Genomic DNA, 72,089 nt, shown 5'->3' with positions numbered 1-72,089 from the left:
AGATTATAAAGCTACAGTTTGAAAGTGATGGAAATTAAGATGAGATAATGATTAGAGGCATCTTTCCCCCCTATCCCACGAGAGCAAATTTAGAGGAACATTCTTGAAGTTTGAAAGGAAGTTCTTAACTGCAAATGAAGTAACATGTGGAATTTATTATGCCAATTATTTATATGAGCTGAAAGTAAAAATAGGAGCAGGAAGGGCTTAAATAAATTCAAAGATGAGAGCTGCATAACAAATTGTTAATAACAAATTAGACTGGTTCAGGGCACGTCTATAATTTTTTCATGAAGGAAAACTGTCCTCTTCCTTCTAAAAGCTCCCTTAGTCCTGATATTGAGAGCTGAATGAGGGGTTAAGAGGGATTAGTCAGAGTTAATTGTTGCTTCCATGTATACACACACACACACACACACACACACACACACACACACAATTTTACTTTTGTACTTGTATTTTGATCTCCTCATATGTTGGAGCAAAAATTGGGTGCCAGGACTAAGACTTTGAGATTAGTAACAGTAAATCAAGCTGTCCCTAGCACACAAGTGGCACTGTAAATATTACAGAACAATAAACTGGATGACAGAAAACGTGGTTACTTTTACCGTGGGCCACAAAGGACACTTTCAAAAACCTAGTGGGACTTACATGATTGAACACCAGTGCTATAAATCACTGGAGTTGTTTGTTCAAAACCTCTTGATCAAACTAAGGTATCCAAGGTGATTAAAAAAGAAAACACTAGTCTTAGGAATCAAGTTCAGTTTACCAATACCACGGGATCATTCCCTGAGAGTTTCCTAGTATTGACATGATTGGGTACAAGTCACTAGGAAGACTGTGAGACTTGAAGGTCTGCAAAGGTATTTTCAGTGTTCCTTCTCCCTCCCATCTCAGTCTCTATGAAACCTCCACCAAAGATACACTAAAGGGAAAGACATCATTTTAATTCAGAATGAAGTAGGGGCAAAGCACACTCTCCCTTGATGGTCCTTCCTCATTACTTTGTTATTGACTATTGAACAAATTATCCTTAATAAAAAACTTATTTATTAGACTTCCAGATGTGTACTTAGTATTAGCTATTTCATCAAGAAAGGCTCTTGTGTTATGTATCATATCCATTTCTTCAAAAATCTTATTATTGCATGTAATTTCACTTCCCTCCAGAACTAGCAGTAAAGCTGGTTAAGTTGCAATTACCAATACAACTGCAATATAAAATCAGATGTGTATTTCCACAGGCCCTTCTCATTTTGTCCAACTCTCTGTGGGCATGGATAGCACAAAGTTAAAATGCTTAAGATCAAGGTAATCAGATCACCACTAAGTAAGTAAAATGTAGTTGCCCATACGAGGTAATTCTGCTCCACCTGTGAAGAATGAAGAACCTGCAAGCAGCACCACTGCCTGCTGTCCCTGTTGAGTTATTAGGAGCAAAAGAAAGAACCCTTGCCCTTGGCACATAAGCTATCACACTTGAAATAGATTTTTCCAAAAGTGCAATCTGATCATCCTTGCTGAATGTCTGTAAACTCAGAATTATCGCTGGAGTTCCAAGGCGGACTGAGACTTCTAGAAATAAAAGGCCCATGAAAATGGGTAAGTGCATGTATGTGTGCACGCACACACACGCTGAAGATTTTAACTGAACCCAGAGAAAGGGGCAGGCTGTCTGCTTTCCAGTGAGTGGTTTACAAGTATTTACAGAGCCTTTAGGATGTAACTTGTGCTATCCTGGGCACTGTGGAAGAAGGGCAATAGTAGAAAAATGGACAGTACCATTCCTAACCCAAAAAGATGCACAGAATTTGTAAGGGATTCAAGACAAGGAGCAATTATTAAATAAGGTGACTGGCAACAAATACCATGTTATGAGTCATGCTCATACAAATTCAATTCAGCAAACCTTTATTGAGTACCTTCTAAATTTGGGGCCCTCTGCCAGCTGTCTCAGGAGATAAAAGGAGTAAGGTTCAGGTCATACTGTAAAGAAGGGAAGGAAGATGGGGAAATATCTCATGTAGCGCCTGAGACAAAGCCTTCTGCTGAGCACTTCAGCCCACTGACTGATCGAACAAGCAGAACAGTTTCCCACGGCAAATAGCAGCACTTCAGTTTGCAGATGAGGGAACTGAGGTTCAGAGTAACATCCAAGATTTCATCTGCTGCTAGACTCAAGATTCTATCTAGGAGGACCTGTGTAGAGTTGTTCCTAATACTGGGCTGCCTTCTTAGAGACCAGTAAACTTAGAATACAGGCCAGGGGTTACCACAGGCTGGCCTAGGGCTGGTCTGTGATGCCCCATCACCGGTTCCCTGGCAAAATGAAAAACACACAGCCAATATTGTGAGTGTTCCTAAAACAGAACTTGATTAAACAGAAGGGATTATGTATATATATGAAGTTGTTTCCTTTCTCCTTTTGTGACATTAAACATCCATTTGCAAAATGATCATGCCAGTGGATAGCAGCTGTTGTTACTTTCCAAACTCTTTTTGTTCTAGAAAAGTAAACTCAGAATTGGTACTCTGTGTCAGTTCCTTGTGTACTCATTTGAATTTTTCTTTTAAATGGTGTTTGAAATCTAACAGACCATTTTGAAGTCAGTCTGTGTGCAAAGTTTGGTGATATGAAGAATCTACAAACTTTCAACACATTTTTAAAAGGAAAAAAAAAATCTGAAAGCTCTAGACCATTTTTTTTAGCTTATACCATTTCCCCAGCTTTAGCTTTCAACCATTTTCAAACTCTCCTCCATCCACATTTTTTAAACAAATTGCTCAAGCCACAGGAAAATGCCCCACTTTGTGACCTCCCTGGAACCTCATCCTCTTTAGACATCTTACATGATGTGAGAAATGAAAGCCACTTAAATGAAAACAAGACAAAAGTGTTGGTGAAGTGCATCAAAGGCAAAGGACTGATCCTCCAAGTGCATTTATTTTTCTGCTTTAAATGATCAACATGGCCCCCTCCACTTCAGTTTGCCTTTCCTGATGATATAAGGCTACACTGCCTCCTGCTCAGTGTCCACAGTAGCTCAGCCCTCCCTTCTCCAGAAACACGTATCAGGGGGAGGGAGAGAGAAGAAGCTTGGTATCTCAAGAGTGGGGAAGAAATGAATCTCATTGTAGCCGCATTCACCATGTGGGTCTGGCTAACAATAGAGACAGAGCTGTGAGGGGAATGGTGGCGGCAAGTTGCAGATGAGAATAGTTTATTGCTCAGTCGGAGTGGCAACAATCTGGACTTGTGTGCCTTTGTGTCTTCTATGCCAATGGCATGTTTCCCTCTCCCAAACTCAAAGCTATGGATAGGTCCTAACAAGGACAAAGAGTCACAAACTATCATCTGACTTGAGGTTATGTGTTGTCTTGTTAGTGACAATGAAGTGGCAGAACTGGTACTCCCAGGTCCCAGCCCTCCTGGAGACGAGGCGACACCAGCACAGCTGGGTCCAACATTTGCCAAACACCTCGGATGCACAGCCCTAGTGGGGCAAAGGCTCTGAGCTAGTTAAGGGGAAAGATCTTGCTTATCTACTTTTGTATATCTCACTTCCGGCACAGTTCTGGCACCTAGTAGGCATACAATAGATTCTTGGTGAATAACTAAATGGAGGGATACGATAAGTTTTCAATAAGTATGCATGAAACAGAGAACTGAGCATACTGTCCAGTCCAGTACATTATTTGAGGGCTAAGACTGAGTCAATAGAAGTGGCCCCTTCTTTAGGAAAAGTTATAATAGTGTCATGATTAATCAAGGTTCATTTTTGTTTGTGTGTCTGTCTCTGTCATCTTTCTCTGCATCTGTCTATGTTTGTATGTTTGTATCTACCTACCTACCTACTTATCTGTCTCTAGGTCTTTCTCACTGTCTCACTCCCTTCTTCCTTTCCTCCTGTCTTTCTTTCTTGCCTACTTTCTCAGTGGCTTGAAGGAGTCCTAACAGAAGAGTTTCAGAGGAAAAGCAAATTCTAACTTAGTGCTTCTTTTAGTCACACAAAGGATCATACCCATTTAGCTTTTCTGTACCTTCCATTTCTCTTCTAGCATGCATCCCCTGCCCTTTAGTCCCCCCTGGAAGTAGGGCCATGGCCTTTTAAGCACTGAGAACTCTCTGTGGTCCCTGTCATTTATTCTGTTCCTGAGACTCTCTGGGAAGCCACCAGGAACAGAACACAGGAAAGGTGGTAAGGGTTTACTCTGGAGGGCTTGAGAAATTGTCGAGCATAAAAGCAAAACTCTAGGCAAAAATCACCCACGTCCTCTATTAAATGAGGCTTGTCATCACGTTCAAAGGACAAAGAAAGCCCTGTTTCATTCGCTACAGTTTCTTCATTTTTTTTTTTTTTTATTTTACATGCTGCTTTTTAGGTTGGTCAGGGTTGTTGAAGGAAAGAGAAGGTGCCACAGTTCAGCAACCTCTAATATGAAAGTGAAGGATTTTTTATTTTCCCTTATGTGACACTCCTTACTGACTCCCGGGAGCACACCCTGTCACAGCCTGCTCACACTTCCCACACCAGCCTCCCACTGATCTGTAACCACATCCATACACAGAAGAAGCTGGGACTCCCCTCCTGCAGCCTCACGACACATGCAGGCAAGCATTGCCACTTCCTGCCAGCACAGGGCCAGAGCCACGACCCTGGTTCCCAGATCCTGTCCTTGCTGCACAGTGGCACAGATACAGACCCACCCTGGCTTTACCACTTGCTCCTAGCAAGCTTCCTTTTGATATACCTTCTGCACCAGGAGTAGCTCTTTTCTGGCAGCCTAATCTTCACTCTCTGTATAGGACCTGTCATCCCCAAATAAGCCCCACACTTGGCTCACAATGTGAGCAGAGTTTCCCGGGAACACCTGCCTGCTTTTGTCCATCTCTCAACCCCTCGATCAAACACCACCACCCTCATGAAGACTTGTGCAATTTGCACGAGTTGCAAATTCTCCCTCTCCATTTCCTATGGTGTTTTTTTGCTGTGAGCAGTTGACAAACAAGCAATCCACCTCAATTTTGTCATTTGTAAAACATATACCAATTACAAGGGAAAAATACAATAACATATATGAACAACTGGCACAGAGTGAGAAATAAATACATCTTGTTTTCATTTATTCATATATCACAAGTTTTATTTTCATTATAGTTACTTATATATACATCTTGTCTACAAAACAGGATAAGCTCCCAGAGCAAAGATTCCGTCTTATTCATCTTTGTAAATTGCCTAGCATAGTTCTTTGTGTGTAGTTCCTTAAAGTATCTATATATTGAATGAATAAGTTTACTCTCTGCCTCAGTTTTCTCATCTGTAAAATGGGAATGAAAATAGCTTCGTTATTTCAAAGCATTATTATCAGAATAAATTAAAATGCTACATATAGAAACATATTGAAAAATAAAAATACCAAAGCTAGGCAAGTATGGGCCATCATTTGATACATTTCTATATGGACACAAATGAAACAACGTTGCCCAATTTATCCAGTAGAGGGCAATGACACATACATGGATGATATTCAGATTCTTGGTAAGACTCCACAACCATAAATTAAAAAGTGAGAAACATTTTGTTATTATGCAAACAAAATAAAGTGATTTTTCAGTATGTAGCTGTTTCTTTCACCTCTTTTACTGCTTTGTCTATACAATTTATATGTTTAGAAAGGACCTTCTACTCCACTGGGTGTTTCCAGTGTGGTTCAGTGACCTGATGTTCTAGTTGCTCTATTCAAACTTCCACTTGCCCATTTGCCCAGAGTGAGGAATGATTCTAGCCTAGCCAGTAGGGAAAGAATGCTGTTTTCACTGGTTTTATTACCACGATCATGCGCAAAAGCATTTCTACAGGACTGGTAAGGGCCTGGTCCCAATCTGGAAAGCAGCCTGGAAGGGATTCCATACTGGGGGAGGGAAGAGAGAAAGACTTGGAAAAACAACGCTGACCATTGTTTCCTTAGCCTGCTTTGGCTCCCCTTAGTCTGCTCTGTTAGGACACTGAGCCCATTGACTAAAGCCATTGACATTTTCTTAGGATGGGCTAAGTCTCCCAGAGATAAGGGAACAGTAACCGGTGGTGGAAGAGTGAGCACAGGCAGCAGAGTATACACACTGCACATGCTTCTATTCCTTACTCCTTTCTGACTTACTAAGTCTCAAAGAGAAAGATGGCTTGAAGGAGTAGATGTATGTAAGGTGTGGTATTTGCCCTTGAGGAGTTAAAAATTTGACATGAGGGGCGACTGGGTTCCTCAGTTGCTTAAGGGTCCAACTTCAGCTCAGGTCCTGATCTCACGGTTTGTGAGTTCGAGCCCCCATCAGGTTCACTGCTGTCAGCACAGAGCCCATTTCAGACACTCTGTCCCCTTCTCTCTCTGCCCCTCCCCAGCTCGTTCTCTCTCTCTCTCTCTCAAAATAAACTAATAAAAGTGTTTTAAAAATTTGACACGAGGCAGTCAAATATACCTTAAGTTAACACAATCCGAATGATGCTGTGAGTACTCCTGTGTGTCAGGCACTGGGCTAGGGAGGGGTAGATGATACAAAGACGAGATGTGAGTCTCACTCCAAGTTAGTTCACAGACCAGAAAGCTGAGGACCTATGTGAAAACAACTGAAAATAAACAGATGCAAATGTGGTGATAACAGAAATAACTACAGTCAGTTATGTTCTAATGCTTATTTTCAAAAATACAATTCTGTTCTAATGATTGTTGTATTAGGGACCATTTTGAGCATAATGTGAATTTTGCATCTGATTATGTGCACTTCACCTGCAGGAAACATTAGGTGAGTGGAGAAAACTGAACCCAGATGAACTGAGCAGTGTAGGAATATCCAAAAGACACACACGTATGCACACACACGTACGCACACACACACACACACACACCCCCGCACCTAACAGTGCCTCCGCTCCCTCAGCTCATTGGGGGCTCTGGGCCACAGGCACCATCTCTGCTATTACAGCCTTCCCTTAGCTTTCAACCCCCCTCCTCCCACCAACTTACAAGCTGAACCGCTCTGACCCTCATTTGCACCAGCAAACACTGGGTCTCATTCAAGGTCAGGTGCCCTATTTATTGCAGTATTTATGTACTTCTTGAACCATTTTGCATGTGTAAAACTGCACTGCTGTTTACATTCAGTTTCTTTTGTTTTTGTGTATTGATGTGTCACAAAGTTTTCGTATGTTGTGCCCCTAATCCCATTTTCGCCATAAGCCCTATGGCTTTCATTGTTTGATTTTGCATAGCACAGTGATTTTTCGGGGAACGTAGGTAGCATTACTGAAGAACTGACTAAACAGCAAGCCCTTGAGTGCATAAAGCAAGGAGCTCCTCCCCTGGGAGAGGGGAGAAAAGAGGTCCAGGAATGGCCTTCCGCAGAGATGAACGTGGAGAATCACAACAATATGGAAGAACATGAGTATCTCCTTCAACTTGCCTCATAAGAAGACTAACAACAAACAAAAAAGGGCTTAAAATGGTTTATAAAAGTGCATGTAATACAGCAAAGCAAAATACATGAAAAAATAGCTTAAAAATTAGGCAGAGAGGAAACAAGATAAATTCTGGTGTTAGGTAAGCTTACGTAAGGCATACTTAAGCTCCATACAAAGATGTTCTAGAGACAGCCACACATTTGTCTCAAAGCTTCCTAGCCATCAACGCCTGGCTCTCTACTGGTCTGATGTGATCTAGAGAGGATTTTGTAAATTCTGTGCCACAGTGTACAATACGGTAGTCACCAGCCACAAGCAACTATGACATGTGAAATGCAGGTAGTCCACATTGCTAAGTGTGAGGTATACACTAAATTTCAAGGACCAGCATACACACAAAAAATAAGGTAAATATCTCATTAATAATTTTATAATTATGTGTTGAGATAATATTTTGCAATAGGTTATATAAAATACATTACAAAAGTTTATTTTATTTGTTTCTTCTTGTGTGTGTTTTTTTCAATACGGCTACATGTGTGCCTCACATCTGTGGCTCTCATATTTCTTTTGGACGTCCCCAATTCAGCAGAATGTATAGGCTGCATATGATGATAGATGATCATCTAAAAAGGCCTATTTCTGAATAGTGGTGAGGTCAAACAATGCTTCTTGACAAATGTCTGCGATGAGGATTTATGTGTGGTTGCTGAGAGAAAGAGCCAGTTGTCTTAGCAATCAGCTAAAATGAGGGTAGCATTAATGGGCTCTTGGGAGAAGCAAGAAGCCTGATTAGTTCATGAACCAAGTAAAAGACTACACCACCTTGCTGGAAGTGAGACCCAGGAGAAAACACGGATTAATCCTCATGAAATGAAGTGTAGCGTGTGTGTCTTTGGACATCTGCCCAGGTCTGCATGCTGTGTGTGTGTGTATGTCCATGTATGTGTCCTTCTATGTGACCCATGTGTGTTCTTGTATGTGTACCTGTGTGTGGATATCTTCCTGTGTGTGTGCATATATATGTGTCCTTACATGCACCTGTGTACATGCACACCATTGGGTATGTGTGCCTATGTGCACACTTGTGTGCATGACTGTTTATATGTATCTGTGTGTCTTATATGTGCCCATGTCTGTCTTCTATGTTTGCCTAAGTATATATGTATGTCCTTCTGTATATGTGTGTGCACACAGTGTGTGTCCTTGTGTGGGGTGTGTGCCCATGTGTATGTGCCTCTGTGTGTGTGCCTTTTACATGTGTGTGTATTATTTGTATGTGATGTAGATAAAAAATTGCATGGGAGGGAGAAAGTAAGTGTGGAAAGATATAGTCAGAGCCCAGAGGGCAAAGCACTTTGTACATCAAGTTTGGAACTCATCCTGTAGATAGTAACAGGTTTCAAAACAGAAAATGCTATAGATAGATTTTTGGATAGCCCATATTGACTGTAGTAAGGAACCAAAACTGGACAGGAACTCTTCTTTTGAGGAAAGGGATATCTATAAATTTTGATAACTTTGATTCTTAAAAGTTAGGAAGCATAATATTTAAAGCTTCCATTCTTATATATTCTGTAGAATGCATATCCTTTTGCCTTAGGTATCTAAAAACCTGAAATGAAAGCTGGCACTATCCATTAGCATGTCAGTCCCACGGGGGGAGAGGGGGTGGATTAATACATCATGCACTTAATCATTAAGTTTAGGTAGCCCCATTTTTCCCCTCACTATCTGTAAAGGCATTTTACAACCTTTGTCATATCATCTTGTGAGAAAAGCTTTAGGGTTCTCCCTCTTTGCGTGAAAAGCAAATAAGACCCCCATGTGGATATGAGCCTTCTCCTTAGTTTGCTAGAGTCAGAGCTAAAAACCGAACTCAGAGCCCAGAGCAGAGGTCCAGAAATCTACCTGCTTTTCTGCCCTAAATACATGTAAGGACATGAGTGATGAAGGTTTTCAGAGTATGGGAGGGATTTGCTGCCTCCCCTGCACTGCCACTCAATAACTTTTACCTCTGACCAACTCCCTTCTTAATCTTCTTAATCTGGCCCATTTACACAAACACAAAGGGGTGATGTCACCCTACATGTAGTTAGGGTATCTGTGCCTTTCAGCAAGGTTAACATCAAAGGACATACTTTTCCTACCCACAGTCTTGAAGAGTGAGTAATTTTAACTGTTCAGGCACTTCTATATTAATGGGTTCTTCTACATCAGTGGGGAAAAAAAAATCTTGATGGAGGCCCAGTAAATGCTCAGGAATTCTGATCAATCTTCTAATTGTCATGTCCTTGCTTGACTCACATTGGAATGTTACTCAGGGTTTACAGAATATGAGTGACAAAAAGGCCCAGTCTTCACAAACTTAAACTTAAGTGAAACCATTTAAGTGTTACATATGCTACTGAATATTTTAACTGTTAGATGAAAATAATCAATCTAAGCCATCTGACAAATATATACATGGAACATTGAGTGCAGCACAGTAGATTGAGCCCTAGACTGAGGAATGTACATGATGTGGAGCTGTGGGGCACTGGACCTCATGACATACACAGGCATGTAAGCCCTAGAGAAGTCCCACACTAGATGAATCCTCAGGCAACACATGGATGCCCTGAGTTTAAAGTTTTTTTGCAGTGGAAAGTGAGTGGTGGACACAGTAAGTGAGAGATACCATGAGGGACTGTTAAAGGGTTTTTAAATGACTTGATCAATTTCATTTTAGTTATTTGCTCTTATTCCAGCAGCTGTGGTCAGAAGAATAACACTGGGAGTGAAGTAGAAGTAGAAGTAGAAGTAGAAGACGTTAAGATATTCTAGACAGAAAGCAGACAGAGTTTTTAAATCAATAGTGGTGATTATGGTGAAGAAAAGAAAAAAAATGCTAGAGCTCAAGTAAGACTTTGTAAGTGATTGCATGTGGGAGAGAAGACAGAAAGGGACAAGATGACTCAGGAGTTAGCTGACATGACTGGGTAAATGTTAAGGCTACCTGAAACAGAGAATATAGAGGGAGGACCAGAGTCCACGGGGTAAGGAAGAGTTTTGTTTTGATTATTTTACATTTGCAGTGGTTTGGAACACCCACTGGAGACATGTCCAGGAATCCATGGGATGTCTGGTTCTGAGGCTTGAGACACAGTTTGAACCACACATACAGATGAATGAGTTATCAGCACCCTGAAATAGAATGATGAATATAGCTGAGATTAACTCATGGAGTGGATCAATTAAGAAGAGTCATGGCTGAGTCCTAGCCCAAGTCTGGAAATCTCTACATTCCAGGAACTAGTGGAGAAAAAAGGAGCCCATGAAAGAGACAAAAGGTAAAAACAAAAACAAAAAGGAAGACCTTAGAAAGGAACCAGGCAAGTGCAGTTTTATGGAAACAAATGGAAGAGAAAGACCACAGAGGATTTGGGGAGGCCCCTGAAGTAGATTCTTCTGAGCTGAGTGCTGTGCTCCAAAGAGGAATTACTATGAGGAGAGGATGGGGAAAAGCGTATCTGAAGGGAAGATCAGCATTGTGAGATGCAAGCACTCTAAGGATGCTCACTATAAGCCTACAGATTTCTCTCTCAATAACATCAGTGCATAGCACAAGGCTATGTGCCAAGCAAAGACTTAAATGTAAGTGTATCGAGATGAAGTGACTTCCATAACAAAACAAATTAAGTGCCCAAAGAGTGCTAGTCAATGGAAAACCATAATAATCACACCCATCACATCATTTAAACCTCACAGCGGCCCATGTCTTAGACTAACATGAAGAATTTGAGGTTGATAACTTGCCTAAGGTCATACTGATAGCACATGGCAGGCAAGGGACTTGAACTTGGGTCTTCTGAATTCAAGCCCATACTTTCCCAGTTGTATTGCACTGAGCCCAGTTTCTTTAGCAAATTCCTTACATTTTGCACAGCACACAACAGAAAGTTGGGGCCATAAAATATGTAGGTCCCACCTCAGCTTTACTCTAGGACTGGTGGTATCAAGGGACTTAGCTAATGTGACAACACTGACTTGCATCTATAGAAAATGGGAGCTTCCGCAGAATTGCCTTGAGGTTGTTTCCCTTGGTAGGGCACTGCCACTTCCAGAGCTGTCTATCCAGTAAATATACCCCACTTCTTCCTCACTAACAGAGCCTCAGTTTTGTTTGGAATGGTGATGGACATAGCACCACTACTCACCTCCCCAGTTACCCCAGGCCAGGAGCCACCACATGACTGGGTCTAGGGACAGACCTGCCTGGGATGCTCTCTGTGCTCTACTTGCTCTCTGCCCTTCCTTCTTGGAATACAAACACAATGGCTGGAGGCACAGCCATAATTTTATGAACATGAGGACAGAAGCCATAGGCTAGATAGAGAAACAGGAAGACAGAAGGAGGCTTGCCTCTGATGGCAAATTTAAGCTATTATACTGGCCATGGATTGCCTACCTACAGACTTTTTGTTAAGTGTGAAAATGAAAGTCCTTACTTATTTAAGATGCAGACTTTCATCTATTCTGCTAATTGTTAAATGTGACCCCAGCTGATACAAAGAGCATCCGTGCCAGTGTTTCCCAGTACCATCCAGCCTACTTTGTTCCTACCTTTCAGTACCTGGGTTTGTAACTCACAATTTAGAGGTGCAGAAGGATTGATTTCTTCAATCAAGGGAACATGCAGGTAGCTTGTGTTTATGGAAGACACTTTCAAACCAAACAGTTGTACTTCTTTCAAAATAAACCAGATAAGCAAAACTGGATACTTTACAATCTAATAGAAATAACTTATTACCACAGAATAGTAGTTAAGAGCTGGGCTTTGAAGTTATACAGACTGTGGTATGCATTTCAACTTAACTTCTCTGAGCTCTGGTTCACTTTTCTGCAAACTGATAATTATACCAATCTTATAGTGTTGTTATACGGATTAAATGGGAAAACGTAGTACTTCGTATGGGGCTTTGGCACAATCACCATAACCTCTGTTAATGATAGAGGTCTTACCCCATCTTCCTGGGGAACGATGCAGAAGGGAAGACACAAAATGTCTCCAGGTAAAGTCTGAGACATGAATTGAAAAGAAAACTTTAAGCCAGTGGCTTCCCCAGCAAGTACTAGAGAGGGATCTGATGGAAGCAAAAGTGATTCTGAGAATCCAGATCACTTTCAGGTCAAAATTACAGTCACTGTGGGATGATTCGCACAGAGTCTAGGACACAGCCAGAAAGCTCCTATGCTCAGTCAACCCCAGCAAAGCAAACTGCACTCTGCAGTGGTGGTCAGAGATCCAGGACCTGGGGCACCTCCCATTCCCCCACTTCCTGTTGGCTCTCAAGAAAGTGAGAATCAACATTTCTCTTGCCAAGATGCCACATTATATGGGACCTTTGGAACTTTCTTATGCAACATGAAGATAAAGAAGATAACCATGCTTATTTATAAACCTAAGTGTACTGTTCTCTGATCCAGGGTTCTTAACCCTTTTGAAGTCTCAGATCTCACTGAACATCAGAGAAAAGCTGTAAACTTTTTTTACAAAAATGCATGTATACCACCACTAAATTTTGCTTATAATTTTAGAGTTTTCAGATCTCTCCCAACAGCCCTGAATTAAATCCATGTGCCCACTATGAGTGCACAGACTTTGGTAAATCATTCCAACACTAAGCATTATTTTCTTTCTTTATAGTAACTGTCATCCATCAGACTCCTAGCATTTCATATTTTACTTTTTAAAAAGTTTGCAGTGTGAGAGAACAGTGAACTATCCTTTCATTGCCTTCTATTAAAGCCCAGCTTTCCAGCCTTAAGAGTTGTGGAGAAACAAATCTTGTTTAAGGTTTGTTTTTCAGAGATTGGAGATTGTTTTCATTTTGTTTGTTTGTTGGGTTTTTCCTGTTTGGATTTTTTTTTTTTCTCTTCATTTGTAGTTGTTGGCAATAAGCTCTTCTGGCGGTCCAAGGTAGACCTATCTGGGCTTATTTTCTTAAGATGGCAGGAGGCCAGCCCAGAGGCTTACAACTGGGGCAGTTTTTCAGTAGACAAAGGGTAACCAATAGCTCCTGCCCATCGCTTGTGTCAGGATAACCCATGTCACCAGCTGCCTCAACAGAGTGGGATGTGTCTTATTCATTGCTACTTTTCATACCTTGTCTTGTTGTTGAAGGTAATCTTAAGACTAAATTCCTATGCTTAAATACAATGTGAAAATAAGGGATAGTGAAGAAGCCTGTATTCTCACACCCAGTCCCTACCGGAATGCAATGTATTAGACATGATCAAATAACCACAAATTAACCCCTGACAAAACTGATGATTGATTGCTATTTACCACATGCCATGCACCTTCCTAAGCAATGAAAATGAATTTCTTCATTTAATCCTCCCAACTACCCTATATAGCAGGTACTATTACTATTCACATGGTACAGCTGAGGAAAATGAGGAACAGAAGGTTATACTAGAGAATTTACCAGAAATTCCTTCCAATCTCCTTTTTCCCAGAGGAGATTGGAAGACCGACTTCTTCCCTTAGGTTAATTCAGTCCTCACAATAAGTAGCACGTACTGGGGTGCCTGAGTGGCTCAGTGGGTTAAACATCAGACTCTTGATTTTGGCTCAGTTCATGACCTCATGGTTCATGAGTTCGAGCCCCATGTTGGGCTCTGTGTCAGCTGTGTGGAGCCTGCTTGGGATTCTCTCTCCCTCTCTCTGCCCCTCTCCACTCATGCTATCTTTGCCTCTCTCAAAATAAATAAATAAAAACTTTAAAAAAAATTTAAAAAAGAAGCACATATTGTGGGAAGACTGAAAGCTTCCTACATAGCCTGATATAGATAAGATATTTGGAAGTTCATAATATAGCAGCCAGAACATAGCAGCTGCTTATCCTATTTTAAGTAATGAACCAAAGGTCCCATAATTACTACCTACAGGTGCCCTGGCCCCTCACCACTCTGACACTTCTGACACTCTAATGCAGTCAGGTTTCCCAGAAGTATGCAATAACTGGCTTTAGTATTACTGGGTACAGTGAACTTACAACATGGAAAAGTCAAAAGATTATGCTCTTCCTAACTATGGTAAGTTAAGACCCTCCCCAGTCATTTTAATTTTATCTTTATATCTTTGTTTTCTGCTCCCTTCTCTACCTTTTGGTTACTAGAGCTTTTGGTTCGGTCTTCCTCAGGTTGTAGATCTATTGTATGTACATGAAAAACACAGTCAAGACACAAAGTTTATCTTAAGGTCACCCCTTCCCTTGGATGCTCCCCACCCCCTCTGTCTTCTCCAGTGTCAAAACCCGCCCTTAGGGTGGGATCAGGTAGAAGCCTTATACACCCGGTGGGGATTCTGAAGCACAGCTCCCCCTCTCAAGGGCCGTTGCACGTCAACTTTAGCTCTAACAATGGCATGTCTTCCGAAAGGTTTTAGATATGTTAACTCTTCTGCTTGTGGGGGCAACACTTTGGGGGTCACCTGACTGTTCCCAGGGCTGCTGAAATGGGAGCACAGGCACCCTACTGCTCCCACTGCAGGTAAGAACATCCCGAAAGGAGTTTTCACAGTCCCTAAATCTTCCGACAGTGTGACTGTCACCCTCCTCTGGAAACATGGAATGTTTTCAGGGCACACTGAAATTTTCTGCATGGAAGAAGCGGTAAAATGGATTCGCTCACCAAGGGTTACGCTTAAGAAGAGAGTCCGGAAGTGACAGGTACTTCTAAAAACTATTTGGAAATTGTGTCTGCCTGGATTTATTTTCATTTATCAAATATTATTTTGCTACCGTACCTAAGGTGGTGTAACTAATGTCTCCAATTGCACGTCCTCACACCCTGGCCTCTTGCCTGCCAGCCCTGTGGGAGAAGGGCGCCAAGTGACATCAGCAAGACTGCTCTTTAATGGCCGGCACTATTTCATTAAGGAAAATTCCTATTGCCCTTCTTCCCTCGCAAACGTGCCAAGTGGACAGATTTTGATTTTTCTTGGCTGAGGGAATTAAAGACCAGGGAAGTGGCTTTGCGCCCCCTCTGGCGTTTCCACCCCAAGTTCAGGAGGTGCCTGCTGAATCCAATCACTTTGAGCAGCTAAAATTTCAGGTTTGAATTTCATCGCAGAAATGCACAAAGCCTGGGAGGTGGTGACAGTATCAGAGTGGGGCTATTATCAGTTACCTGTTATTCTGTTGTGACTCACAGCTGGCCCAGGTGTATCCCCCCCAGGGAAAGGCAGGAGGCCCTGCTGAATGCCACATCTCTTTGTTGCATATTATCTCGTTAGTTAAGCTGTCAAGAAAGTTACCAGTAAAGAGGTTGGGGGTAGAGGGACACACAGAGTTTAATCCAATTAAAACTTCACTGGCTTTTCCACATTCTTGGTGTCCTGGCTCAAACTAGGAAGAACCTTTTCAGTGTGGGGGCGGCAAGGGGGTACAAAACTAATCTTACATGTTTATGTTGCAACAAGGTATAACATAAAGCATGAGGCAACAGAAAAAGGATTTGTGGGATGGGAGATAAAAAGAGCTCACTTTTAACAGTTTTCTCAAAGGCCTTTAACCCAGGGCTGTTTTTGGCGTAAAAAAGACTCACTTGAACAAGCCAAGCAAGAAAGCTCTAGGAGCTTCTACCCAAGAGAGGTCTTTCTTGGCAGATGTTTTCACCTGACTTCTAAGAAGGGATTTGGTGATCCCAGGAAGATCTTTCTTTTGAGGGCTAGAGGAAACAATGACTGCAGTACTTGATGCCTTGGAATTAAAACTAACAAATGTGCTCAGATTTAAATCTACACCAGCACATATTGACACATATTGACACAGATGGTATATTTTAGTGCTAAATCTATTTTTCTTTGCTCACAATGGGAAACATGCAGTGTGAGCTCACTTGACAGAATGGGTTCTGAATGAAATCTGTATTCGAAGCAAACTTACACATGAGGCAACCTCAGGGTCTTTGAATGTCTTCTGAAATGGAACCCACAGGGTGAGCAAGAGCAGGGCTCTGTCCTCTGCTGGGTGAATGAGAGATGGCCAAGCTCTGAGGACTGCAGAGATTGTGTGGGTGAAGAGAAGGCCTTCTTCGATGAAAGCATTTAACTCTGATATTCAAAGACTCTATTTTCATTTGAATTCTACAGATAGGATGCTCATTACAAGAGGTCCTGATGCTTTCAGAAAATAACACCATACACTCTTTCAAAAGCAGTTTTCTACCTTGGAAAAAAATATTCATGATATAACGTTAAGTGAGAAAAGCAGGTGGAATTCTATGGTGGCATGAGTTAAAAATTACACAGTCATGGGGCACCTGGATGATTCAGTCCATTGAGCGTCTGACTCTTGATTTTGGCTCACATCACAATCTCACGATTCATGAGATCAAGCCCTGAGTCAGGCTTTGTGCTGACAGTGTGGAGCCTGCTTGGGATTCTCTCTCCCTCTTTCTGTCTGCCCCTCCCCTGCTCACTCTTGCTCTCTTTCTCTCTCTCAAAATAAATAAATAAACATTAAAAAAATTACACACTCATACATACATGTAGGCACACACACACGACTCAGTATGTTTTTATACTTGTCTGATACATACAACACTATTCATGTTACCCATCTCTAGGGAATGGGAGTAGAAGTAGAAAATTATTTTATAAGTATACATTTTAGTCATGTGAAAAAAAACCTTTGAGTTCTAATAAAACCTTGGGGGAATTATGGCTAAACTGAAGTAAGCTTGCAGTACTGAATGTTTCCTAAAGACCAACACAGCCCTGTCTTTTTGGCACCATACAAGGGTGTGTGAGTAATCACTGGTATTAATTAATGTCTAATTATTAAAGTTATTTTTTTTAAAGAAAATTTCAAGCTTAATATACCTAAAAAAATCTTAGAAAGTAGAGGGGCACCTGGGTAGCTTGGTCAGTTAATCATCTGACTCCTGATTTCATCTCACATCATAAATGTCATAGTTCATGGGATTGAGCTGCACATCAGGCTCTGTGCTGACAGCACGGAGCCTGCTTGGGATTCTCTCTCTCCCTCTCCCACACCATCCAGCTTGTACTCTCTCTATCTCTCTCTCTCTCTCAAAATAAGTAAATAAACTTTAAGAAAAAATAAAGGCTTGTTGACAACAGCTAAGAGAACTATATTACCTTTTTTATGAGAAAAGAAAACAATCTTTTGATAGGATTTATATATTAGTGTATTGAAGTGATTCTTAAACAGATGAAAGGTTATAGGCCCATTTGATAATCTAATTTTCAAATGATCTATTTCTACAAACTAAGGTCACAAACTTAAAGTGCTGTTTATCATTTGCAAGGAGGGCGTGATCCATGAAACTCTTGAAATCCATCCAGGCACCATGTTATCAATGGGATGGTTATACCAGATGTGCCTTTTTGGAGTTACCTATGGAAATTACCTGAGTTTGAAGCAACAGATAGATATTGGATATGGAGGAATGGGAAGAATATTTTTAAAAATCTTTACAGATGACCTTCTCCCAAAACGATCATTTCTGCCCATTGGGATCTCTGAATCTTTGGCTAAGAACCTCCCCTGTAGCTTCCTCTGGTTTCTGCTTTTTGCTATTGTTGTTCTAATGAGTAGGAAGAAATAAGGAGCTCTGAGGGAAGGCAGCTGAAATCTGTGGGGAGTGATTGCAGCAGCAAGTGGTAAATGAAAGTAGGCCCAGGCATGATTCCCTGTGATTAGCTGAGAAGCACACTCTGGGGACCTTGCCAGGATCAAGTATCCAGGTGAGGCACTGCAAGTAGCCCAAGGCCACTGTGGTGTGGTGCCATCTGAGGATAACCCCCGAATCTTCCAAAAGATACGGCTGTCTGCTTCTCTATACACCACCCCCAGTCTCTCCATTGACACTAAATAATCCAAATCCTTCAAGGTCTATGAGTTGTGACCCAGACTTCACTTCATAGTAGGCCATGCAGGCTCAACAGTCTCTTCTTGGCAGCACCTCTCAAGTTTGGCTACACAACAGAATCACTTGGGGGGTTGTTAAAATCCTGATGCCATGGTCATACCCTAGATGAGTAAATCAATATTTCTGTCAGGTGAGATTCAAGGTTATTCAATGCATAGCCACTGCTTTCTAGTCCTTCTTGGAGAAGCTTTCCTCAAAGCATGCCTGCAACCATGGGGGCATTAGCAGCCTGAGGTTTCACCTCTGGACTCTGTGTATACATTTCCTGAGCCATGGATAAGCCTTTCACTTAGTGAGATTGACTAGTTAACATCTTCAAAGTTTATGGAATGAGAGCAAATAAGAAAACCTTATTGCGATGTCACATAATTACATTCTGCTGCTGTCCTTATTTTAGTGTCTCTCCAATTTGACAGTAGTGTGGAGAAAGCAATCCCTGCAACTGAAGAGACACAAACCAGTGGTCAGCTATCCATATTAGTACATTAGCAAAAGTAATTATGAGTCAACTCTTTTATCCCCAATATTGATCAAGAGACCAAAGCACACAAAGAAATTAAGCAATTTTAGACTGTGAATTGTGGAAATATTTTAAAATGTGTTTAGAAATTAACCAGGATTCTTTCCTTTGTAAGTACTAGGAACTAAATTCAAAGTAGCTCAAGCAACAACATAAAACAAAAGGCAGTAATAATTTATTGGCTCATCTGGTGGATTTAAATATGGCTTGATCCAGGTGCTCAGGAAAAAAAAAAAAATCACACTTCTCTTTCCAACACCATTAAACCCTGTATTCTTTCTTGTGCACTGCATTTTCAAATCTCTTCTTTCCAAGTGGAAAGAAAGTGGCCCTTAAATGTTCAGTCTTCTATGGTCCTTAAAATCATTAACCCTAACACATAGATAGAACTCTACTTCCAGCGTCCTTGTAGCACATGTAACAGAAGGATTAGCTCTGCTTTGAGATCCATCACTGTGAACAGAAAGACAATGTCCCATGATTGGCCAGGCCTGGGTCACATGACTACCCTGGTGCAGGCAGGTTAGCACCATGAATGGCAGTTTGGCCAGAGCCACAGGGGAGGGAGCACAGTTCTTGCACAGAGAAGAAGCAGTCAGGCAAACATCCTATGTCTACCATATCAGGTCAATTGTGCCCCCCCTCCATGTTGTTTTTGTACCAAGGATATAATCATATAAGGGAATAAAACCACCTCTAATATTGTAATTAATTGCTATCAAACCTCATGTATTATAGAGTACAATGCTACAGAGCAATTTGTCCAACCCATACATATCCTTTCTCAATGTTACACCCTGCGACACTAGACTGAATTTTTATTTGCTGTAAAAATAAGTTTTTGCAGACAACAGAGTAATTCCCATTGGAATAATTGCTCAGTCACTAACCAAGAGAAACATCATTATAAAATGGATCTGGTAGAAATATGCTTCATTGTTTTCTTGTATTTTTGCAAGTTTAAAAGTGCATGAAACCTAAATTAAGTGAATTAATGATTACAAAGCAATAATTCATACACTTACCAACATAACCACCACTGAGGTCAAAACACATTACACGGCCAGCCCTGCAGGATCCCCCTCGCTGGTCTCCCCATCATCACATTACAACTCTTTCACTTTAAGAGGTAAACTTTGCCTTGACTTTCACAGTTACCATGTTATTTCTTTGTAGTTTTACCTCTGATATAGGCATCCCTAAAATTCTGGTAATTCTTTTTCAACTTTACATAGGTGGAACGATACATACCTATTCTTTTATGTTGTGCTTCTTATGCTCAATTTGTGGAACAAATATTCATCCATACTATAGACAACCAGTATTTGTGTTTTTTCCTTGCTATGTAGTATTTCACTGTGTAAATATATCATAATTTTTTAAATCAGTTTTTGGTAGATGTTTTCATTTTTTCCAGTTTGAGCTTTCATAAGCAATGCCGTTATAAGAATTCCTATATATGTACCCTGATATACTTTGACACACATCAGGATCACAGATCTCTGGGCCCCACCTCAGAGTGTTTGATTCAGTATGCCTGATGTGGGGCCCAAGTGTTTACATTTCTAATAATTCCTTAGGTGATGCCAATGCCACTGGTCTGGGAAAAATACTTTGAGAACCACTTATCTAGTCCTTGCTACTCAAAGTTGGTCCATGGACCAGCATCATAGACACCATCTAAGAGATAAAATTCTATACCCAGAAATGTAGAATTTCAGACTCCAAACCAAACCTATTGAATTCAAATTTTAATTTTAACCAGATCCTCAGGGGATCTGGATATACACCGAAGTTGGAGAAATTACTGTAATTTATACATATCTTGAAGTGGAATTTTTTTCCAGGTCATAGTAATGTGGATATTTTTAACACTTCTAGATAATATCACACTGGTTTTTATAGCCAATTTAGAATTTATACTGCAACCACCAGAAATAAGTGTATATTTTGGTTTTTTAAACTGATTAGGAAAAAAAACACAATTGTTTACTTTTTAACTTAAATAAAACTTCCAAAAATGCTCCTAACTCATCATCCATAAAACATCTTCCCATTATCTTAAGTGGGTGAAAATATTAAAGAGTATAAGACCCTTAGTTATTCCATATATTCCCTTTTTAATTTAGAGAGAATTATGAGCTCTTAAAGATTTTTGAAAAACATTATAAAGTTATAGAATTTTTCAAACAATCTTCAAATACATTAAATAATTTTTCTTGGATAGGTGATATAAATCAAGATGGTCATACATAATTTTTTAAATATTTGATAAAACAGTATCAAATTTTAATCCACCCCCCCATTGAAAGAAAAACCTAGAAAGTTTTGGAGATACTTTCAAGTTTAACATGGAAACTTTCAAACAGAAGTGATGAAATCTTAACTTTTTATCTATCGTCATAATATGGTGAGTGTTCAGTGGCTTACAAGTGCCACACTCTATACTCAACTTCTATCTTTTTTTTTAATGTTTGTTTATTTTTGAGAGAGAGAGAGAGACTGAGAGAGAGAGAGAGACATGGGATGCGAGTGAGGGAGGGGCAGAGAGAGAGGTAGACAGAACCTGAAACAGGCTCCAGCCTCTAGGCTTCGAGCTGTCAGCACAGAGCCTGATGAGGGGCTCGAACTCATGAACCGTGAGACCATGACCTGAGCTGAAGTTGGACACTTAACCCACTGAGCCACCCAGGTGCCCCTCAACTTCTATTTGACACTTACTTTTATTTAAAGTTTCCTTAATATAAAAATATTATTTTTCTGATAGTATTAAAAGTTTCACATCTTCCTTTTTATTCTTTCCTTTTATTTTAGATACACAAATCAAATCTAATGACTGCCACAGGCTTTTGCCACCATCTGTAAAAATGCCATTCAGATAACACATACAATGGAGGGAAAAAATACTATCACAGAGTGAATGTGAGCAGTAAGGAAATATAAACATGAACTACTTCTAATATTCTATCACATAACCTTAGATGTGCCCTAAAATATACTTCATACAAAAAAGACAATATGAAAACCCCATCCAAAATATTTCATGTATTTTAATGCAGAAAATCTAAAACATCCATTTAATGTTTTTTTAATTATACTAATCATGTTATGGTGGTTTCCAGCCTAATTAAAGGATAATTAAGTGTAGGACAATAGGTAAAAAGTATCTCTCTTTTATAATACAATCATTTATGCTAATGCACTATAAATTGAAATGGTAATAATACTGGAGACAAAAATAAGCTTGCAAGGGAAGTCTGTAATAGCTTAATATAGCAATACCATTCCCCATTACACATATAAAAGGGAAACTTTGCTAAAAAGAGTGTACTGGACATTTTCATTTATTTGCTCAATGAAGTGTTATCACTTTACCACTACTACCTCCCTGTGGTAAAAAGTATAGTCCATAAAAGAAGCTTATTGGTGCTGTCCATTAAGTTGACTTTGTTTTCTTTTTTGCATATATTACATGTTGGCTTCTCAGACATTAGGGTTCAGTCTGACCAAGAGCAGTATAGTAACCATCCAGCTGATCACTGTCATGGTAATTGGACACTAAGAACTATGCCCTGTCCATTCCCATAGGTGTGTTGTGACTCTGTAGTAAAACTGGACTGACAATAGGTTCTCTAACCTCCCCACCATAGGTTCTGAAGAGTAAAGTTCCTCACAGTCCTCCTATGATTGTCCAGCTTGACCTAAACTCAAGACACTCCGTCCACTGTGCTCTCTCCTCATGACTTGCACTGCCCAGATTATCACCAGTGATCACTATCCATCTGACTCCAAGTTTCTGCCAAATCTCTGTGTCTCACTGATGAATATTATGAGTGCAATGGCAACTCCAGCCTCGCTAACACTTCTTATACATAATTACCACCATCTTTAAGAATGTGGCTGCCACATCTGTGCCTTTGTTAAGTACTGTGTACTGTAAATGGTACTCACTCGGGACAGTGTAGTGACTTTTCCCAGGCCCACTGCCAAACTCACGTGTCCTATTCTGACAGAGTGTGATAAGAGGGTAGCGTAAGGCTCTGACCTCAAATATATCTTTTACCAACTTCCTATGTTTGTGAAACTTTCACAGTGAAAGTCATTCATCACAGCTAAGGTAATTGTCTGCAGAAACTCCTTATCAAAACATATACTACCAGGAAGAAGAATACTAGTATGTAACACTCAAACATTTATTTGCATGTGTATATGAGCTTATGTTAAGATATAATGAAACACAAGACAGAAGTTGTGATCAGAATAAGAAAATATAAATTTGAGAACAAGTGACACTCTGCTCTCACCACAACTTGCACTGATTAAATTCCTAACAATGATCATCTCCAAATCAATCCCCCTAAATTCTTGCCAAACTTCATCCTAGTAGTGAATCATTCTGTCTTCTCTTTTGAGTGCAGTGACAATTCCAGCCCAGTTAGCCCTAGTTACAAACAATTAACAGAATCTAGAAGGAAGTGCTTGTCCCACCTGTGATTCACTTCTGCCCTCTATAAGTACTCGCTGTTCTTAATGGCACCCAATCAGGACAAAATAGTGACTTTTCCCAGGTTGATGACTAAACTGATGAGTCTCAGCTGATCAAAAGGTCTCTTTGCCAGTCTATTACGTCACATCAACCTTCTACCATTGCCTCTACAAGGTCCTCGTTAAAATATACATTATCAGGAGGAGGAGGAGGAGAATCATAGCATAGAACTTCTTAACATCTCTTTGGATATAATTATGAATTTAGCTAATGGTTAGATATCAGACATAAAATACACATTTTCTGAGAATGAGAAATTGGAAATCTGGAGTAAATGACACTGTCCAGATTAGCTTCCTTTCTAGGGAGGCTCCTGATAACTATGGAAAAGTAGAGGAGTGCAAGAGTACACCCAGGAAGTTTGGTGAGTTAGAAAGGAGCTCTCTATAGGGAAAGTAGAATACTAATGTACCCAGTCCCACCACCATTTACACTCCTAAACATAAGAGCACACTTACCTTATAAGGATGAGATACCACAAAAACTGGGATGGGAAGTTTTGGTAGTTGAAAGAATCTCTCCTGTATGTGTTGCCAGAATCCAGGAGGTTTAGAAGCTCATAAAAAAACCTTCAAATCCATCTGTAGTATTATGAAAAATTTGCTGAAGAGATTCCTAAAATAATAAACAATAAATACATACATGCATACATACATACATATACACATACATACACACCTTTGTCTGTTCCTTATACTCCCTCCTGGAACACCCCAACCCCCTAATCTTGAGGACCTGAACATCTTAGGTGACCACACCTGAACAGTTTTTGTAGCATCAAAAATCATTAATAGTATTCCTATTACATGTGTGTGGGTATTGAAACTAGCTTTCTTCCTTACCACACATGCATATAAAGTCTGAATCATGTTACATTACTCTGCATTCAAACACACAAGACAAAGAGCAAGTCAGACTAAACATTGTTCACCTCCCAAGAAGTGGCACTCCCAGTCCCACGGGAATCAGTAAATAACCACAGTTTAATTAACAATAATCATCTGTCTACAGTCTTATTTATGTACTCAGCTGGATAAACACTTAAAAGTTGGACATTGTGGAAAAAAATCAAACTTCAGAGTTAGAAATGTTGAGTTATGACAGATACCAAATCAATGAAACAATTTACAAGGTCTCATAAAATTTCTATTTGCAATAAAATATGACAGTCCATAATTCACTCACTCTTTCTTCAGATGCCAAGGCTTGAGAAAATTTAATCCTACCTTTACAAAGTCTGAAAGTTAAATATTGAGCATATTCCATGAAATATATAACAACCAATGAACAAATAATGGATGGCCATACTTGATGACCACCAAATAAAGTTTTTAACTAATACCTTCAAGTATTTCTTTAAAAGCCAACAACAACAACAAAAAGCCAACTAATAACAACAAAAAGTAACAGACCTTATGCAGATTGGATTGTAACAAATTATTTTACAAAAGTAAAAGACAAAGGAAAAGGTCAAGATGACCAATAAATAATCTATTGTTCCTGATAGATTTCTTTGCAAGGAGATAATAACTATTGGCCCACAACAAAGTAGTTACATTTGAAGTTTCCTTGCATCTCATAGAGAATTTTGACTGATTTGCAATTTACAAAGGAAGACCAAAGCATACATATGTAGATGGAAGGTCTAATAAACTGGTAGACACACAGAGGTGAGTTTATTTCATTGTATTGTCTGTACTCCAGATGTATCAAGTAGGACTTTCACTGTGGAATTGTTGGCCACCATCCTAACTCAGTCATCAGACAGACACTAAGTGATACAGTTCTTTCAGAAGGACATCATGAATGGTACATTATTCTTTAATTAGAATATATAAGGATGGATGCTAAAATTAGAGAGAGGCCTTGGACATAAAATATTTGGGGCAGTTATGTGAGGATTACAGGACTGAGAAAAATTAGCTTACTAGGTGTATAAACACTTGAAAATATGAATTTTTGGCTTGAGTTTCTGGAAAAATCAGTAATGCCTAACACTCAGTGAGAATGATGATTACCTACCCTTATTTGGTGGCTTGGTCTTATGGACAATTCAGGCAAATTCAAGATCAGACCATAAATGAAGATGTACTATCTCAGCATATGCCCAGCCTACCCAACCCTCTCTGTGTCATGGGATCACAGGTTGGAAATGCTTTCTTTCAAATACCATTGCCTAACCTGTCTTTTGCTAGTCAGTGTACCTTAGCAGTCAGTAATTGTAGGTACCTAAAGCCCTCTATGCTTCACTACCTAGGCATAAGGAGGTGGATTAAGGATTGGAGACCTGACTACTTACAAAGCTTCTTAAATGGATTAGAACATGTTATGGTCCTATGAAAACAGTGTAGGCCACTTTAAACACATTGTACTTATAATGCCATGGACTTACCAGATCTTTCATTCCTGACCTCAAAGTACTCTGCAAACAAAGTGCTTTCTCCATTTTATAAAGATGGAAAAGGTGGAGCGCAACATAGTGAAATGAAAGCTAGAATTTACCGTTCTCTTAGAGGGACCTTCTAATTAGAATTTTTGCTTGCACAATTCAAGTTACAAAAAAAAAATTTTTTTAAGGTGGGAGGGGGGTGGGTAAAGTACATGATGGGGATAAAGATTACCATGATGAGCACTGAGTATTGTATAGAATTGTTGAATCACTATATTGTACACCCGAAAATATTGTATGTTAACCTCACTGGAATTAAAATTTTTAAAAAAGTTTTGGAAATAATGATGATGGTCACACAACATTGTGACTGTAACTAATTTCCCCTAATTGTACACCTAAAAATGGTTATATGGCAAATTTTATGTATGTTAGCACAATAAAAACATTCAAAACAAGGGGAAAGAAAACCTGTCTGAAGGAAATCAGTTTAAAAACTGAGTTATCAAAAAAAAAAAAAACTGAGTTATCTAATCAGTTGTTCAGTTAATCAAATCATATAGTAATTTTTTAACAATCCATTGGAGATAAATATATATATTTAATATATAATATATATATTTAATATATATACATATACATATATATACATATATATGTATATGTATATATATAGAGAAAGAGAGAGAAGTTGTAAGTGGACAAAAGTCTCAGAGACTTACAAAAGTAGATATGTGGAGGAGAGAGGGTTATTACTTACTGCCACTTTTGTTGTTGCTATTTGTTTGCTTCTTATTTATAGTCACTTTTTTCTAAGAAGCCAGATAATGTATGCATTCACTTTACCAATATTTATTGAGGTCCTACTACGTGCCCAATACTGTTTCCAGCACTGGGGCAGAGCAGTGAAAGAAAAGACAAAATTCTTGAAGATTCTGGAAAATTGAAGGCCTTGGTCACAACCTGGAAGATTCTAATATTTAGGTAAGTATAGGAGGAAAAAGTAGCAAAGGAGCTGGAAAAGGAATAGCCAACGAGGTATGAACAAAACCAGGAAAATATACTATCACAAAATCAAAAATACATATATAGGGCATCAAAATAGAGGGGATGTTAACTGATTAGAAAGCTTAGTTGAGAGGAAATAAAATAAAAAGAGAAGAGACTATTTGGCAACATAGATGCCATTGGTGACTATGATTAGTTCAGCCTCAATGCAGATGTAGAGAAACAGCCTAACTTGAATGGCTTACAAAGAAAATATGAGGTAAGGAAGCGGGTATAGTGACTACAGACAATTCTTCCAGTAAATTTTGTAATGCATAAACAAAGAAATAAGAGGTAGGTGGAGGGAGATGTAGGTGAACAGAGAAATTGTTTAAGTTGGAGATAAAATAGCACACTTATTTGCTGATGGTTAAGATACAGTAGAGAGGGAGAAATGGATGATGGTTGCTAGAAGGAAGACCATAACAATGTAAGATAGGGTAGGACCCTAAGCCCAAGAATGGGGTTGGCTTTTGATGGATGCAGAAACACCTTATTCATGGTAATAAAGAGGCAACATTTGAATAAAGACATGAGCAAATTAGTAATTTCAAAGGTGGAAAAATGTGAAACCTGTTGGTGTTTTTTTTTAATTTTTTTGTTTATTTATTTATTTTTGAGAGAGAGACACAGAGAGCGAGTGGGAGTGGGGCCAGAGAGAGAGGGAGAAAGAGAATCCCAAGCAGGCTCTGCTCTTCAGCATGGAGCCCAATGTGGGGCTCAAACTCACAAACCATGAGATTGTGACCTGAGCTGAAACCAAGAGTCAGTCACTTAACCGACTGAGCCACCCAGACACCCCTGTTGGTGTTTTATTTTAATGAATTTTGAAGAAATGTTTTCATCTAAGAATTGTGGTGTAGCAGTAAGAAGGGATAAAGAGAGAAAATTATGATATGGAAAGCATAAGCTTAGTTTTGTGGTCTTGTGCTGTTCTTCAGAAATATCCTGCTGCTTAAGTACACGGTGTGGAGTTTGGGTTTCATCAGGATGTTAGCTTTGCCAGGGAGTGATTTTAAAGATAAACCTGGGATCTTACTGAGGTTAAAAAAGTTAAGTGAGAATCAGAAAAAATAATTATAGTGAGAAATTAACAATGTCAATGAACTGGATATCTAGATCAAAGAATTGCTATAGTTACAGAGTAACATACTAAAGATCTTGAGAACAAGGTCATAATCAGTGTCAACAAGAATAAGAGGATGACTAAAAGGGCATCTAAGATGCAGTGAAGAAAAGGAGGCAAAAGAACTGATGGCCAAAGCATGAATTAGGAGGAATCTACAAATGAACATAAGAGTACTTATTACAGTATAATTTAAGCAGCTGTAACAGAGATCACAACACACAATGGCTTCAATAAGATAAATGTCTATTTCTCTCTCTCTCTCTCTCTCTCTCTCTCTCTCTCTCTCTCTCTCTCATAACAGCCCAGATATAGGCAAGGAGACCAAAGAAGAGATCATTCAGAAATCGAGAGACTCTGTCTTGTTGCTCCAGCTCACACATAATTGACCATGTCTTGGCAATATCATCACACCTCAACAGTCTGTAGTTCATGGCCCATGTGCCTAGCCAAATCTCAGAAGGTTTGCATAACCTTTTGGGGAACAAAGACATTGGGGGACAATTAGAATGTCTCCCACAAATGTCAAAATCATCAAGAATAATGGCAGAATACAACAGGTATATTGCCTTGGAATTGAAATTTGTATTTTGTAGTGACCAAGACAACTAATTTCTGTATTTATTTATAAAACTCATTTAATGAACTCTTGTTCGGTGCCAAGATATGAACGGTGGATACTTATAAGATTCTAGCACAGGCCCTGATCTTAAGGAGCTTGGACTGTCAGGGGAGCAGAGAAGCAAAACAAATAAACAAAAATAATGAGTGCTGTAAAGTATTACAGACACTGTCAGAATAGTGTATATAACAATGGGGGCACCAGAAAGGAAGAATGTTTGCATTGTCTCTGGGTCAAGTGATTGCAGGGGGAGCCAGGAGAGACTTCATGGAGATGTGACAAGAAGAGATCACAGTGTAGTGATCTCCTCTATTGTAACGTAGCTTTACAGGGCTCTGTAGTGTACACAGTAACTTCATGTTCACTTTCTCACATAATCATCCAACCATTCTTTGAGAGAGGTACAGGCCCTCTCTACATAATGATGTACATTTCACAGATAAATAAACTGAGGCTCAGTTACTTGCCCACAGGTTCACAGCTAGTAAATAGCAAGGCTGTCATGCTGAAGGTTATGAAAAGCAGACTTTGATGAATAAGGCATAGAGAGGTTGTGTGTGTGTGTGTGTAGATTCTAATTATAAAAAAATAATTTGAGAAGCAATCATTTATTAACTCTGTAGAAATAGGTCAATGCACAGCAGACCACACAGATGGAATTCTGAAGAAGAGATGAAGCCGGCCAGCTGTTGTATTATTCCCCATGTGAGGCAATTTACAATTATATAAGGTGCCATTCTCCTGAGGCATAGTATACCAAAACAGCCAAAACCGACATTACACAGTGTAAGCATTCACATCTTCAGCCAACCCAGCTCCCAAAAACCTATGGCTATTTCCAGAAATCTAATTCGACCTCCAAAGATAAAGATTTGCCCTGTGGAAGATATTCAAAAAGGACTGCAAAAACAATTTTACAAAAGAAGTTTGAAAACTTTCGTTCTGAACAATAGCAACAGTTTCATGACAAATGTTTAACTTTCCAAGTTGCAGATACTTACTTGGAAGCAGAAAATGTTCATTTGGGCTAGTATCGTGTCATAGTTTAAAATGCAATGTGGTGAGTTCTGTCAGATCTAAGAATTGTATCATTGATGTCTCTACCATCTTTGGAAAGTTATGTTGCTCCTATTTACTTAGGTGAAGAGAAAGGAAAAAAACAACATCTAGATTATAGTATTTATTGGATCTTTGATGCATGAGAGTTGAGGCTAAATTCCACCAATTTTACTCAATAAGCTTTATTGCCTTGTATGCATTACACTGTAGCTCTGAGTAGAGAAAATAGACTTTATCTCTGTCTTTCTTTTTCCATGTCCTCTTAGGAAAACATAGTTTGCTGGCCTAATCAAGTTCACACAATTAGATGGACTGGGCTGAGGCATCAGACATATAAACAAATTTGACTGAGAAGGTATTAAAAATTCCATACTGTTAGTATCTACAGAGTGTAAGAGGGCACATGTGGGAGGGGGTGGGAAATTTATCCTTGGGATAAGTCAAGAGAAGCAGCCCAAGTGGAAACTTGAAAGGTGAGTAATTTTCATCAGGCACGTGGGGAATGAGGGCGTGGGGAGGAAGAAAATCGAGCCGCAGACAGGATCAGCATGGGTAAAGGCTCTCAGAGCAAAGCAGTAAGTTTGCTGTTTACCAACTGCACATATTTTTTATAATCACCCTCTAAAATTGACAGTCTATATGGCAGATAGTGTCCAAACACTGTAATTTTCATTTGAAGGCCCAAAAACATTTGTGACTATTATAGTTGCATCATAAAATATGAAATTTATAAACCGGTAATGGCCAAATAATGACCTAGGGTTCATGAAGAAGAGAAAGATAATTCTGGAAAGTAAAATTCATTAACTATGCCTCAATCCTTGGCACAATTTTGGCGCAACTAACCAAGGAATGTAAGTTAAACTTCATAGAAAGTGCATCCTCCCAACCACCCCCAGTGTCCTCATTTAGTCAAGTAATAGGCTAGGTGAGTGTTGCTAGGCCAGGCAAATGTGGAAGACATTCTCAAATACAAAAATAAAAAGCTACTAGTTTTTTTTCTCAGGAGAGGGTAACAAAGGCTTAAAGTAAAGCCTACAGAGGTAGACTGAGAACAGATTGAACTTTTTTTTCTTCAGTGATTGATAATAACCTGAGGAGTCTTTAGAGAGCCAAACAATTTAGTTCAGGACCTCTTTTATTGGGGGTATGGGGTACACGGAATAGAGGTTAGGATGCTCAACTTCTTTGTACTAAATAATCCACCAAATCTTCATTGCTCTAAGCAAGGGGAGGAAAAACATCCCCAAACCAATAAGTACATGGAATACACAAGAACATAACAGACAATTCTCAGGAAGGAAAATGCCATACGCTCGACCCCCTTTTTTCTTGGCTGAACTGTCGTCACCTATAGGTTAATGTACAATGGTAAAAATTCACTGGGTTGTGACTGTGACAGAGATAAGAAGGCATGTGTGTAGGAAAAAAAAAAAAATGATTCTCCACACAATCTAGAGACCTCAGTGTTCTCATGCTTTCCAAATCCTGAAAATGGAAATCACTGATTCACATCTGATGAAAATTTCAAAACTTGGTACTCCAATATTACCTGTGTTCCCCCCTGAATAAGTATCTTATTGGGAAACTGTAGAGAGTAATACACTTGAGTTAACATGTTCTTTTGTTAAAGTTCAATTTGGTTTGCTTACATCATGAATGTTTGTCTGAGATTCTGAGTCTGGGCTTCACTCGAGGATCTGAGCTTCACTTTAGGACTTCATTACACTCTGTTCTGCACGGTTCCAGGGTTATTTTATTATATATACCTGGATACTGGTCTATCACTAAAATTCCAAAATGCCTTAGAGTTCCTCTAGCCCAAGTGAAAATCAGAGAGATGGAGTTTATCCAAAATCATACAGCCTGGTTTTTCTCTGCCCACACGAAGCTTTTTGTGAACAAAATTATATTCTTCCCTATTAAGGAAACACATTGAACCAATCAAAGTAATAAACAGACAGCATTTGAAAATGCCCAGTTCTAATGTCCACTTCTCTTGATGCTCTCTCTTTGCACCAATCACTTTCCACATCAGTGTTTTGTAGACTTTTGCTTGCTTGGGTGTTTTATTCTGATGATACCATTGCACTGTGAGCCCTTGAATGCAAAGACCACATCTTCATTTTTACACCTATACTGCCAAGTTCACCTTAGGCACTGAATAAAAGAGTGTAAATAAACACGAAATGCTCCATGACTTGATGCAAACTTGATGCCCATCAGGTGTCATGCCCAACTTGTGTTAACTATAACATTAATTAATATTTATTTGAATAACATTGGTGAAACCAAAGGCTAAATGTTTTGCACTGAACTGTGGACCTCTTGAGGGCAGAGACCACATTTTTATTTTTATTTGTGTCTACTTCAGTATCCAGCACAGTAGCCAGTGTGTGTTTATTCAATGAATGAATAAATGAAGTTATTTCTCAAGGAAGTTCCAGGCACCTAAGTGGCCCCAGGTCATCTCTTACATTAGATGTGTACCAAGGGTGCCTCACTTTGATCCTAACTTATATTCTTGGCAGGAAAATGGTAGCATTTTCTTGGAGGCCACACACCTTGTTTATATAACACTGTAGGCTTCAGCTTTTGCATCTCTTTATGTGCTCAAGGGTTTGGGAATCACTTATTAATGCTTTATAAAAGGGAGCCTTGCTTAGTGATAACACTCTTGTTGTAACTCGTTGGAGTGGAGGTTATTGAACAGAAATAGGTACCTTTCATGTAGATGTGTGCTGCTGTATTCTTGAGAGCTCAAAGGGGAAGTTCAAGTAATTTAAATTTCTTTTATCCATTCACACATTTATTGAGCACCCACTATGTGCCAAATGAGTGGCTGAGGATGCAGAGATGAATAATAATGGATTCCACTGTCAAGGAGCTCATAGTCAGATAGGAAGTCAGACATACGATGCTATACTCGCTTACACAGACTTATGAACAAAACAGTCCATGTCAATTACACCAACTTGATCTTTCTCCCAGAACATCTCATCCTTTCCTAAAGAAGGAATTATTCTGCAGCACTCTGCAGTTTTAAATATTCTGAATTCTAACTGGCCTTCAGCAATTCAAAGTTAATAGTATGCTGGTGCTCAGGAAATCAACTTCTCCAAATTGATCTGTTTTAGAGAGGAAGAAAACAACAACAAGGACAACAACAACAACTCTTTCTGAAAAACAGATATCCCCTCTGACGGGGAAACAGCAAGCAAACACACAAATCCCTTTAAAACAAATGTGTCAGAAGCAGGACTCAATAAAGCATGGATGTAACATGAAACAAGTCACATAATAGAGCTGATTGTGTTGTTGGGCACAGGTTTTGAAATCCTTCTTCCAGCTCATGCTGTGGCCCCAGGTTAAAAATCTGCAGTGTGTTAAGCAATAGTAACCTTTAAGGTAAGAGGGTCAACTTACTCAATATGGTTTTACTCTGGAGCAAAAACTGGGACTAACCAAATGCCAAGTGTCTGCTACCAAACACAAACTGCCCGCCCTCCATACACAAAGGAATAGAAAAATCTCTTTTTCCCCTCAGAAACCTAAAAACCCCATTTCAATATCTATATTCCCATGACTCTAAATAATTCTGGTAGCTTCACCATTTTTTTGAGTTTGCATTGGGGGGCACATTAATGCCTTCATAACATTATTTTCATTGTCCTTAAGAATTTCTAAGCATTTAAGTGTATTCACTAAATTTCTCAGCCTGCCTCAAAATTATGTGTGTTTAACAAGTAGTTTTCTACAATGTGTAATAATCTATATAGAATGTATGCTGGGTGGAGTAGGTCACTCCAGATCCTTTTAAAAATCAAAATAACTTGCTCTGTTGGTATCAGAGGGTTTATTTACTGATTACAGGGTAAATATTTTGGCTCACTTCTTTATATGGTACCATACTGAAATCCACATCACTTCCAAAATATGTGAATACACTGCTACCAGTTGAAGACTGACTCAAAGCAACACTCAATCTTTCAATCTTTTTTTTTTTTTTTTAATTAGGCATTACGTTTGGATCTCTAAGTTCTCATTTTTGGATATGTAAATGATCTAAATGAGCTTGCATTTTATCATCAGATAAAAACAGGTCTTTTCAATTAATGGCAACTTATTTCTCTGTCTCCCTCCCTGCATTTGGAGCAGGGCAGTAAGGGAATGCAGTATTGAGACTTCCAGGCCCTTAACCCAAGCACTGTACACAGATACTTTCCTTACCTTGGTAGGTATCACGCTATGTATCTTTAAAAAAAAGATCAATCAAAAGAAATTGTTTCCCATAGTTATTAGATTTCCCTAGATATTTCACAACTACTCAGTCAATGATTTGCAGGACCAAAAAAATGCCATGTTTACTTTACTGTTTCTTTAGTCTTTATTTTTCTCCCTTCTGGTTAATCCCTATATTTCCTCTAGCCTATTTGTAAAGTATCATGTAAAACAGAAAAAGAAAAATTGCAAAAGCTGAAGGTAATGATCTTGAGAATTACTTGACAAGCCACATCATGGGAGATGGGCCAAAATGTCAGTTTGAGGCCAGACTGCAGAAAACACTGAATTCTTATCTTTCACTTGCAGCCTGGAGAGGAGAGGAATTGTAGCCAGGTATACAAGTTTAAGGTTCACGGAGTACTCCAGACAGAAAAGAAAAGGGTTGGCACTCAGTGAAACCACAAATAAAGAGCTGCATACAATAGGCATTATAATGGTGCCCATTATAATAATGGAGATGGATGCATGGATGGATGGATGGATGGATGGATGGATAGAGAGACAGACAGAGATAGTATGTTAGCTACAATATGCCAGGCACTATTCTAAACCCTACCAGTACTTAAAAAAAATTTTTTTTAACATTTATTTATTTTTGAGAGACAGAGAGCACAAGTGGGGAAGGGGCAGAGAGAGAAGGAGACACAGAATCCGAAGCAGGGTCCAGGCTCTGAGCTGTCAGCACAGAGCCCAATGTGGGGCTCAAACGCACAAACCATGAGATCATGATCTGAGCTGAAGTCGTTGGATACTCAACCAACTGAGCCACCCAGGTGCCCCTAAGCCCTACCAGTACTTTTTAATTTAATGCTCACAACAAGCTTATGAGGTAAGAAATATTTAAGATTAACCAAATTGGTCATGATGATTAACTGTAGAGAATGAGGGAGAAACCAAGATTGATTCAAGATTCCAAGCTTGTATGACAGAGAGAATGAAATTGTTAGGGCTAAAATCATCGTTGAATCATTTTTGTGAAAAATTTGCTCAGTTAGAAAGCTATAGATGCTAAGTCCCATCTCTTTATTTGGCATATCCTGTAATAAAACATTAATTAGGGCAAATTAAGTGTTAGAAGGTCATTCTGAATTAAAGAAAAGTCTCAGTTTTAAAGAAAATAGAATTTTATTAATCCAAGTTCATAGAGTAAGACAGTTGACAAGTACTATGCAAATAAGACCACTAAATAGTTCCACTAAGCTTATTTTTTTTTGCTTTCTTTATTGCTTTCTTGATAAAAAATATTGCTGACATATCCATAAAAGCCTTACAAAATTTTCTCAGTACAAAATAATAACCAGATCTTTAGAAGATGACCCATACAAAAAATTTTATTTTACTTTGATTACATTATAGTCTATATTATTAATATTTCTACAAATTGAGTATAAGTTTTCTTTGCTCCCTTTTTATATAAGGATCATTTTGCAGAAGAGATTTTTAATTTTATGTTTTGCCCAGTGCCAGTGGTATGGAAGAGCAGAGGTGCAAATTTCCTAAACTATTCCCAGTTCCTTATGTTACTTTCAAGCACAAGATGTTATTTAAACTCCCCTTCTTACTTCCCAACTCACTCGTCTCCACACCACCTCCTCCACCACCTGGCCTACCATGTTCCGCTACCCCAGGATAAATGGATAATGCTTCATATGCATACTCTCAATCTGCATAGCAACTCTATGAGATGGTACTTTTATTATGTCCATTTTAAAGAAGGAAAATCGAGGCATGGAGAGGATAGGAAATTTTCTGAAGTTGCACAAGTAATCGAGTCAGAACTTAAACCTACGTTCAGGTATTAAATCCTATGATCTTAACCACTTTGCTCTAGCATCTCCTGCTCTGATTCACTGTGTACCTATGACACCCTCACTGGTGCACTAGATTGGAGTAGTGTTAGTCTTCAGGAGCAGATTGTGCAGGTGTCTCCCCAAATTTTCATTAAGTGACAAGACATTTGTTGCCTAAAACTGGCCACAGTGAAAGTATTTACACTATGGAAATGGGCAACATTCCAAATCACAGCTTTATTTTCCCTCTGGGAAGCTTTTAAGTATTTATCAGCACAATACTGGACACCATCTTTCTACTTTGGGACCCATGGAAGGTATGGAACTAAGAAATTCCAGTCCCATGCTGATGGACAAGACCATCTTAACAAGCTAGCGTATGGGATTGATGGCAATTCTTGTTAAACAGAAGCAGGCTAACACAGTGTGTACCAGACAGACATGAGAACTAGTCAACTTACAGGCCATATGTACTCTAGCCTCTATGTGGACACAATACTTGTCTAGATGTAAAGAGTGATTCTTGTCATCAAGCAACATGTTTTACACGACCTCAAACATGCTCTCAGCCCTACTTTTGCATCTAGTCGATTGTTCTGTACCCATTTCTGCTAGATGCACAGACACAGTGCCTATCTCTAAAAAGAACAATGTGACTCTGGCTCCCACCTGGGACACAGCAGTTGGAGTCCATTTGACCTTTGCACATGAACAATTTTAAACTACAGGGCACTTAAACCTGGGGCAACCCTCCACCAACAGAGCATGGCAGGTGATAAATTCTTTTTGTTTTGATCCTGGATGGACAAATAGGAAGTGCATTCTCTACTATTTCTCAGGAGGTCCCAGGCACCAGCTATCTAGGCAAGGACTAAATTTGAATTAAGAAGAGGTTGTGGATTCTTTCTTTTTCCAAGCATCTGAACACACATGCATTCCTTTCTTTTAATTTTTTTTAATGTTCTATTTTATTTTTGAAAGAGAGACAGAGACAGAGCATGAGCGGGGGAGGGGCAGAGAGAGAGGGAAACACGGAATCCGAAGCAGACTCCAGGCCCTGAGCTATCAGCACAGTGCCCGACAAAGCACTCGGACACACGAACTGTGAGATCATGACTGAGTCGAAGTCAGACACTCAACTGACTGAGCCACCCAGGCACCCCTGAATACACATGGCATTCTTAACAAGACTTGGCCCCTTCTCAACCCTTAAATCCTAGCAAGAAAGATGGCCATGAAGCAAATAATTATATAAATATATAATTTTTTCTCAAATAAGTATTACAAAGCAGACTAGTCCATTTTTCTAGTTTGAGGATACATAAAAACCAACACTTCACTTTCTTAGTGGTCCCTAAAAAGTTCCTTTCTAGATGGTAAAACCCTGGCATCCCTTGCCCAAGGCAATAAGTAATAAGCATTAGAAATCATAATCACCTTACTGGGCTGGCATGGGTCATCCCCTACAAAAAACAATCTGAGATCACAACAGCCAATTCAGGGGAAAAAAAGAAAAAAAGAAAAAAACAAAAGAAAAGAAGAAAAGCAATCTTTTCATAAAAGAGAAACAAACCTTACCACTGAGATAAATTTCCCCATGGAAAATACAAATCCCCAATTACTACCCAACATGTGCAAGATATAAAGCCTCCCTCAGAGCTAAGGATCTGCACGATATTTAACAAATTACCAGAATCACAGCATGTTGGATAGAGATTCAGGACCAGACCAGGCAGGGAAAAAAGGGAAGAAAAAGCCCCAAAGTGGTTGCTTTCAAAATCCTGCATGAAGCCAAGTAACTTTTTGAAAAATCTCCATTTTCTTTCTAGATTCTCCCCATTGACAGACTCTAAGGACTCAGCCGATGATGGAGTTGAGATAGAAGGAATCTAATTATCTTCAATGTGCGGTTTTAACTGTCCTTGATTCTTCTCTGTGGATTTTTCCAATGATAAAGGCATTTAGAAGAACAGAATAAGAAAAAAATGAAAAATATTGATCTACTAAACTCTCATATTGGTTTCAGTCACCACTATTTGGGGTAAGAAAGAACAGCGATGTTACAATTTGAGTATACTGTTGCTGTTCCAATGTAAGAAGTCTTCATTCCGCACATAAGTTTAGTCTTTGCCTTAATTAATTACTTCAACAAATATTATTGAATTCCTAAAATTACCAGGCACAGTGCTAGGCTTTAAGAATATAACATGTAACATTCATTTTTTGAATGTCTACCACATTCGGGTCACAATAAATGGTACATCAATAGTGACTACACAAGTCAGTCTTGAATCTGACCTATTTCCCACAGGCACACAAGCCTGACCATGTATTTGTGATCATGTTTCAGGAAGAATTTTTAGCAGAAAGAATCACAGCCTCCTAGAATGTTAGAATAGTATCAGGCCTCAGAAATAATCTAGTTCACAAGTGAGAAAATTGATTCCTAGAGAGATGAAGTGACTTGTTCAAAGATATGTAACAATTAAACATCTTTAACTGGGAAATTAACTATTGATACATTCTGGTTCTTCTTAAATCATCCATAGACATTCTTTTTTTTGTTTGTTTCATTTAATTCATTCACTGAATGGGGGATAAAATGATGAACAAAACAGGAAAGTTTTCTGCTTCCCCTTGGGAGTTTAAAACCTAGTACTTGAGACATACAGTCATCAAATCATCTCCCAACTAAACATAAGCAAATGAATAAATAAATACCCCTCTGCAATTTGCTTCATTGATTATATGAAGCCTACACCTGATTTAAGCAGGAAATCTGAAAAGGCTTCTCTAAGGAAGTGAGCAGAGAAATGAAAAAGGTGGAGATATTAGGTAGGGGGGGGAGAGGGGGAGGTGGAAACGGAAGGGAAGATTTGGAGACTGTGCTAGTTTCCTAGGGCTAATGTAACAAAACAAAACAAATCAAACTGAGTACCTTAAAACAATAGAAATCTATTCTCTCCCAGTTCTGGAAGCTAAAGGTCCAAAATCAAGGTGTCAGCATGATTGAGTCCTTCTTGGGTGCTAAGAGAGGATGAAGTGTTCCAATGCCAGTATCAGTCGGCTTGGGCTAACAAGAGAAAAAAACACAGCCTGGGTGGTTTTAACAACAGAACTTCATTTTATTACAATTCTGAAGTTCAAGATCAAGGTGCCAGCAAGGTTGGTTTCTGGTAAGGCCTCTCTTTCTTCTTCCAATGTCCTTACCTGACCTCTCTGTGCTAATGGGCAGACAGACAGCACTGTGGTGTTTCTTCATTTTCACCAATATTATTGAGTGAGGGCCCTACCCTAGTGATCTCATTTAACCTTAATTACCTACTTAAAGATCTATTTCCAAATGAAGTCATGTTAGGAATTAGTGTACAATATATCAATTGGGGGAAAAGTCAGTCCATAACAATACCTCTTCCCTAGCTTTTCTTAGTTCGGTAGCTGCCCGTCATTGTTGGCATTCCTTGCTTTGTGGCAAGGTAACTCCAATCTCTGCTTGTAACATCATGTGGCATTCTCCCTATGTCTCTGTGTCCAAATTTCTCTCTTATAAGGGACACCAGCCACTGCATTTAAGGCCCATCCTAATCTGTTATCACCTCATCTTTACTTGACTGTATCTTCAAATACTCTATTTCCAGATAAAGTCATATTCACAGGTTTGGGGTAGACATGGACTGTTGAAGGACATTCAGCCCAGTACAGGGAGTAAAGAGAGCTCCTGGAATTCATGTGGACAAAGCACCTGAAGAGGTGAGAGGAAGAGAATTCCATGACTGGGAAATGTGTCCAGTGTGCAGGGCTGCATAGTGAGGGGTCTAGGCCAGGTCAGCAGGCATTGTCAGCCATACTGAGCATTTGGTCTCATCCTAAGAGCAATAGGCACATACTGAAGGGTTTGAAGAAGGAAATGACATGGCTGAATGTGTGTGTGAAAGGGGCATGTAGGCTTCAGTGTAGAGGCAGAAAACCCACAAGAGGCATTTTAGGAGCTGAATGAAGTAAGCTGGATGAGTGAGGATGGTGAAAGTGAAGACAAATGCACTGGAGAGAGATACTTGGGAGAATGAGATTGATCTCACAGTGCAGAAAGGAGAGGAATGGATTAATTAGCACAGAAGCCTGAGACTTGCAGATCCCAGGAGGCAGTTTTATTCTCTGTCCTTTGTTGTTGGCTTTTGGGGGGGGGGGGTTGGCTCATAGTCTTTGATGTGAAAGTTCAGGATCAGTAAGCTCTCCATGAAACACAAAATTTTCCCCACAATTAAGACTAGGCTTCTGCTAACACAGAAAGCTCACTTAATTTATCTTAAGATGGTATGGACCAAAAAAGAATTAAATATACATTGTTTTTAGGGGCACCTGGGTGGCTCAGTCAAACGTCTGACACACGATTTCAGCTCAGGTTATGATCTCGCTGTTTGTGAGTTTGAGCCCCACATCAGACTCTGTGCTGAGAGTGCTGAACCTGCTTGGGATTTTCTCTTGATTTCAGCTCAGATCATAATCTCCCGGTTAGTGAGTTAGAGCTCCCTGTCAGGCTCTGTGCTGACAATGCAGAGCCTGCTCAGGATTCTCTCTCTCTGCCCCTCCCCTGCTCATGCTCTCTCTCAAAATAAGGAAATAAACTTAAAAAAAATAAATGTACATTGTTTTTTGAAAAAATATTGTTTTAAGAGGGTATGGTCACAGAATTTGATGATTGGTGTTCAGGGTATGGGCTACATTTCCACAGCAGTTTAAAATAACTGCATAAATGATCTGTTTGATTCCCTTTGATCTGTTTGATTTCCCCCAACAGCCAATCACTGAGTTACTTCATTGAATATTACCTTGATTTATTAATAAATATGACTGAATAAAAGGGATTAGAAATAGCTAATCTAGTTATTTCAACTAATAGTAGCATTTTATATACTCTGTGATACAATAGTTCATTTGTTCAGTTTTTCTTTTGTATACAGCTGGGACAATGGCCAGATGGAAATCTCAGACCATCGAAGCCCCATTCAGGCTTACAGTGTGAAAAATATATTGTAACATCCCAGAAATACAAGTATTCACTGTATAATATTCTCATTCATCCCTTTTCTCTCCTTTCCCCATTTGAACTACTTAAGAAGAGGAAATCCTATAAATGTGGACCAGAAAGGAAAAAATCTATTAAATAAAAAAAGTACATAAGTTAATGGTAATGTATTGGACATGCAATTTAAATTGGAAAACCAACTTAAATGCAAAGCAATTACTGACACTTTTAATATTAGCCAGACTAATAAAGCAGCAATTAGATCTCATTATATAGCTATAAAATTGGTTTGTAATAGATTGATTGCACCAAATGTTCCTACTGGTTTTTGATGGCCTTATGGACAAGAGTACTATTCTTTTGTTTTGAGGGGGAAAAAAAATTCTAACAGTTACAATCCGTTTGAGCTCTTCTTTTTAAGTAGGCATCAAAGATAAGGCAAACAAGGAAGCACAAAGGGAAAACAAAAACAAAAGAAGAAGAAGCAAAGATACCAAACACTACATATACTCAAGTGTATTTATTTTTCCCAAGAGACCATCAGTTGTTTCAGAATCTTCTGGCCAGAAGCACTTTTTGGAACTCTCACAGCAGATTGTCCATTTGTTCTTATTTAAGGCAAATGTGTGTAGATGTTATGCTAAATAAACTTTTTTCTAAATCATATAATCAAATAACTAAGTAGTTTCAATTTTCTGACATTAGACACTATAATTCTAAAAAACAAAGAAGCCTCTATGGACCCATACCCCACCCTCCCAATCTTCCTGCCTCCCCTCCCCTACAGCACCACCAAATATGGGAAAGCAGATTAATCTGTTATTCATGAGAGGAAGAGGAAAAAAAGCAGTAGCCCATGATCACTGAGTGTCTGCAGTAGGATTCCAAAAGCCTCTCTCTTTGTTTCCTTATCTTTGTTTCAGGTGGGACAGATTTGTGAGCAGTTTGTGCTGCAGAGCTCCCTTTGTGTTAGGCTATAGTGAAACCACTTCCTTCTCTAGCACTTTCCTTTTTCCTGTCCTGTTCATCTCATCTCTTACCTGTTTCTCCTGAAAGCATTCATTATACTACTCATATCCTCATGCATATCTATGATGAACATAGATGCAAAAATGCTCAACAAAATTTCAGAAAACCAAATCTAAAAATACATTAAAAAAAGTTATTCACCACCATCAAGTGGGATTTATTCCAGGGATTGCAAGGGTGGTTCAATATTTGCAAGCCAAAAAAAAAAAAAAAAAAACAAGAAAAATCTATGGCTTGTTACATCACATGGCTGTATTTTAGTCCAAACAAGTAATAAATATTTACTAATTTTTGTTATTAAACTAACATCATACTTCTTCCTACAATTTATCTCATTTGATTATTTTTCTAAATTATGTGCTATACTAGTGAAAAAGTAAGGGTTACTTTCATTCTTACATCAAAAGTGAAGACAAATAAATATTAAAATACTTTCTGAAAGAAAAGCAGTATTCTTACACTCAACCAGATAAGTCATCAAATAACAAATTAGAACAGCAAATAAGTAATTTAATTCAGTCCAAAAACTAGCACAACTTTGCAAGTTTTGAGAAAAACAGGAAAACAAACTAAATTTTTAGAAATGCATGTTTCATAAAAAAATTAGAAAAATGTATAGAAAAAATGACCAAATGAAAATATCGCCAAATTATAGTGGTTATATTAAAGTACATTTGGTAGAATGTATTTTTATTTCTTCTTTAGTTTGCTATAGTTTCCAGTCTTTCTACAATATGCACATCAAAATTGCACCTCGCTGTGTCCTGCATACAAAAAAGCAGGCAGAAAGTTAGGAAATTAATAAAAAGGAGGTTTAAGTGGTGGTGGGATGGGAGGTTTTAATCAAGCCTATGTCCTCAGGAAAAGCTTTAAGTGCCCAAAGAGGACATGATCAGAGATTTCTGCATCACGGAGAAGGAAGAAATAGTCCCAGACTGCAGAACACTTCCTGCAGAGAGAGACCCTTAGGCAGATCCTACCTGTCCACGAACAAGTTGAGCCCTGAAGGAGGAAGGTATGGTGTCCACAAGAACTTAAAAGGAAATGAAGAGCTCTCCAGCCACCTCTTTGCCTACCTGACACTAATGCACTCCTGTGTGTCACCACGTCCTTTTCCTTCATCACCTGCAGAGCCTTGGCTTTGGAGAGGAAAGATTCTTATTAAAACTCTTCAAAAGGCAGAAAACGCCTGGAACAAAGTAACTGTAACTGTAAAATGTCCTGAAAGGCCAATTAGAAATTGCAATACTGGGAGTTTTATTACAACTAACTCCTCCTTAATTATCAATCAATGGATTCTGTTGAAAAAAAAAAAAAAAAAAAAAAAAAAAAACCTCATATTCTCTGCTGGGGAAATGATGCTAATTATTTTCTGTTAATTAAGGCTGTTCTGGGATTCAGATGTGTCATTCTTCAATGAAAAGATTGACACATCAATGCTAACATAATGTTCAGTGCACCCTTCTAAAGTCTTTATAACCAATGATAATAAATTAGTGCCTGTTATTTTAAACCTCTTGAATAATCATGGCTTTGTCTGGGAATTAAAAATGTATACACATGCAATAATACATGTGCTTTAATATGTTACTTAATACGGCCTTGCAAATATTTAAAGAGAACCTCTCGGAGATACTGTGACTCACTTTCACATTTTTATTAAGCAAAAATTAAATACAGTATTTATAAAGGCATATACTCATAGCTCAGATAGCAAAAGGATGGGTTTAAAATAATTTAATTCTCTGGGTTCTCTATTGTCAAAAGTACATTTCAGGAAATCTGTGTGTCAAAGCAACTGCTTGGCAATTATTTGATCAAATTGTCATCTAACTAGGATACTGCACTTATCCATGTTAAAATTTAAATATAATAAATATAAATTTGTGGTCCTGAGGTTTTCTCTTATTCTTTCCCAGAGTGAACAAGCTTGAACACAAAATGGCTCTCATGAGGGATCAGCCAGTTTGACTTCAGCCTGCATGGGACCAGAATGAAAAAGTCCAAGAAGTTGTGTGATGCAAAGTGATAAGCAGACTAAAAACTGCTGTTAAAGTTGTAGGGTCTTCTTATTTTCCCCATGTGCAGTAGTCACACACACACGTACATGTGTGCACGCACCGGCACACAAGTGAAATGGACAGTTCCCACTTGTTCTTCCATTAGGAAGGTGGAAACAGCAGCTGAAATCCCATCAGAAATTTTAAAGAATTTATCAATGAAATGAGATCTTTCTCCTTTGCCTTGACATTCTCTATAGTTACCCATATGTGAAGAAAAAAAAAAATAAGGGAAGCAAAGTGATGAATGAAGGTGATTGCTTTCCACTATTACTTTGCTAATACATCTTTTAATGGATTTTCAAATGATAAGTTGGGCAGTTCTGATGAACAATTATGGGTAAACAGATTGAAACACAATGCCATGAAGAGATGGACCCAAATAAACCCATCAATACTGAAGATAAGCAAATGCTATTTCATTACATAATGCAGCCTCAACTAAGTACTGCCAAACTATTACGTGCCCTAAAATACTAGGCCATTTCTAGGAAATCACCCTATGCACAATTTCTAGCCATTTATCTCAACATTTATCTCACGTCTGTCAACAAACTAAATATTTATCTAGATGCAAAAAGAAAAACATTTACCAAACACATAAAATTTAATTACTATTTGTCTAATTTTCCAAATAGAACTGTGGGATATCCTTTCAGACTGATGCTCAGAAAGGTTTCACAAAGTTTTAATAATGAGCTTCTGATTGCAAATCAGTAAGTAGCAAGATGACATCCCATCCTAAGTAATTTAACTGAAGTCATGTTCTCTGTCTACTCTTATCATGATGTTCTATTCAGTAATTATCTGGATATAACATGCTCTGTATGAGGCAGGGAAGAAGTTATATAGCTGTAGAAGATATGGCTGATGATTACTTGGGGCAATGGAACACTAAATAAGCTGATAACTAATAACACAAGGCCAAATATGATAAGATTCTGCAGCTAGTAAGTGATATATGTTAAACTGGTCACTTCTTCCTCTTGCCAACTTTCTGTCTGCTCCATGCCACTGTTCTATAGCCTTTGTCAGTATTGTCATTATTCACTCAGTTAAGCTCCCTCCTAAAATGGGAGCCCCATCTAGGGCAAGGAGTATGATTCACTTGTACCAAATGACTAAATCAACGCCTGCACATTGGATCAGGCACACTGTTGTTTGTTACATGGAGGGCTATATGAGATGCCTTAACCCATAAGGCTACTCCTTTATTAATTAATCTACCAAGTGCCAGGCATTATGCTAGGCTTTGGGAGTACAGGCCCCAATGAGGCAGATGCAGTTTCTATCCTCATGAAGCTTACAGTCTAAAGGAAAGATGCGTTCAATCAATAAGCAGTGGAAGTACAGTGCATCAAGTGCTATGTTTGCGGAATGAGAGACTGTTATGGAGCACCTAACTCAGACATAGGGGAATCTGTAATTCATACAACCTAATTCATTACCCCAAGATTTGTTTAAGGCACTGAGAGAGGAAGAGAAGGAAAAGCAAACTTCCTATACCTACAGGTGAATAGCCCCTGGGAAGAGGCACCTGAACAGCCACTGCCATTATTCTCAGCTACAGAGGAAGGAATGAATATAGCAATCAAAAGACAAGACAGGGCATGCCGATGAGAATACAGACTGAGTTGAACTGAGTTAGTGAATGTTCCGTCACTATCTCCAGTGCCTCCCGGGCCATATTACCATCTGTAGGTATAGACACTCTCATCCTTCCAGGAACATAAGTCATCACTTTATTGTCCACTGAAAACATATTCAGATAAAGGGAAGGTCAGGAATAAAAATCAGCTTCTCTGTGCATGTGGCAGTGCCCATTGAGTTCAGAGAGAGCATTGCCCAACCTTTGGCATCTCCAGCCTTGTTGGTCAAAGCCCAAACTGGCAGAAACGTCCTGGCTGGATTTTTGCTAGCCTTCTCTCCTGGAAATAAACAGAATATTTTTTACCTACGATAGGTGATTATGTGGCTTTCACTCAGCTCTTGTAATTCATTCATACCTCCCGGCATTCATGAGTCATGGGTCTTTTACACTTGTCACAGAAACCTAATCCCTACCCTTCATGGGCCAGCTCTCCTAAAGATGGCTGAACATGTAATTGCCTTGAAGTGTAAAATATTTCCCACATTATTTATTATAGCCGTGCCTGCTAGCACCTCTATGGTTGAGGTTGTGTCAGCATTTTCATTATAACCCCCTATTTCCAGCAGTAAAAATGTGCTCCAGGCTCAAACTCGGCACATGGAAAATAAGTCCAGAAGGGAATTTTCTACTACTTCTTTTTTTTTTTTAAATAAATAAATTGGTTGGAGCATTTTTAAAGTTATATGACTGAAAAGGGTAAAATGTCATAAAATAAACTTTTAAAAGTTTCCCTCTCATGCTTCTAAATTCTCAGATTAAGAAGAGTGATGGTGAGAAAGGTCTTCACCACTGATGCAGGAGGTCGACCCCATTCCTTCTTCTCTATCCTTGAGAAGCCCAAGGAAAAATATAGAGGCATGTCCAATTCAAATTTTAAAATCCCCTAAAGAAATACGAAAATAGATTTCAGTCAAAAATCTTAAATGGCCCCAAATTTGGAAGCAGGGCCATCCCCTAATATAGGGGCAAATGTGGTCACATCTGGGACAAGATTAATGGCACCCTCTGAGCTGCTGATAGGTTAGAAGTAGTAGTATTAAAATGGAAAAAGGACAGGATTTGGAATCAATAGACCCATGCCCCAGTTCTGCCATTTATTAGACGTGTATTTTAGGAAACCTATTTAAGACACTCCATTGAGACTCTGAGCCCCGATTTCAACATTAAAGCACTATTATTCCAAGTTGGCCACAATTAAAAAGTATATGTTACTTGGAAGCTCTTATTAACAAAGCTGATTAGTGGGATCAATGAGATGTTCTGAAAGACTAGCTTATTACATTAGGTAATTGAGATATAAGCAGCTAAGAGTGAGGTTGGAGAAGTTTCAGTGGTGGGATACATAGTCATGACAAGCCCAGAGAAGAAGGTACATTTGAGTGGGAAGATCAATTCACTCCCAGAATGAGGGCAGTGGCTGGGGAATTGAGAGAGACAACACGACTGGAATGAGGACAATTGGGCTCCATGAGCTGAGTTTCCTCAGTACCTTATTTCAGGTATGGTTTGGTAATGATAATGTAGCACAGATGAATGACTCTGTCAACTTGTTCTTGGACTTCGGTCATATGCAACTTTTTTTCCCTCCAAAAATCAATTTTCCCCATATGTAATCTAATGTAATTTCATAGATTTACTACAATGTAGTAAGAATTAATTCTCCATCATGGGCTCAGTATTCTACAAGGTGCCATAAAGGATTAAAAATGTATTACACTATTATCTAGAAGTTGACATTCTTGTGGGAAATATATACATACCCACATAAAAGAGTATTAACTCCTGGTAGTGGGTGTGTTAGGTGGAGAAATCTGCACCCCACCCCTACCCCCACCGGACCCCCACCCAAGAAGTTCACATTAAATCCCTGGAACTTGTGAATGTTATCTTACATGGAAACAAGGTCTTTGCAGGTGTGATTAAGTTAAAGATCTTAAGATGAGATAATCCTGGGTTATCTCAGGTGGGCCCTACATGCCATCACATGCATCCTTATGAAAGAGAAGAGGAGGAGACAGGCACATTGAGAAGATACTGAAGAGGAAAGGATGTGAAGCTAGGGGCAGAGACTGGAGTGATATAGCCCCAAGCCAAGGAATGCAGCAAGCACCAGAAGCTAGCAGAGGCACAGAATAAGATCTACCAGAGCCTCCAGTGGGAGTAGGGGCCTGACGACACCGTGATTTCAGACTTCTGGTTTTCAGGTCCGTGAGAGAATAAATTTCTGTTGTCTTAATCCTCTTAATTTTTGGTAATTTGTTCCTGCAGTCACAGGAAATATACGGAAATAAAGTCCAGTATGGATGAGTGGATGGCATGGAGGTGAGGGAGCCCAAAGATCACACAGACCAACTCCAAAGTTAATTTTGTCTCCTAATTACGGTTCATGTGATCCAAGTCAAAGAGGTTTGCCTCTTGGCGGCAGCCAATTATAATATTTACTTTTAGGATTTGCACTGTCTTCTATTAAATTGTCTCTAAATCCTTAAAAACCTATGTGTTTTGTAATGCTACATCTTTCTACTAACCTTTAGGTGAAGTTAGCTAAAATCATACCCTTTTCCAAATGGCTGTACTGTCTCTGGAAACAGCACTTTACTGTAAAGGAAGGGACCACACTTCAATGTTTTTAGTGATGCTATTCACAGGCAACATGCAAAACTACAGCTTGAAATATAAATCCTTTCTGGTCACGTTAGCAAATTTCCTCATGTCAACCGAGTATTTTAATAAAAATTTAAAAAGTTCATTTCTCTTTAATCCTGGAATTATTCAGTCACCACATTCTCCAGTACTTTGAAGTGATTCAGCCAAAGTCAACCAAAATACTGAGAGAAAAGTAGATTTGGGTTAACCAAATTTTAAAATTAATTTATTTGACCAGAAACACTTTTCTGTTTTAACCTTTGTTGGCAGTAGTTTTTTGAAAGCACATTAACTCTCTTTCCTTCTTCATAAGTCTAGACACTTAGGTAAAGGGCTCATTAATCTGCTGCACTTGAAGAGGTTGGTCCCAGGGAAGGTAGCATGGCCATTCTCCAAGAAGACCTAAAGGAGGTCTTACGCTACTATTACCTCCGATTACGTCTGCATGGTGAGCTGTTCCCTCTTTGAAGGACAGATCAGAAAAAAAAAAAAAAATTATGAGATTAAGGCACAAAATCAGAACACTATTCATTTACATTTATAAATTAGCTTTGGTATGGACTAGGATTCCTGGGTTGATGTAACCAGAGCATTGTCTTCATTTTGGCAAACCTCCTTTATATTCTATATTTCTCTAAAGAACTTATCAGATTGATAAGTAAATAGTTCATTGCTAAATGTCTTATTCCTCTGATGGAATATAAGCTCTAAGAGTACAGCTCCAGTCTGTTTTGCTCATTGCTCTATCTTAAACAAACACAGAGACTAGCACACATAAACACACCCAAGTACACATAAGTCTACTGACAGGTGTGATATTGACTTATACTAGAAGTATTAAAAACAGTTAGACAATTGTTGTAGAAAACCCAATTGCTCTTGAGTCAAAGAAAAAGCCATAGAAAAGTGCAGTTTGGGGAATATGCGTTTAAAGATGAGCAGATTTCCCAATTCTTTTCTTAGCATTTGGGAGATTTCACAGGGATAGTAATCTTCTCCCCCTCCTACATCCTGAATCTTAGGTTATCATCCTAGTGTTCAAGATCCCAGAGCCTTGAGAAAGCTGTTTCTTTGCACTACATTTAGATATGATAACTAGACTAGACTAGATATGATAACTAGACTGATAACTGATGACCAACTGCCCAAATAGGATAATTGCTTTCTGTATCTGTCTCCTGCTCAGGCCCAGGCATAGGTGGTGCTTCTGTGAGAGTCATCTCCTTGGGGCAAAGGTCAGGTTAATGACTGAACATAGGAAATTGAAAACTATGCTAGGATAGGACTAGTTTGCCTTTGCAAAGTGTTACTTCTGTTTAAATAACTAGGGATAAAACAGTTATGTGCTACTCCAAATCACAGGATAGAATTGTATTTTTGGAAAAGACTTGAAGGATTTTAAGAGATCTCTTTCATAGTTTTCTCCCATGAAACCTGCTCCTCCTCATTTCTCCCTTCCCCCCAGAATGGCCACATTCCAGGCTAGTCTCTGCTGCCCTCAAACAGACAACCCAAGTTTATTTTGTCTCTGTGGTTTCACATTTGTTTTTCTCTTTGCCTGGCATTCCCTTCCCTTGGCCAGATCACACCTATCTTTTCCTTCTACTACCATTCATCTTTCCTCTATCTCCCTTACTTGGAACCCCTTCAATACTTTGTATCACACAATTTAGCGAAACAACAACAACAGCAAAAAAAAACATATTCAACACTTCTAATGAGCTTTGTATGCTAGTTCTATCTCCTCAACATAATTCATAGGACATAAGTATAAGCACCTTGAGGACAGGATCACTATCTTATGTATCTCCTCCAGTCTCCATTTCCACTCAGAATGGGGTCAAACATAATAGGTAGTCCATAAGTACTTACCAATGATGGATTTATATCTATCAGATTTAAATGCAGTTCCCATCTCCCCCTGTTATGAAGGAAGCTATGGGTCAGGGAAAAATCAGATTCTTTGCTCATTACTAATTTAAAATAAATACTCCATAACTCCAAGATATCAGATTGAAATGTTTGATCCATCTATTCATTTATCTCTCAAACATAAATTAAAGAAGAATTTGCTTTTTAATTTTACTCAGCTGCTTTTCTATTTTATTAAGTGATAAGAGTTCAAGGCAGGCCATGCCAGAATATGCTACATTGGCATGTGGATTATTTTGAGCTAAAGTTGATTAAGGCCCAACAGACTCAAGAAGAGCATTTTACCTCCCTGTTAACTAACTGTCTAAAAGAATTCAGATAGGGAGTCTGTACCAGGAATAGAATAATTACCAAAGTTAGCTCTTTTTTTTTTAACATAAGAGTTCTCTGCATAACATGGCAAATATTATTTACCAAACATTTGCTCCTTCCATCTTCCTGTGAATTATCTTCCTTCCTTTTGAAGCCCCTTTGAACCTCTACTCCCTTCTCCTTAGCTTAGAATGGCATATAAGCCTCAAATGTCTGTCACTGAGCCTCTCTTGTCTTTGTGGTACTCCCACAGGTAATGATTAAATTTGCTTTTCTCCTGTTAACCTGTTTTAATGTCAGTTTAATTATTAGGTCAGCTAAGAACGTAGAAGGGAAGAAGGAAAAACTTTTCTTCCCCTGGGTTTTGGCGCACAACATGGGGCTCTTCACTGGCTGGACACTATGCAGTCCTGGGCTGCTGCAGTGAGAGATCCTGGGACCTCTGACAAGCACCAGCAGAAGGTAAGAATGCTTACTGTAACAGTTTCCTGAGTCTTTGCCTATAGGGGGTGTTATAAGCAGGAATGGTGAGAATCCTCTTCTTTTTCTACATTTAAATTAGCAGGAGAAAATATGTGAACTAGTTCCTGGGGTAGAGCAACTTTGGTAAAGGTTTGTTATGAGTATTCTTGATCTCTATTGATCCTGTTCCTCCAAGAGATGGTCATTGTTTTCTTCTGTCTTTGTTTTTTTGTGTGTGTCATTTATCATAAGGAGGAAAAACCCGATGACGTGGTAGAACACAGGCACAGATTCTATAAGTCTGTCATTTCAGCTGGCCTCATGGACTGGTGAGTTCATCGTTCTCACTAGGCTGGTGGTTAGACACTTTGCTGTAGTTCCCCTATTTAAAAAACGAATGAGGTATTCCTTTCATGTTGTTCTATGTCTTGAGAGCTTGGTTTTATAAACAATGAGAATATTTTCTCTGGCTTCCGCCATCTCGAAGATGCACATACCTGTGTGTGTACCTGATAACCAGTCAAATAGACTGGGATTCCAAGACATACTAGAAAAAATTCTGTATTTGAAAAAATTGTTTGAGAGAGCTCTCATCCTAAACAAGTGTCTTACTGTTATCTATGGAAAGACCAAATTAAAAGGTGGATACAAAGAAGTATTATGTCTAGCCTTAGGGACTCCCTTAATAAGATTAAAGAACAAAAATTAGACTTAGAACAAAAATTAAAGTTCACATCCAACATAAATTTCCTTTTTCTAAATCCAGCCTCCACTCCTCAACAAATTCCCTTAGCTTTCAAAACGATTCCAACTTCCCCAGAAAATCCCTTAAACACCCAGTTACCTGTTTTAACTTACATTTCCCTGCAATATTTACAGGAAGCACTCTGGCCTGACTTCCAGGCCTGGGTTATATAGGTTACTTATATAAAGGTTGAATGTCAGGAAATGAATTTAACAGAAGTATCTGGGAGAAACACTAAGCCTCACTTATGCTGTCCCTTATAACTCTTCCCACTTTCCAGGGCTCTGTAATCAGGCCCTGCCAGCTACAGGACTTCATATGCAATACCTTTTGTGGATATATCCTGAACCCTACCACAAAGAATTCATGTCTCCTGGGAAGGAGTAGATCTTTTAAAGTGTAAAGCCCTTTCACTTCTACTTTTAGAAGATCCTATCAAATTTAGAGAAGAATTAGAAAGATCAATAGCCATTCACAACCCTATTCACAGAGACCTCCTTTGGCTAAAGCTGTTCTTCCCTTCCATGATTATACTGTAGTTATCAGACAAGCTAGATGGCCCCTAGAAGAAGACACATCCTTCACAGAAAAAAATAGATGGCCAGGTATTCTCACAGCCCCTTCTGCAAATGACCAGGAAATGGCTGATATGGAAGGCTTGATGTAAGCAATATTAGAGGCTCCTCCCCCATGCCCCAGCCTCCAAGTAAATTGGTCTAAGGTTAAATTATGCACTCAGAAAGGAGAGCATCCAAAGACCTTTGATGAAAGCTTTATACAACTTTTTCTAAGGTATACTGCAGTAAACCCAGGAGTTCCAGAGCACAGGACTCTTAATTTCTGCTTTAGTCGGATATTTTCTCCCTCATATAAAAAGGCAAATTAAAAATAATGTAGTTCAATGGGCCAGCCAGCCTATGAGTGTCATAATAGAAGCAGCTATTCAATTCTTTCAGAATAGCTTGTAAGAATACAGAAAGAGAGAGAGAGAGAGAGAGGGAATTAAATATTCTTGATTTACAACTTAAATCTTTAGAGAAACAAAACTCTGAGAGCAACTCAAAGTCTATTCAGGGCCTTTCCTATTTGCCTCCAGGCATCTGCAGTTATTGTAAAAAACCAGGACACTGTAAGCACAATTGTCCTGCACTAACAACAACAACAACAACAACAACAACAACAACAACAAAAAAAAAAAAACAGGAAAAAATTTCAACCATAATTACCCTAGACTTCAGATAATAGAGAAATACACCCAAAACTCCTAAGAGAAAACCTATATTTATCTCTGTCCACTAAAGATGTAAATCTTGCCATGTCTTTGAAATGTAAACCCCCTAATAGATAACTAACACAATGGATCAAGACTGTTAAAAAGGGGAGGAGGGCTTTTAAAATACCAACTGCTAACAGGGCTCTCCTGCCAAAACTTTAGAGCCCAGCCTGTTTAAGATTGCTTGTCAGGGCAAATACAAATGCTGAAAGTCTTCTCTACAAGTATCAGCAAAAAGCTTTTAAGCAGGTAACCTTAAACTTTTCCATCTTCCAGAATACAATTATTTATAAACTAGCAAGTTTCGTATTGCACCCGATCCGTGGCAAAATTTTGGAATAAAACTCAGATCTCTGTTTGTGTCTGACTGTATGTTTATGTATGTCTATATATGTACATTATTGACACGGTATTTTTCTACCTCCAGATGGTAGTGCCAAATTTAATTTATAAAATTGCTCTATTTAATTGGTTTAAAAACAAGCATTTATGAATTGAGTATTTCTAAGTCTCAGAAATATCAGAGGAACTAAATGTTTCTCAAATTCACATGATCTAGGATATTTTTGGTAAATAAAAGCTACTTTCAGTTTGTTGGTTTAATTAATATAGGCATGTCTTTAGAGTTATCAGCATTAAGTATAATAATTTTATTTTACCTAGGTTTATTGAAAGTCAAGTCAAATAAGCTCATGTTATCTCTCTTGCAAAATTCGTCAGCAAGAAAAACAATTTAAGATAATGGCAAGCTAACTGCTTTCATGTCTTATGAAATTTTCATGAGTAATCTAAATATGATTATCAAAAACAAGTAAATTAAATACACATAAGTGGGATAAGAATTTTTTGGTGAATTTTTCAGTGATGACTGTTTTATAGTATATTATAGTATATATAGTACTTATATATAGTATATATAGTACTTAAAAAATAGTTTCCCAAATGTCTTTGGTAACTTCCTCCCTTATAGTTTTGCTAAGTGAAATTAAATGATGAGAAGTCGTTAAACATCTGGATTATTTCCAAGCTAGATAAAATACTAATGCATTAATTATTAAACACAGGCTTCCTTTTACAGAGGAACTAAAGATATTTGGTCCATTAGTAAATATGTCCTGTACCATACTGAAAAATTTACTATGAGAAAACATATGTTTCTAGAAATTGAAAAAAAATATTTATAAATTTGCCAAGTCACAGAATGCTAACATAAAAGACAGCTCATAATTCTTTTTTTTTAACTAAAAATTAAAGTTTTCAAGGGTTAAAATTCTAATGTACAATTAAAGCCATTAGAGATAATAAGGAAAACATCTCCAAATGCAAGGAAAGCAGGATGTATGTTTTCAGTATAAGAAGGTATAAGGAATGGAAATGTATTTTTGTTAGGGGCAAGAAAGTAATTCTGTCCTAAAGGAGGCTAATTATTTCAAAATGGGAAAGAGGGAAAGCATAGGACAAAATCAGAACATAAACTAGAAAGCTGCAGAAAGTTTGTGGGAAAAGATTTATTGGAAAGGAATTTTAATACGTAGTCAAGCTGGCTAAGTTTAACTTTATTAAATTTAATGAATTTTAATATCAAAAATAAACTGACGCAAAATTAGAATTTGGTTTTCTCTCTGTTAAAAGGAAAACATTTTCTTAAACTATTGGTCTGCTTTTGATAAAAGATTCTAAAAGGTTTTTCTTTACAGTTTAAACTAACAAACATTTTGTGTTGCGCCAAAATAATTTCCTTTATTTTTATCAGGTTTTGATTACTTAAAAAAGCTGAGTCTTCTCTATTAAAAGATCTAAGGTGTGTGTGTGACTGTGTGTTTACAAGTATTTAACTTTTTGTATTTGCCTACAAAGTCTTTAATTATCACTATGTCTAAAGGAATAAGTATTGTCTCACAGTGACCTGTAATCCTATTTGAGTGTTCTAAAATCTTATTGATATTTTTGACAAACTTCTCAAATTTCAAATTCTAGTCTTTTTTTACCTTGAACTAACTTTGGGACTTTCCAGAGGGTCCCTGCAATAAGCAAAGATTTTTTTCTGTTTCTTTATAAAAGGGGAGTGTTAAACTAATTATGTTTATTTGACATGTTTCATTACAAATGGAAGGTTGTCAATTAAGAAGTAATACTAAGCCTCTTCATGTTGTATTGTATAGGTATATGTTATAAAGTGTTCTGTGAAGTTCCTTGAAATGTAGTATGCCCTGATAATAATGTTGTCAGTCATAATTCCAGTTATCTTGAAATGTTATATGTCATTGAAATAAGAAAAATTTGTTGTCAATTGCATTGCAATAAACTCTCATCAGATCTTTAATCATGGCTATTTTTAAGTCTTTTTTCATTTACACACAGTTATTGATTCACTCTGATGCTTTTGCAAGAGGACTTACAAAATGACTTCATCTTCAAGAAGATCATGGAAAGTATTCTAGCATACAGGTTTCTGATAACTTTAAGATTAAAAAAAAACTGAACTGGGTAGGAATTTTCAAAGCTAGTGGAAAAACTGGATTCAAGCAGAACAAATATTAATTACATAGGATTGAATAAACTGAGGATAATTATAATTTTATGACTTTTAAAAATACTGATTTTTAATGTTTTTTTTTCAGATTAAGGAAACCTTTATTCCTTTTTTTCTTAAACTACCTATGACTTAGAGAAATTTGGCAAAATATACCTTTGTGAACAAAAGTGAAACATTTATCTTTCTTTTAACTACCTGATCTCCCCAGAATTCAGAAACTCTTGGTGACTATTCTTTTTTTTATTTAAAAAATTTTTTTAATGTTTTTATTTATTTTTGAGAAGAAAGAGACAGAACATGAGTTGGGGAGGGGAGAGAGAAAGAGGGAGACACAGAATCCGAAGCAGGCTCCAGGCTCTGAGCTGTCAGCACAGAGCCTGACATGGGGCTCAAACTCACATGCTGTGAAATTATGACCTGAGCTGAAGTTGGACACTCAACTGACTGAGCCACCCAGGTGCCCTGGTGAGTATTCTTATTTTGTGGCAATATAGTCACTTGCAAATGATCAATAAAAATCTGTTCTCTTTGTAACAGGACACAATTAGAAACACTGGCTATATTACCAAAACTTTGACTGGAATGTCATGTTTGGGGGAGATATGCTTGGATTTGGAGGTGACCTGACAGGTTTAAGGAACTAAGCTTGACTTTATGCAGCAGTAAAGCTCCTTGGGAAAATCAGCCTGCTTACAGGATTATCTTGCTTGCAGGATTTCCAGCAGCCTTACATGGTGACTAAGGAAGGTCACTTCCTGGAAGGTGCAGGAACCACCAGATATTTGGGGGACCTTGAGAAGAAAGAAATTAACCAAGTCTACTGGTATTGCAGGTGAAGTCTAATGGCAAGTCCTTGGCTTGGCTTCTGAGCTTTGAAAGGCTTTTAGAAGTCCAATCTCAGTTCCAACAGATTAAAAAATTCTATACAGTCAATTGCTATTCTTGCTGCACTTATGTAAATAATCAAGCCAGGTTTATTGAAACTAGATTTAATTTGCAAACAAATTAGTCTTACCACAGTTACCTTTGATAGAAATGAGGGTGATTGTAAAGAGTATATTATGTTTCAGTAGAAACTATAATACACATTTGTGGAGATTAGATTCTAGTTCTGCTGATTGCCTTGGGTAGTTTTGTTTTCTACCTGTAAACTGAACTAGATACTGAATTTTCCCAGTCCCTCCAATATTTGGTTCAACTCTCCAAACTAACATTTCCAATATTTGTCTCACCCTTCTGACCTGGAAACACTGAAAACTAAAACTGCCCTTTCCAAAAGCCATGCAAGCTAAAGTTGGACAATTTGATATAAACTTCAGAGAAATCACAACAGCTCATGTATAGACAATCTCCATGCCTGTAGGTGTGTGGGCCACTCAGATCATCAATCAAACTGCAAAACAGGAAATTCTTTCAGATTGCCCCAGCCTGCCCTCATTCCTTCTGAAGACACTTGGTGCCTGCATCTAGAAATCTTCCCAATTGGCTACCCATAAAACTCAGAAACTGGCTTGTAATTGGCTCCAATCATTAACCATTATTTTTCTTTTGTTTCCATAGAAATGTCTTATTACATAGCTGATTTCTTACAGAATATAGGCTTAACTTTGAGAGCCTAGCTGTACCACTGGAACACAACTATTTAGTTGAACTGACCTATTTTCAAGACTAAGAGATTATTTCAAGAAATTATGGAAGAACCTACCAGCTCAGCTTTTAATATGTGAACTTCCAGGGAAGTTTCAAAGGAGGGAACCAATGGGGTTCAGGGTAGGCCACCCCAGAATGTACCATTTGGGCACATGTTTTATTTTAAGCTTAAGACAATTAAAGCCCAACAAACTCAAGAAGAGCTTTTAACCTCCCAGTTAAATGCCTAAAATAATTTAGATAGGGAACCTATACCAGGAAGAGAGCTATTATTAAAGATAACTTTTGTTTTGTTTTGTTTTTACATAAGAAAGACTTCTCTGCATGGCATGGAAAACATTTGTTTATCAAACATTTGCTCTTCCCATCTTCCTGTGAATTGTCTCCTTTCCTTTGAAGCCCAAACCCCTGTCCCCTTTTCTTTAGCTAAGGATGAAATATAAACCTCAACTGCCTTTGAGCCTTTCATATCTTTGAAGGGCTCCTGTATATGTGAAACTTAATTTTTCTCTCATTAATCTATCTCATGTCAATTTAATTATTACTCCAGCAAAAGAACCTAGAAAGGTAGGGAACAGTTTTCTTCCCCTACAAAAGGAATAACTATAACTATAACTATAACTAACTATAACATGTGCTGGTTCCTACTCCAGGATTTCAAAATCTCTTTATTGTTAATGTATAGCCAAGGTTGACCACCCCTGAGTTAGGAAAACACATCTGAGAATATAGGAACACTTCTGGAAAAGACTCCCATCCTGTATGAGTACCTGGGTTAATGGTGGTTGCTGTAGAAATATAAAAGTGGATATGACAGAATCTCTGACATTAAAGAACTCATAGCCCTGAATAACAAACTACCACAAAACATAGTGCCTTAGAACAAAAACCATTTTCCTATATTTCACAATTTTGTTGGTCAGGAATTCAGATAGGTTTCAGCTAAGTGATTCATTGTTCTGAATCCCTCAGTGGTATTCTGTTGGTGGATGGGTTGGAGTGTGCACACACCTGGAGTCTGGAAGAGACAGCTGTAAGGCAGGGCTCAGCTAGGGCTGTCTACAGGAGTGCCTATGTTTCCTCATCAACATAGTGGCCACAGAACAAGACTTCTTATATGGTGGTTGGCTTCTCCAGAGCAAGTATTCAAGAAATAAGAAGCCACCAGTCTCTTAAGTCCAAAACTGGCATGGGCCCATGGATCACTCCCAATGTATTCTGTGGGTCAAGCAATCACTGAACTTGTGTGGTTTCAAAGACCTTCTGTGTAAGGTCATAACATGAACTTGACTATAATGTTAGATAGAAAACTATTTTCATGAAAGAGACACAAGTGAGTACTGGGAAGCTTTAAAAAGGAAGAGATTACTTCCATGTGGGAGAAACAAAAATGTTTTCTCCAAAGGGCTGGCATTTTCACTGAGCCTTGAATTATGGATAGAAAATATTTTGAGATGCTGTGTTGAGAAAAAGGCAGGAGGAACAGTAGAAATGAAGTTAAACTGTTAGGACATCCCACAGCACATATGACAAATGGCCAGTAGCTCCATCTACCTGATGTGCAGGATGTGTAAACAGAGGTGATTGAAAATAAAGTTGGAAATTTTAGGTAGTCCTGAATCCTGAAGCCTTTTTAATTCATGTCTAAAAAGTTTGGACTTTATTTCATAGACAATGAAAACTCATACTTTTTTTAACCAGTTGCTGGGAACAGCCAGGAAAGAGTGGGTTCTTCAGATGGAGCTCTTTAGAATATGAATTGTGCAAGAACCATGTATTTATAAAATTAGAAGTTTATTCTCTATATGAAAAAAATGAGGCTTTATGAAATTAATAATTATAATAACAACAGACATTTATTGAATGCTTACTTTTTGCTATACTCTATGGTGAGTCTTTATATATATTAACAGTTAATCCTTACCACAACTCTCTGAGGTAGATACTATTATTACTGCCATTTTATAGATGAAAAAACTAAGGCACAGAAGGATGAGGTAGCTTGCCCATGGTCCCAGCTATAGTGAGCCCACACATCTAAGTGATTTATATAAGGTCATACAGTTGATCAGGAAAAATATTAGGACCAGAAGTCAAATCTCCCAATTCCCATTCCATTTCTTTTATCACTACACAGTACTAAGGACAAAGAAATGTTCCTCCTTTATTCCGTTTTCTATTCTCAGACCTTTTTGGCCCTTCATTTTCAATTTCTTCCCTCTCTCTCTTTGGTATGATGTGTCATCACCTGGTGATCTTTGTCATCACCTCTCTCCTTCTCCAACCATTGCCTTCCAATACCCAGCCCTCAATTATTCCTATATTTTCATTCCAATGAGCAGATTCTAGTTATCTTCAGAGAAGAGCATAAGATTCTTGAGATTTTTTATAATCATTTGAGTTGATAGGAAATTCTCTCTCTCTCTCTCTCTCTCTCTCTCTCTCTCAGTAAATTCTGTTTTCTTTCTGAAAATATAAACTCTGGGAATGTTATGGGATAGCGGCTCCTTGCAGCTACATCTGTAGATGTCTCTGTTAATGCAATCATCTGCAGTGACAGGACCCAAGTGACAAGGAGCATGAATCATCTCCAGAAGGGATCAAAAGAATGGCTGTAGGTGAAGCCCACATGCCCAGTTGACCATAACAACCCCTTCTCAGAAATAATGTGCTGAAGCTACGTGTCTCTCAGGCTAAATCAATACACAAATTCTGTCTGTAGAGCACCTAGGTCATGGACTTCAGATCAATAATCATATAGAAAATAAGTGGGGCAATGCATAACAAAAATGAAAGAAAATAACATTTCCATAGCCTGAAACTTGACCTTGGGACACACCACAAAAATGCAATTTCCTTGATCTTTCCAGTCTTTCCCAGTAAGAGTGAGGGTTGGTAAGGAGGATGAGATTTTGTAAACAATATCTAGATGTCTTATTCCTGTGCATATATTATGTCAATTTCCTTTCTATTAGCAAGCATAAGATGAGGAAGGGAGGACAAAAACAATACATCTGTTTAAAGGCCAGTAGAATAGATAGGGATGCAACTGTGGGTTCAAACAAATCCCAATTGTAACATTTACTGTCCCCATAAACTTAGCTATGTAACCTTAACCAAGTAAAGGAACTCTCCGTCACCTCATCAGGGTAACAGGTAACAGTAGCACACACTCATAGAGTTGTTGCAAGTATTAAATAAGCTAACATCTATAAAATTCTTCAAATAGCACCTGAAATATAAATGTTATCTATTATTTTTCAACATTTAATATTGCTCTCTCACCCCATTTACTTTCTGGAATCATCTCCCTCCTATCTCCACATCACTCACTCCTCCCAGCCTAAAATATTTGTACTTCTATCCATTCTGCTAGATTATTCTTCCCCCAGGGCTCCTCATGTCTGCGAAACTGCACTCACTCAGGTATGTGCTTACAGAGGACTTCCCTGACAGTGTCATCTATAAGAGCCCTCCACGTTCACTCTGCCCTGGACCCTGTTTTTGTTCCCAGTGCACTGTCACATACTAATTTGGTTATTTGTTTACTATCTATCTCTCCAACTAGAGTGTGACTTTCATGAGAACAAACACTCTGTCTCTTTTATTCCCCGGTATATCTCTCATATCTAGGAATATGCCTGGAACATAATAGTTCCTCAATAAATACGTGCTGAGTGAATGAAAACTGAAGAGGTCACAGAGTATTGTAAATTTCCTGCAGGGTAGGATGTGCTACTACTACCAATACCTTCCATTACCTGAACAAATACACAAAAACAGTGGAAGGAGGCCTGTGCACAACTAAATAGTTGCCTAAGGTATTTGGTCCATACAGTCAATGCACCTGATAACAAGGAAAAAAACACATTTCCAAATTTGGCTTTTTTTTTCTCCCAGAAGTAGATTCAGAGGTTGACTCACTGGCCAAAATAGATTCAGCCCCTGACTTTGAGAGGGCTCCTCTTCTAGTTCACTCTCATAATCCCTCCACATAATTCATATGAAGATTTTCACATAGAATGTGTAAAATCATCAAGAAGCAACATAGCTCTTATGACACTGGATTTATAAGGAATCAGCAATAGAGATATGCTCAAAAAATTCCATTATGGATGGACTAATATAACAAATAATATAGGCTTCTAAGAGATGAAACTTAACTAATGAACATGCTTCAATTACATACTTTTATTTTAATATGACATTATAATTGTCCTATAGAATACAAAAGACATATAAGGCCCAATCCATGCCCACAAGGATACATATTATTGAATAAGAAAAATAAACTATTAATTAGCAGAAAATGCACTTCATATGTATCACTTCATGTGTTAATACAGTATTTCTCACACTTACCCAATCATGGGAATTACCTGGGCTTCTTTCATAAAAATACCCATTTCCAGGCCCTGTCACTGGAGATTCCAATTCACGACATTGAGGGGTAGCCTGGGAATCTATATGTTAAAATACATGCCCAGTGAATCTTATGATTGGGCAAGCTTAGAAATGCTTTTCCAAAATAATAAAGTATTACTTCATTAAGTGCAAACAGATGTAGAGCGAGTTAAGTTCAACGCAGAGGGACAGCATCAATAAAGCTTAATAAAATATGTCATTCTTGGGGTACCTGGGTGGCTCAGTCAGTTAAGCGTCAGACTTCAGCTCAGACAAGGTCACGATCTTATGGTTCATGAGTATGAGCCCTGCATCAGGCTGTGTGGACAGCTCAGAGGCTGGAGCCTGCTTTGGATTCTGTGTCTCCCATTCTCTCTGCCCCTCCCCTGCTCATGCTCTGTCTCTGTCTCTTAAAAAATAAGACGTTAAAAAAAAATTTTAAACAAAATGTCATTCTTTCTCTCATCTCATCCACACTCATGAGCTTTTTTTTTTTTTTTTTAAACGTTTATTTATTTTTGAGACAGAGAGAGACAGAGCATGAACGGAGGAGGGGCAGGAGAGACAGAGAGACACAGAATCTGAAACAGGCTCCAGGCTCCAAGCTGTCAGCACAGAACCTGACGCGGGGCTCAAACTCACGGACCACGAGATCATGACCTGAGCCAAAGTCGGAGGCTCAACTGACTGAGCCACCCAGGCACCCCACTCATGAGCTTTTCTAAGGAATGATGTTGTCTGTAGTCTGACATTGCTTCTATCCTTAAGCTCCAGCAATTTGGACTTTGCCCTCTCTATTCCTCACTTTGAATTCCTACTCTTTGCCATTTAACCTCAGAAGGGACTTTTTTCATTGCTTTTACCTTCTTGGAAGCATGGGGAAAATCTCCCCTGTTTTGTCTTTCCTCTGACCCCACAATTCCCTGATTTTCCAATTTCTCCTTTCTTTTGAGTGTTTCCTAAAGCTCCTGTGCTCTTTTTCTAAACTTTTTCCCCCCAAAGATATCAACTTACCTCTGCAAAATGTCACTTCTTCACAAACGTCTGTGGCTTGTTTTATACTAATTCTTGGATGTTCTGTATTGTGGGGTATTTTTTAAGACTGTTTTTCCCAACTGGACTGTGTATTTATGGAGAAAACATCTACCTTGAATTAAACAAATGGCTGGCTTTAGCAAAAGAAATACAAATAAGATGCATGCTAATTAGTCTGTTACTCTTTTCTGCTAGAGACACATTGCTGTAGTTAGGTCTGTAGTCTTGAACTCTACACATACTGTACTTAAATAAAAGATAGACACATGAAACATATTGTTGCAGGATTTTTTTTTTTTTACCACAATACCCAGGATTTGTTGTCTTACCCCTTCAAAGAATGAAGAGATGGACACAAAATGAGCATCAGGCAAAAGTTTATTAGAGTATAAGATTAGAAAGGAAGAATAGTAGGAAAGTTCTCTTTACAGAGAGGGGACATTCCAAAGTAAATGCCCTTATCCCTTTCCCCTTGTTCTTTCTCAGGTTCTACCCTTATTGGCTTGGTAGTTCTAGGTGCTGGGTTTTCCAATCCTGATTGGCTCATTTCCACAGTATGAGGGGTAAGTAGTGTAAGGCCAAATTTAGATCTTTTGTCAAATTCCTGAGGGGAAACCTGAGGGAGAGAAGGTGAGGTCTGTTACATTCTTAAGAGGAACCTTATGCCTGAGGGGGTTTTCTGTGGTCAGACACTCCCAGCATTGTTCCAAAATAGGTGTTTTTCCCCACCCAGGGACCTCAGGTCCTTCTTTCTCTCTCTGCATACTGAATCTTATCTTCTCCTATTATATTATTATACAAATCTTGCTAATGCATATACTCAGTGTTAATATTATTATGGTTAATATTATTGAGTGTGATCTGTGGCCCACTAGAGGACTGTTAAGGTTTTCCTGATAAATTATCTGATTTTTAAAAGCAGAATTCTTTAATAATTCTTGCTGACAGTTCAATTCCACAGGTTTTAATTTTTACAGGGCTAATAGCTATTAGTAACCTATTAAGTACACTATTATGTTAAAATTTGCTCTTCAAAAACTTGAATTAACACATGACTAGGGTTTATTAAGTACTCCATACAGCCGACTGCTAAAACATCTGACTACCAATCATTGCCTAGCTATTTGCATGGTTCCTTTATTCCTGAAAAGGTCATCAACTTTGGAAGAACAGTCTGTTACCAGCATATCATCAATGGAATCTTGAACAGACATACTGTTCAATTGTAGCTGTTATTATGATGAAAAAGATCACGGACTTATCTTTTATCATTTTTAGCATATTTTACCTTATAATTTATCATTTTGGTGGCTCGGTTGAGCATCTTGATTTTGGTTCAGGTCATGATCTCATGGTTTCGTGAGTTCCGGCCCCTCATGGAGCTCCATGCTGACAATGTGGGGCCTTCTTGGAATTCTCTTTCTCTCTCCCTCTCTCTCTGCTCTTCCCCTGCTTGTGCCCTCTCTCTCTCAAAATAAATAAATAAACTTAAAAAAAGTTATAACTTTTTTGCTGGATAGTTGCTAAGTAGCATTATTTCATTTTTAAAAATTTGCTCCTCAAGTTTATTAATCATTGGCAAATGGAGTAAGTGGGCCATGGTCAAATACATTTGGGATCTTTTGCCTGAGAAAGTGGTGAAGAACCTCTGTGTCAGAGAATACAGACTTCCCTGCGCTTCCAGGACTGGGTAAGTATACACCATTCCTCAGTTCCTGGACAACTTTAATAACTTTCACACAGATGTGGCCTGACTGGGAAGAGTACTGGGACTCTCTGGGAAGAGTACTGGGGATTCATGGTAAAGAGCTGAGGCTATAGCTCTTTGCTGAATCACACCACATAAGGTGCTTATGGTTTCACAAAGCACTTCCCTGTGTAGAAAACAACCTTTGGGAAGATAAAAGCATTGCAGTTTCTTGTTCAGTGTTTGTTTGAGTTGTTTTCTTTGTTTCTTTTTTTTTAAACTTCTTTCATCTTTCAATATAAATGATAAAAAAGAATTTTAAAATAAAATATTTTTGATTCTTCTTAGTACTGCCTTTCCATGTCAGCTTGAAGCAATCCCTCACATGAACTGAAGTGCTCTGATACCAGGGAGAAGTGACCTGTTCTGAGGCTTCAGCACTCAAAAGAAACTTCTGGCGAATACCTCCCTGCCCAATGAGAGCTTTCAAAAAGAATTAAGACTAAAACATAAATGTTGAGGGCAGAGAGGTAATCAGCAGCTACCAAGAAGTATGGGTGAAGCTATTTAAAATATACATTAATGCATTAACTACATCTTGTACTCACTCTTGTCAAAATGGCAAGTCTTCATTGGGAGTTGGGAAATATCTTTTCTTGTTTGAATATTCTATGGTCTATAAATAAAGGATTTTTCTTAGTTTAACATCTCTCTACTTGCCTGCTTAAAAGCAGCAGAGTCCTAAAGTATAATCAGTTCCACCCCAGCTGAGTGACACTGGATAAGTAAGAGAAGTAGCATTTATTGACCACCTGCTGTATTATCTGACACTTTGCTTTCTTTATCTCATTTTATTCTTGCTATAATCCTATATGGTAGGGATTTGTATTCCACATTTTACAAATGAAAAATGCAAAATCCAAGAAGCTTGAATAAATTATCAAAAGTCCCAAATTACTAAGTGATAAAGTCTGGATTCAAAGCAAGATCTGTATAACTCCCAAATACATGATTTTTGAACTTTCCCATCTACTTCTAAGGATAACAATACATATGTTTGCTAATTTACATATTATTTTTAAGGATAAAAATAAATTATGTATGTGAAAGTATCTGGATAGGTTAAGGAACTGTGGAAATGTAGATCTCTTTTCTTTAAATTTTTTCTTAATGTTTATTTATTTTTGAGACAGAGAGCGTGAGCAGGAGAGGGGCAGAGAGAGAAGAAAACACAAAATCTGAAGCAGACTCCAGGCTCTGAGCTGTCAGCTCAGAGTCCAAAATGGGGCTCAAATCTATGAACTGCGAGATCATGACCTGAGCCAAAGTCAAACACTTAACCAACTGAGCCACCTAGGAACCCCTAAATACATTTTTTATTTGCAGTAATTTCCTCTCTCCTTCCCTACTCCTCTCTTCCTCCTTCCTTTCCTTCTTTCTCAAATACATGCATACCAATAACATAGGAGCAAGACATACTTTCACTTATATATTACCAAAACACCTCCTTCTTAGGGTCTTTTATACCTTATATAAGTTTTGTATTATTTCCAGATTATTCATGTGTGTTTTTCAATACAACATCAATAAAAGCAGATGAGTCATAGCTACATCAGAGATCATCATTTGCAAATTTAGCTAAGAGAAAGAGTTTGCTTTTGGTCAACAACATTGATTTTCTGAACTAATACTTCCAACCTTTCCAAATATTCCTAAGACCCAGGATACACACTTAAAAAATGAATATTTGTCAAATTGATTTGATCAAGAAATAGCTACGGTAAACAATGTAATACTATTGCTCTTTCTATGTACTGCAGGCATGTCAATGGTATCATGAGTGCTCTGGGTCTGGATTGTAGCAGCACTACACAGCTCTGCATTTGGCAGACAGCAAGAAACACAGTTTCTCTCATCCTGAAGAATGATCCAGGGAGTCGTGGCATATCACAAGACTGCAAACTCCTCAAGAGTTACATGACATAGTAGAAACATATCCTCACTAGAATGAAAGAATGAAACAGCTATGGATTGGAAGTCCAATCTTGCCTCTTCCAGTTATGTGATCTTGGGAAGTGATTTAATTTTAAATTAAAAAAATATATATGAAAAGTACTTAACACAATAGCTATTATTGTTGCTATTTTTTTTTTGTTTAGTTATGTTTTTCCTTTTTTTGGTTTGAATTCCTAAAGGTCTCAATAATGCATTGAAGAAGATACCTTTCATAAATATCTGTTGGCTGATTTTTAGTTCATTGATCAGATTGGCTAAATCTTCCAGTCACATGAATATCTGGCACTACCACAAGAAGGAAATCACTATGTCTCCAATTTTTTATTTTTTTGAGAATGTATTGTCCACCAATTCTGAGTATTCTAATGTATTTCAACTAAATTTCAAAGCATCTTCACCGTAGTTATCTAATTTACCCTTATTTGCCCCAGCACAATTTCTATACCTTAAAAGTCAGTGTAAATGTTTCACAAAGCTGCCCAAACTATGTCTGGTTCAAAAGAGCAGCCAGAAATCACTGTGCCAGAAATGCAATACCAGCCCAATTCCTTTTATGTTTACTTCAGATTGTTTGTTTGGAAAGCTTATTGGTAAAGAAGATTTTTTTTAAAGAAAGGGATAAACTTGAAAGACGATTTGCAGTACATACTATATAAGCCTCGAACACGACAAAATCAGAGAAAGCTTCTTGTTAGTGTTTTCTCTGTAGTTATAATTGGAATTCAAAAATTATGCAAACAGCCAAGCACAGCTATAGAATTAAAAGTTTTGGCAGAAGTAGATGGGAACTAGGATGGCAGAACTAGATGAGGGGAAGGAACATTAGCATCCCTGAAGATACTGTTTATTTCTCCTGAAGATGGGTTAGAATTGCCTACTACCTAGTACTAGGTACCTAGTGCTAGATACCTAGCACTAAACGTTTCCCTAGTAGGTTAAAGGGATTACCCCGAATGTCTTTCCCTAGAATGCCTCATGGTTACACAACAGAACATGATATTTCACATATTGTTTTCATCTAACCTACTATCCTCTTGGTCACTTCGCACTTTTGTGTTTCCTGTCCCTAGAACCACCCCCTAGGGCAAGTGTAGGTACAGCAGTACATGGTTAGAAAGAAGAAAGTGTAAGATCCTTTCTCCACTGGCCGTTCACTCCCAGCATGCTTCGTTATGCAAGTGGGGTTGACATACGACTCTTTTTACGCCGTGCAGCACATAGCAGGTACAGGGCAAGTCGGTATGGAGCTGAGGTCCCTGAGGTAAACTGGTGACACTAGAGAACAGTCCAGGTTGCACATCCCAATTTCTGAATTCATGATGAGTGGTGAATCAGAATGATGGGAAAATGTTCTAGCAATAGGTGGGGGTGGAGGGAAATGCATAAAACAGATCTCACTTGAAGCCTGAAATACAAATCAGAAAAAAAAAAAAAAAATCCCTACAAAAATGACATTTAGCTTGTTGAATTCCTCGGCCTTAGGAGATCAATAAAGCAAGGGTTAAATTTCACAACTTCTGAGCCCAGAAAGATCAATAGCGTAAGTTACTTGGATCCCTTCTGAAGTGTGTACCTTTTCTTCTCTTTTCCATCTTCCCTTCATCTTCCTTGCCTGTGACATTTCGCTCCTCACCAAGAAAGGTAATGTGGTTTCTTTAAGAAAATACTTATAGTAATAAAAAATGACTTTAACAGCAAAAACTAATAATTGCTAAGGAGCCAATTAAATTCTGAAAGCGAGATGAAACTCTTCTTATTTCCCCTGGTGATTTTATGCTTTAAACTCGCTTCCGTGTTGGAGGAGGAAAAAAAAAAAGAGAAAATATAATTTCAGAAGCTGACAGAACTCATTGTTCGAGAAATTTTAAATTCAAAAAAGTTAATAAAGCCCAACTATAAGATGAAGGGAATTTGCATTTCACAGATTAACAACATGTACAGCAAGAAAGGCGATCCGCCTTGCCCCAGGTGATAATTTAAGAAACCTTTGCATATTTTATTTAAAACTGGGCCCAGTTTGGCTGGGTAATAAAACAGACAGATAATGATTAGAAGGTCGCCCCTCCAGGGCACACAGCTTGGGCCCCGGCAAATACCAAACAATGAACCCACAAGCCTGGCTGGCTGAAGATTAGTCTAATTGCCTGCTGAGGGTTTTTTTTTCCTGAAGTTTTTCCCCCTCCCTCCCCCATCCCACCTCCCAACCCCTGCTCCTCCACCTCCCTCATCCCTCCCTTTCCCTGTCTCTCTTTTTTCTGAAATGCTTATACTGGGCGGTAGTTTGCCATTTTTGTTCTTCCTCTTTTCCAGAAAAGAGCAATGCAATTTATTGCTAACACGCTGGCTCTCTGTCTCTCCAACTCACAGTCTTTTTTTCACTCTCCCTAGGACTTGCCCTCCTCAGTCTATTTGTCACTTGTGGGAGGCAATGGATCTGGTTCCAAACTGCGATCTCTTCCTCAGCCAACTTTTCAGATAACGTGAAAAATGTTAAAACTTCTAGATAAAAAGAACAGTTCCATTCTCCATGTTTGATAAATTTATATTGGTCTGCTCCATACAGGTCAGTAAAATAACACATGTTATGGACAAACTCACATGCTTCTGAATTCCTAGAATGAATGGCTTAGTGGCAAATGCATGTATAAATACCATAAGTATGCACGTTCAAGAAACATACATGAACATACATAGCTTATACATGGGAGCGTACATAACATATATGTGCTACTATACAAATATATCTGAACACAATTCCATGTAACAGTTTTATTTATTTATATGTACTTATATGCAAACTCAGTGAAATTTATCCTCACACAGGAAGATACTTCACAGATGGTCACTTTTCAGTGAACACTCATGTGAAAAATCAAGAGCATGCTATGAACAGAATAAACCTTTACTCATTTATTTTTACAGGTATGACATTTGTATTTAAGTATTTATAATTATACTTAAATGGGGAGTAGAAATGACCTATGCCATCTTCTGAAAAGGTAATAAAGTTTTGGTAATAACAGAGCCCTCCTCATTTTTCTGCCAAAATCCTGGGCCAACAAAATGGGACTTTTCTACTAAGTGAAGGAGGGAACAGCAAGAATTAACAGGGGATGATGTGTAAGGACTGTGATTTGAGAAATAAGAATTACTATGGTTTTGACTGTGGGAATAGAGAATATATATACATTATTGTATTTAAATATACATATATAGAAGCTCACACAGGTTTGGAAATAAAAGTTCTGAGGTTTCTGAAATACATGGTTATTATTAAAAGATTGTAGTTAATATCTGCTTGCACTAAGTTGGATTTTGAGGAAGGGTTATTTGATTAAATATGCATCTCCCTCACTGCCACAATACCCAATGGAGCAAATTCAACAGATGATGATGACAGATTAGATGATAGATAGATAGATAGAAATTTAGATCTTAGATATATAGAATTATACAAAATTTATCTTTACTGTATAATTTTATAGATAATGGGTATACTGCAGTAATCAAGTCCTAACAAAAATTAATACACACATGAATACCTAAACATAAATATCAACTAAACTACTAGTTTATGATACTTTTTCCGTCTCCATACTTTTCACAGGATATGTAACTCCCTAGTGACTTTCCATAAGGGGAAACATTTCTATGAAAAAATCCCATTCTATTCAGATATGAAATAAATAGTGAATGAATAAAGTATCTTAAATCAAGGAAGGCTTGAACAAACATTTGAAACCTTGAGAAGGAATCGACCTGACCCTAATATTTGTTATTTAATATTGACTCTATAACAGTGCAATAGATTTTAAATGAAAAGATAAGTAAATGAAAGGGGAGTGCAAGATGACTAATAATTGAAGATGAAATCATATTAACAGAATCACCACCCTCCCAAAAAGTACCCTAAATTGAAGTCCTGCTGACCAAGGAAGAAATATTTTTTAAGGAAGGACAATATTGGCAATGGAAAACTCAAGTGGAAAGAATTAACTACTATGCAAATACTGAGATATAGTTTATGAGTTGTTCACATGAAAAAAAATTCTCGAGGTATTGTTAAGCAATCAAATACCTAATACATGTAGTTCAGGCAACAAAGAACTTGAGAAAATACCAATAGAAGGGAATTATTTTAATATAATTAAGTCCTTTCATCATTTTGTTGTCAATTCAAAATAAAAAATTTTGAACTATTTTTTGGCTTTTTTAAAGTTTATTTATTTATTTTGAGAGAGAGAGAGAGAGAGAGAGAGAGCGAGCAGGGGAGGGACAGCAAGAATCCCAGGCACCGCTTTTTTTGGCTTTCATCAGTTATAAGTGCTTGTCACCAAAATCAAAGCATTAAGAGCCAATGGGAAAGGAGCTTCCAGACCACCTGCCATTATTTCCTCAATTTATGGGTGAAGAAACTAATGCTCAGAAACTAGTATCATTCAATTAATTGCAAAACTCTGACTCAGTTTTCTGACTCCCAGGCAATACTTTTCCATTATGTTACTCAGTAAAGACAATGTATTTGAATTTTACATCGTTTGAAAGTACTATAGCTTGCATTTCATTTTAGGAACTCAGGTTCAGTCAATGCTAATATACAGACCCCTAATCAAACCAAAGAGGACTGAAGTCATAAATAATTACCCTTCAGTATTAAAGTATAAAGAGAATTTGATTCATTGATTCTCCATGCAGTAAATTAATTAAGTTCCATAAATTAGTCTCATTTGCCCCTGCAAAGTTAGCTAGTATATCATTAATCACTTAACAATGGAGAGTCAGTGGGGTCTGAATTCTAATATAAACTTTTTTGTGAATCAGTTGTATGACTTTGGGCATGTTTCTTAACATGCTTGACCAGTTCTCTGTAAAAATCAAATAGTACTAGCACATTGTTGAGATTGTTAAAATAAAATATACAGAAGCAAGTGCTGAGGGTGGTGAGCAACTGGATCTTTCCTACATTCCTAGTGGGAATACAGAATGGTACAACCACTTTGGAAAACAGTTTGGCAGCTTCTTATAAAATTGAACATGTATTCATCATATGATCCCACAATCATACTCCTGAGTATTTACCCTAGAGAAATGAAAACTCATGTTTACACAAAAACCTGTACACAGATGTTTTTAGTAGCACTATTTGCCATTGCCCCCAAATATAAGGAATGCAAATGAGGGGCTCCTGGGTTGCTCAGTTGGTTAAGTGTCTGACTTTGGCTCAGGTCATGATCTTGCAGTTCGTGAGTTTGAGCCTCACATCGGGCTCTGTGCTGACAGCTCAGAGCCTGGAACCTGCTTCAGCCTGTGTCTCCCTCTCTCTCTGCCCTTCCCCCATTCATGCTCGCACTCTCTCTCTTTCTCTCTCAAAAATAAACATTAAAAATTTTTTTTTAAAAAGAATGCAAATGATAAATAGGCAAATAAATACATACCTAATTACCAGGTAAGGGATGTGCTATAACAGAAATGAACAGTGTGTAAAAATAACCTCTATGAGAGGGGAACATTTAAAGTGTAAAGTGGTATAAATAGGGCTGGAAGGGGAGACAGGGAATCGAGTATGCAGGACTTTGTAGTCATCCGAAAGATTTGGGTCTTTATCCCAAAAAGCAATGGAAGTTGCTTTAAATTTAAGTACATTTATATATCAATGTAAATATAAGCTTCCACTTAATATGTCCAAAAGATAATTCTGGCTACAATATAGATTGGAGGCTATAGATACCAGTAGGAAGGTTTTAATAGTGCAATAGGCTAGAGATGGTGGTAGCTTGAAGAGTGTCTGGTGCAATGGACAGATACATGATCAACTCTTGTGGAAAACGGGAC

This window comes from Panthera uncia (genome assembly GCF_023721935.1).
Source record: "Panthera uncia isolate 11264 chromosome B2 unlocalized genomic scaffold, Puncia_PCG_1.0 HiC_scaffold_24, whole genome shotgun sequence".
NCBI classification, from domain to species: Eukaryota; Metazoa; Chordata; class Mammalia; order Carnivora; family Felidae; genus Panthera; species Panthera uncia.
This window is presented reverse-complemented; position numbering follows the sequence as displayed.